The sequence below is a fragment of the Nicotiana sylvestris genome, chromosome 7 (genome assembly GCF_000393655.2).
Source record: "Nicotiana sylvestris chromosome 7, ASM39365v2, whole genome shotgun sequence".
NCBI classification, from domain to species: Eukaryota; Viridiplantae; Streptophyta; class Magnoliopsida; order Solanales; family Solanaceae; genus Nicotiana; species Nicotiana sylvestris.
Window position 1 is genome coordinate 154,448,323 of NC_091063.1, and position 72,089 is coordinate 154,520,411.

General features: G+C 35.9%; 1 protein-coding gene across 1 annotated transcript; it reads right to left on the reverse strand.

Annotated features, from left to right (window-relative positions):
* Positions 1–23,393: 23,393 nt before the first annotated feature.
* Positions 23,394–31,128, reverse strand: LOC104224559 (type I inositol polyphosphate 5-phosphatase 8-like). The gene is made up of 11 exons (XM_009776239.2): positions 30,932–31,128; positions 30,039–30,078; positions 29,807–29,891; positions 29,430–29,507; positions 28,580–28,670; positions 27,389–27,493; positions 26,279–26,777; positions 25,982–26,175; positions 25,753–25,861; positions 25,478–25,626; positions 23,394–24,005 (listed from the first exon to the last, which is right to left on the reverse strand). Exons 2-11 carry the CDS (start codon positions 30,063–30,065, stop codon positions 23,846–23,848), a joined length of 1,497 nt encoding a protein of 498 aa, XP_009774541.1. The 5' UTR covers positions 30,066–30,078; positions 30,932–31,128; the 3' UTR covers positions 23,394–23,845.
* Positions 31,129–72,089: the final 40,961 nt, after the last annotated feature.

Consider the following 72,089-nt stretch of genomic DNA (forward strand, 5'->3'; position numbering starts at 1 on the left):
GACTTGCCAGGATGTCAACAAACTAACCACCTTCCTGAAACTTAACAGAGATAACAGAGGACAACAAAACAAAACCACCATGTTAGCGTTAGAGCATTTATCAAATAATAATATCATATTACGTGCAATGCACCTAGCAATAATCAATGGTTCTAAAATGGCTTTGAGGGTTGCAGGGTCGTATGGCATCAACCCAATTTACTCATTTCAATCCTTTCTTCTCTTTCTTTTCCAACACCTCTTATCACTCTTTCATTTTTCTTTCTCTTTTATTTTGAACCAAAAATGATTTGATCGAACCCGATGTAGATTGCCTACGTATCATGTCCCTCATGAATCAGACCAAGCATAGTTTTGGAGAAGTGGTGGAAAATAAATTGAAAACAAAATCTTTTTGGGATTTTTCATTTAAAACTTTTCGATATTAAAATACAAAGGGAAATACGATAATGAAAGACATGACAGACTCAACTACACTACGACAGACTCTGACATTACCTAAAGGACTCGGTACTTCTAGACAAGACACGAAAGTAAAAGACAACATAAGACAATCTCAAAACACCTAAATAGAATGACTCCTCAAGCTTCTCCTGAATGCGACTGTCCTGACTGGGATGGTCCTGGGCTATCCGTCATGCTCAAACTCTGTAACATGCCTCGTAAAAAAATACCGATGCTGGGAATAAAGGCCCTGGCGTGTGCCCCCGTATCCTGAAGGCCAACCCTAAACAAATACTGGCTATGTTGTTCCACGTTTGCTGCCAATCACGCTAATTGAGACTTTATCAACTCAAGCTTATCCCAGGGATCTTGGTCCGATGCCTCCCCAAATCATCTGTCTGAACTGCCCGAACCCTGAGTTGGGCTGGCAATGGGATGCTGACCCCTGGCGGGACGGACTGTAACCAAATCAAGTACTCCTGAGTACACTCGGGCCTGCCAACGTCCTCTACTAATGTATTTTTTCTTCATCCTCTTTGCATTGTTCCAGTATTGCACATACTTGATTTCATCAGTCGCCTTTTTGCTAAAATTTATGATGTGCCTTCGAAGGTTCAAAGTTGGAGCTCCTCTTGTCTTCTACCCAATTGCCGCATTACCCTAACGGGAGTGTACGACCTGACACACTTGAGTCCTATCAGCATCAAGAAAGGCTGCATGAGGCACCCTACCAAGATATCATCCAAAGGTAGCCAAAGGTAAGCCCACAAAACATTCCCATTTGTCCTCAAACCAAGGAACTCAATCCAAGCCGTGACGCCTACTGGGTACGTAAACTTAGGAGATTTCATCCTGCGTTTGATGCATACCACCTGATCCCTCAAGGCACGGTCGATGGGACAAAGTAAGGAAGCAGTGTGCAAATGCTCCATCATCCACAGCTGTAGCAAAAGGTTACTTCCCTCAAAATATCTGACACCTCCCCTAACCTTACTCATGGATCGGTACAACTCTCCTAAGATCTTCGACACAACGGTAACGGTTTTGCGTTACTTCTCATGAAATAGTGTCATTACCACTGACTGTAGACGGGTACTAATATGCCTCTCATCTAATGGAAAAACCAATAATCCTAACAAAGCAAGGCTGAAAGCTTCAGGGCGACGTCTTTGCCACTTTGCCTTGGTTGTGCAGAACTCATCACAAAAGATATCAAAACTATCTTGTGGTCCAAATCTAGCAAACAAATAATCCAAGGATATCCATGACTGCTCGAGACATTTTAAATGCTTATTATCTTTCAGGCCCAGGTCACTGAGGAATCTTGTCCTAGAGTGGTCTCGGGGAAGTATCATGTCCTTGCCTATATAGCTTAAACGAGTGAGACCATACATTTCCGCCAAGGTAGGAGTCATCTCACACTCTCCAAATCTGAAAATCAAATTTTGCGGATCCCAATAAGTCAGCATCGCCTCCACTAAGTCTGGGCGGTGTGTGATATCAAGAAGGGAAGTTAGGGTGCCCAATTTCTGCATTAACTCATGTTTCTCTAACGATGAAAACATTTTCCACCACTTGATCAACTTTCTATGGAATCTTTACTACCAGCAGCACTTTGGATCGAATCAGCGGGTCCATACCTGAATGAAGCAAACATGGTTAGAGTCTCGGGACACTACGTGACCCCACCACATTTCCTAGTCGACAAATGGAGGACACAACTTGGCTATATTTGCAAAATGGCCTAAGTGGCTGAAAGTGGCTATTAGCGCAAACTTTACAAAGTTGACCCCTAATGCATGAAAAATACTCCATTTAAAGCTTACATGACTCTAATATCCCGACAATCATGGTCTTAAAAATTACTTTGCAAAAATGGCCGATGTGGCCAAATGTGGCTAGGGACGCAAACACGACATGGATGGACCTTAAAGTGATATGAACCGAGTTATAAACTCAAGATCCTAAGACATGGGTAATTGAGCCACTCTTGCAAAAATAACCCTATTTTGCAAGAATGGCCGATGTGGCCAAAAGTGGCTAGACATGCAAATTTGACAGGAATGAACCTTAGAATTAAGAGGAAACTTTATTGTAGACTCAAGATCCTAAGACAAGAGATAACAAACTACTTTGAGAAAACACTTCTATTTTTGCAAAAACGGCCAATGTGGCCAAATATGGCTATACATGCAAGATTTGGCTACGACCCCGGAAGCCAAGAACCTAGGACCTAATAGGAAGACCGGGCCCTATGTGGGTTGACTACGTATCCCGCCCCAGAAGACGAGAATCAGGTTCGCGTAGTTCGGGAAGATTGGTCATGGGAGAAAGCCTTTTTAAAAAAAATGCAACTAATTTGGAAAAACCATATTTTTTGTCTTTTTGAGAAATGATGGAAAATGTAAAATCTTTTGGATTTTCTTTTTTTTCTTTTTTTTTTTTGAATTTTTGGAAAATAATGGGAAAATGTAAAATCTTTTTTGGATTTTTCATTTTCATTTTCATTTTTTTTTAAAAAAAAATAAGTATTGAAAGAAAAATATGACTAGGCCCTACTTGCTTCGTCTTTCACCCTTCTTTCCCAAGCATCGATCCGCCAAATAACCTTTTTACCCTCAAAGATGCAACATGTATCACATAGGGATGATTGAATGTCTTTTTGGGTCACGGGTCCATTTTGACAAAATTTGGATAGGCTTCCTACAAAGGGACACGGTACCTGGGACCGAGCCCTATTAGGACTAAATGACATGATGCAAATAAAAATGACCTAAAGGCTGACCTAATTGGGGTTCACTAACAAGGCAATTCGGGGGAGCATATGGTCGATGGTGGCTGCTCAAGCTTTCCACCCACTTCATACGTCCGACGGCCCCCCTCCTAAATTAAGGGTGACTCAACAAAGAGTTCGTGCACGCAACGCGTACTCCGAGACTTGTTGCAGAAAGAAGACCCATGGTTATGCACATGATGATAGTTTATAAAACAGTAACACATTAAGAAAAGCGATAAACAAATAACCAACAAAACAAGGAAATAAGACAAACAAAGCAAATAATCAAAGCAAATAAAGAAAACAAACACCTCAATCGAATATCCTAAAAGCCAACAAGATCAAATACCAGCTCGAACCGGGAGGTCCCTAGCAGAGTCGCCAGAGATGTCACACCCCTTTTTAACCGAACTTCACTAAACCCTCTTAAATAAAATAAAAGATTTAGTAAAGCTCAAAAGGGTTTTTAATTAAAAAGTGACAAAATTGTGTTCAAAAGGAAATAACTCAGAGTCGCCACCTGACATTGGTTTCGGTGTGTCAGGCCACCATTTTTTTTTTAAAATGATTTTTCCTTTAAAACACATTGGACTCCAAACTAAGTCTGCACCAGATATTCGGGCAAGGGGTTTCATTTGACTCGGGGAGAAGGTGTTAGGCACTCCCCAAGTCCCGTAAATAGTACGGTTGCATACTTGATCAGGTTGGCACTTAAAATATTCAAATTGAGGTATAAACACAGAAAAGAAAATAAACACAATAGAGGCTCGAGGTCGTCCCCGCCTAACCAAAAGAAAATAAAAGAAGAAAATAAATGTAAAATCCTAAATACTAATATATACTATAATTTTCCCACGAAGTTCGTCATGGCCTCCAAATACATGATACTACGGGGCATTCCCCGGAATAAAATATATACAAATTCTTCGGGGCATTCCCCGGATAAATTTAACTAAGGGAGAGACCTCTCGCCTCAAGGCTAACAAAATCTTAAAGCTTGCCTACCCAAGTGTGGTCGGCTTAAACATGCTCCTATCGATTCAGTAGAATATAATAATAACAATTGAAATCCTTTTTTTTAATTTCTAGTACCCAAACCCCACTGCCACTTTATCCAATTCCAACATTTACACAAAGTATATGTTTTTAATATACTAATTCGCAATAGCAGTGATAAATATGCAGATTAAGGGAAAGATAATAGCATGGTTGAAACAGAACTTCATTCACGCTCAAAATTCGAGTAGGATGAGAAATGGACCTTATCGTCGAAATCTTTCAATTTCGGATTAACAAAAGAACACCCAACAATGAATCACCAACAAATCTTTGAACGAGCAATTGGACGTGCGACCAAAGAAAACTCGACCGGCAGCCTCGATTACAAATAGAGCCAGCGACCGAAACAGCCTTACAAACTCAGTCGACCGGACAGCCTTACAAACTCAGTCGAAGCTCTCAAAGAACGGAAACTGGTATCAACAGAAAGCTTCACTCGAATTGTTCTATTTGGGTTAGGATCTACTGGATTTTCGGCTGAAAATGGAGTTGTTGTTGCTGGATTCTTGTTACGTTTGAGCTCCAATCTGATGAGGTCTGTGCGACGGCGTGTTTGAGAGGGAGTTGGGGTGGTGCGGTCGTTGGTCGTTGTAGGGTTGGTTGACGCCGTTTCTGGTGGGCGGCGGGTCTGGTGAGGTCGTGAGGTGGGTGACAATAATGGTTCCGCTGCTGGAGTGTTCGGGGGATGGAGTGACTGGTCGTTCGGAGGAGGGCAGCGGCTGCGTGGCTGGTCGGCGGCGTGAGAGATCCGACGACGGGGGGTGGACTGCCGGCTGGTTCCTTTTTTAGTTCAAGACTAGGAAATTGAAAAAAACTTGGGCTAGGGTTTCTATAATTGGGTATTTTATATGAAGGTGGGAAGGGATGATGACCATTGGATTAGAAGAAAATAGATTGCTAGGATTAAATCTTGCACATAAATGGGCTAATGAGTTGGGAAGAATGGGCTAAGAATAATTGGGTTTAAGTTAAAAGAAATGAACTCACACCTTTGGGCCTACAAATTTTCTTGTTGGACAAAGACAAACTCAAAAATCCTACCAAAATATTAATTAAACTTAGTTAAGTAAATAAACAAAATTTTGAAATGAAACTACTTTTTTTTGTATTTTTAAATGTTATAAACAATAAAGTAAAAAGTAAAGAAAATAGGCTAAAGTCATAATAAAATTAAGATACCATGAATAAAAATATACTAATTGATCTTAAACTAAAGATAAAATATAGAAACGCGATAAACACGATAAATAAAACTATTTTATGTTTTTTTTTATATCTTAGGACTAAAAGTAAAAGGATTAAAATAATATTAAAATAAAGTCAAGTAAATATTTTGAAAATATTAAAATACTAAAACTAACTTTAAAATTTGCGTGGGTCAAAAATTGTGTGCTTACACAGCCCAACCCACATGGGCTTTAGCAATTGACGGGCTGGGCTGGGCTAGCCCACCATTTTTTGTGGGCCTTATAATGGTCAGCCCACCCCAGCCCTATGTGGGTCGCGGGCCCCCACAGGCCGGCCCATCATTTTTAAAAATATAATTTTATATTTTTTCTTTAAGTTCTGACCTAATAAAAGATAATTATTTAAAAGTTAAAAAATTTGCAAAACTTAATAACTTTTTATATTGTTCCAATATATCACAATAAATACTAAAAAAGTAAAAGACAAGACTATATTTCATTCACTAAAAGTCAAAACTTAAAACAAACTATTCAAGAGAACGTTCAGGATGCTTATGCGATATCCAACACATCATCTTCATCAAACACATTTGAATCCGCTTGTGACAAGGTTGTCTTAACATCTTCACTTTCATCCACAATTCATATGCAATATTAATTAGTTAAATATTAAAAATAATTAAATTTTAAAAATTAATAATATTTAATTTCACATAAAAAAAATATTACCAGTTTGAGTTCGAGAAAACCAGTACAGCCAATTTTGAGTAGTAACAAGTGTTTGGACATTTTCATAATAAATGCAACTTCTGTACTTTGTAAGAACACGCCATCAATACTAAATGTTGATTCCGATGGTACAATGGTAATAAGAATGCTAAGTACATCACGCACCATCATTGAAAGATTGGGATATTTTCTAGAATGGTCCTACCAATACATGACAACATCATCTCTTGAAACTTCTCAAGATCAAGTTTTGCTTCCTCTTAGTAAAGATCCAATTCTGACTTTTCATCTTTAAAGGCAGTATACTTTTTATTTTTTATATATTTTAAATAAATATTTTATTAGGTCCACGGGCCGGCCCGGCCCAGTCTCAATCAAGCCTCACAGGCCACGGGCTTACTCGGGCCAGGCTTAAAAGCCTCATTTTTAAACGGACTTCAAAAATTCTAGCCCAGCCCTGCTAAATCATGGGTTGGGCTAGGCTAGCCCAATGGGTCAAGCCCATATTGACGGCTCTACCTGACACAGAAAAAGTTCTCACTCGAAAAGTTAAAAACGGATAAAAAGGTTAACAAACTAACGCCGTTAACTATAGGGGGAGTAGGAGTAACGGCAAATTGGAGAAACTATTTTTGCAGGGGTACGTACCTTAGACTAGGTACTGTACCAACTATGAGATAAGTAGTATTTCTTCGCCACAATATTCATGTGTTATAGATTTTTTAGTCTATTCCTAAAAGAATATCATATTTTCTCTTTTCGAAATAATTTAACTTTAAAATTCTTATTTTACTCTTATAAAATAGTTTATAATTATACAAATATTTACAATTTATTTAAGATCATAATATTTAAAATATTCTCCCCCCTCCCCCCCCCCTTAAATTCAAACAGCACATAAATTGAAATGGAGGGAGCAATTCTTTTGGAACTAGGTTAAAATAATTTTTCGAACACAATTTTAAGCTGTAAAAGTCCTTTAAAGTTCCTAACTAAAATTTGACAAAAATTCATATATGGGACCACACAATGAAGATTTCCACTCCACTCACCTGACACACAAAACTTCTCACTCGGCACTTGGAATTATACCAACTAACAGACGGATTCGTTTTTGCTTTTCTTATATATATATATAATAATTCCCGTTTGTATATAGAATTCTTTGTTTGTTATCACGTGATTTGATTACCAAAGAGTTGAGGGAAGTAACAGACGTTTATATTATAACAGTAAACTTGGAGAAAACTTCACTAACGGAAAGTCTGGGGCCCGCGCTACGTACTATGGGATTCTAGAACCTTCAAGAATAAAGATTTGCAGGTGGCAAAAATTCAGTTCACTTTTCGTGTTTGCTTTGGCTCAAAGAAAAAGAAAACATCTCTGGTAAAATTCGTTGTCACAGAGCATTACATTTGAAGTCCTCTACTTCTTCTTTGGGATTTTATTCGTCGATCTCTTACGGTTCTATATTCATCTTTTCTAGTTACTATAACTTTGTCTATGCTGGCTTGTGCAGAAAGTAATTAAATATGGAGCTTATTCCGGATTATCTGATGCTGAAAGGCTTATTCAAGGAGCAACTTGATTCGTTTAATCACTTTGCAAGGACAGGGATTAAAAATATTGTCCTAGCAAATCAAGAGTATAGATCCAAACTACGTCCTGAATGTTATTTCAGGTGAATTTTGTAGTATTCAAATGTTATGTATGTAGTACTTTTCATTATTTAATCTTCATTTTTTTGATTTGGATCTAGGTATGTCGACGTCCGTATTGGTGAACCATCGAATCTTGAGAGCACATATGGGCACGGTAAAGAGAAGCCACTAACTCCAAGGTTATGCCGCATTGGTGACATGACGTGAGTGTCTGCTAACCTAAAAGTGCTAGTGGAATACTCTAATTTACTCTGAGAAAATGACTCTGTATTTGTTTTTCTTTTTTGAAATTGCACTATTAGTGGGGTTAAGGAGACACCAATTTGTTTAACCATGGTCAGATATTCCTTTCTCCCCAGAACAACGGTGCCGTTTCATCAAAGAATCCAAAAATTTTGGCAAAAAAAATCCCATAAACAGAAATCGCAGTAAGAACCCAAGGCTCTGCATTCAATTGCAATTATCAATTTCTCCCGTTTCTCACATTCCTGCACCATCTCCCATCAATTCTTACTCCGCCGCCTATTTTTGGCAACTCCCTACGGAAGAAAATGGATATGTTATTTAAAATCTGGTTATTAAAATTTCTTTAGAATTTAATTAAAAGCCTATATCCCTTGACCTCTTTGATTATAAGTAAATAGAATAGCTCTTTTTTAAATAAAAAGAATCTTTCTCTTGGTGGTTCGTATGGATTTGCTTCTCTTAGAGTTTCCAAAATCTTCTAGTCTTTTGTTGTATGCTTGATTTGTTATTTTGTTTCTTCCTATTTTCTTGAATGATATGCTAGAATTTAAAAAACAAATAGAGGGTTTACCATAGTTAAAATCGTGGGTGGCTCTAGGGTAAGGCCATTAAATCTTATGCTTTAGGCGCCCAAGAGTCAAAGGCCCTCAAAATTTTTTCTATTAGTTATAATTATTTATATTAGTAAGATTTTTTTAAGTTAACAAAATAATAATATTTTGTTTAATACACTACATTGGTTCTAGTTATCAAATACGTTATTAGTAGATATGAGTATTTGAATAATTTAACTCAAAATTTAAAATATTAGACAATGTTATATTGTGGAATACTTTAAAAAAAACTTAAGACCTTGAAAGAAAATTTGTTGAATACAATTTTTTCTTGGTTATCTAAATTAATCTTGTCTATATGTCAAATTATTGTCACATTACTAATGCTATTTCCTCACCTCTTCTTAAGTTTTGGCTTTAGGCCTCCAACTTTATTGAGTCCGTTGAAATATAAGGGAATAGGCGGAAAAAGAATAGGGACCAACTTGGGGATATGGATGGATCAACAACTGGAGGGGAGCCGGATCCGTTAGCATCAAATAATGTCCTCATGAGTAATAACATTATCCACCTTATTTAAAAAAAAATGAATTTTTACCTTCTATAGCAAAGGTTGATACCTTATTTGTTTTAAATAAATACCCTTTTAAAAAATTATATTACGTGGCTACCTTTGATTTTTATAGCCAAATATCTATTTATGATCACCTCCTACCCTTAAACCATAAAATACGCTTTGTATTATTTTTCTCTCTCATTCTTTCAGATTTTTCTCCGCCTTCTCTTTCAACGTCAGTCATTCTCTATGAACACAACCACGATTCTCCACTGATTCGTCTCCATTATCTCACAAAATTTTCAAATTTGTTTTGCTCAAAAGTTGTGGTAAGTGTTAAAGTTGATGGATTTTCGACTTTCACAATCCTCCTGTTGCTATTTTTGCCCTAGAAGCCGCCTTACATCTTACTTCCTCTTCCATCCACTTCTGCTATGGCGAACTACGCAGAAATCGACGAAATATTTGCTGGAAAAAAGAGGAAGAAATCGGAACAACTAGAAAATTCAAAATCAAGCGTAGACTCCATTATAGAGCCAAAAAAGCTGAAGAAAAGCAAAGATAAAACTAGTAGTAGAGTTCCTAACGTGTTATCTGAGCCGCCACGTTGACAGAGGAAAAAGACGGCGGATGGGTTAACGATATACACTCGATCGAAACGGGAACAATGGCGTTTCGAGTCAGAATCGCGACCCTCTCGACGAGACGACATTTGGGTTGTTCTTGAACAAAGACGACGGAGTTTGAGGCTGAGAAACTTGAAGATTCTGTTAATATATTTTGAATGTATTTCGTTGTATTTCCATATATTTCATTATATTCATTGTCTTTTTTTCATTATATTTCAATTTATCTCGTTGTATTCACTATCTCACTGTATTCCATAAATGTATTCATATATTTTTTGTAATTAATATAATTTATGTATTTTATGTATTCAAATTTATAATTGTATTGGTTGAGTTATATTAGGAGTCTATTGTGTTAATTAATTCACTTTCTATTTGAAAACAGCTTAATAGACCATGAATTGCGCTATTTACGTTATTGTATTCAAAAATACATATCGTGAATACAGTCGAATACAATAATTTGTCTAGCTGTAATCCCATGTTTCACGCCGTGAATACAATCGAATACAATAATCAGTCTAGTTGTAATCCCCTGTTTCACGCCGAGAAATGCTATTGTATTCATGAATACAGTAGCTTAAATACATCGAATACACTCTAAAAAACCTGAAAACATAACTATAGGAAGTAATATGGTAGCTACAACTAGCTAATAACCACTAAAACATAGTGGTTTCTGAAAGTTTCTAAAAAAGGAATTTTTACCTCCTATAGCAAAGGTTGATACCTTAAGACGATGGAGTTTGGGGCTGAGTAACTTTAAGATTCTGTTAATATATTTTCAATGTGTTTCACTGTATTTTCATGTATTTCATTGTATTCATTGTCGTTTTTTTATTATATTTCAATGTATCTCACTTATTCCATGTATTTCATTGTATTCGCTGTCTCGATGTATTCCATGAATGTATTCATATATTTTTTTTAATTAATATAATTTATGTATTTTATGTATTCAGATTTATAATTATGTTTGTTGAGTTATATTAGGAGTCTATTGTGTTAATTGATTCACTTTCCATTTAAAAACAGCTGAATAGACCATGAATTGCGCTATTTACGTTATTGTATTCACAAATACATATCGTGAATACATTTGAATACAGTCGAATACAATAATCTATCTAGCTGTAATCCCCTGCCGTGAATACAATCGAATACAATAATCAGTCTAGCTGTAATCCCCTGTTTCACGCTGAGAAATGCTACTATATTCATGAATACAGTAGCTTAAATACATCGAATACACTCTAAAAACCCTGAAAATATAGCTATATGAAGTAATATAGTAAATGGTAGCTACAACTAGCTAATAACCACTAAAACATAGTGGTTTCTGAAAGTTTCTCAAAAAGAATTTTTACCTACTATAGCAAAGGTTGATACCATAAGACGATGGAGTTTGGAGCTGAGCAACTTGAAGATTCTGTTAATATATTTTCAATGTATTTTGCTGTATTTCCATGTATTTCATTGTATTCATTGTCTTTTTTTCATTATATTTCAATGTATCTCGCTGTATTCCATGAATTTCATTGTATTCACTGTCTCATTGTATTCCATGAATGTATTCATATATATTTTTTAATTAATATAATTTATGTATTTTATGTCTTCAGATTTATAAATGTGTTTGTTGAGTTATATTAGGAGTCTGTTGTGTTAATTGATTTACTTTCCGTTTAAAAATAGCTGAATAGACCATGAATTGTGCTATTTACGTTATTGTATCCACAAATACATATCGTGAATACAGTCGAATACAATAATCTGTCTAGCTGTAATTCTCTATTTCACGCAGTGAATACAGTCGAATACAATAATCAGTCTAGCTGTAATCTCCTGTTTCACGACGAGAAATGCTACTGTATTCATGAATAAAGTAGCTTAAATATATCGAATACACTCTAAAAACCCTGAAAACATAGCTATATAAAGTAATATAGTAAATGGTAGCTATAACTAGCTAATAACCACTAAAGCATAATAGTTTCCGAAAGTTTCTCTAAAAAAAATGAGATCAGCAATTTGATTTGGCTGAGTTAAGAGGCTACTAAAGTGTTATAGCTTAATTAGTAAAAAGATTTGATTTTATTTCCTAGCTTAATTATAGGAAGATTTCATTCACTAGCTTGATTGTAGCAATTGATTATCGTCTTTCCTAGATTAGCCATAAGCTTTATTGTATAAATGCCATTGCACGTTGATGTAAATACATACTGAAATACAAGAAGACTTTCTTCTTCGCAAAATCTCGTCTTCATATTTGCTCTTTCCTTTTCTTGTGCCTATAATTTCAGCTATTCTGCTCCAATTTATGTGGGGCATTTGTATCTATATCCGTTTTTGAGTCACGTTTTAACTTATGTCTGTCTTGCAAAAAAAATTGCAAGTGTACCCACTTTTTCGCGTAACTTCAGCATACGGGGCTGAAGTAGCAAAGTTAATCACGCAAAACTTCAGCATTCTAGTAGACAGGCCTAAAGTAGCAAGTGTGCTGAACCAAGTGTGCTGAAGTTTTTTTTTGTAATTGCTAAACTTAAGCATAGTAGCTGAAGTTTTGTTCTCTATTTGCTGATATTTTATTTGTAATTGCACTAAATAAGCTGAAGTTTTTTTGTCCTGGATTCATTAGTTTGGTCATTAAGCTTTTTCAAAAACTTAAGCAGAAGATGCTAAAGTTATTTTGTTCATATATAAAAACTTCAACACTAAATAAGCTGAAGTTTTTTTTGTCCTGGATAAGCTTTTTCAAAAGCTTCAGCAGAAGATGCTTAAGTTATTTAGTTTATTTGTAAAAACTTCAGCACTAAATAAGTTGAAGTTTTTTTATCCTGGATTCATTAGTTTTGTCATAAAGCTTTTTCAAAAACTTCAGCAGAAGATGCTGAAGTTATTTAGTTAATTTGTAAAAACTCCAGCACTATATAAGATGAAGTTTTTGAAAAAAGCTTTCTAACATACTAGATAAATAATAAGATTGACAACAGTATCTAAATCATAAATTTTGGAAACAATAAACGTGAAAAGAACAGAATTATCATGAAAAGAATCACTAAGTGTGACCTTAAACTTTCCATACATGGAAATATTCACTAATTATTGTCTACTAACTTCCCAAATGGATCCTATTTTAAGGTGTTTAGATACCTCATGGTGTATGCCATGGTGTATGCTATTTGCTGATGACATAGTCCTAATCGACGAGACACGACGCGGCGTCGGCGAGAGGTTAGAGGTTTGGAGACATACCCTTGAGTCCAAAGGTTTCAGGTTGAGCGGGACGAAGACGGAATACCTTGAGTGCAAATTTGGGGCAGAGCCGATGGAAGCGGGAGTGGAAGTGAGGCTTGGTTCTCAAGTCATCCCTAAGAGGGGTAGTTTCAAGTACCTGGGGTCGTTTATTCAGGGGTCCGGGGAGATCGACGAGGATGTCACACACCGTATAGGGGTGGGGTGGATGAAATGGAGGTTAGCGACGGGAGTCCTGTGTGACAAGAAAGTGCCACTGTTACTGAAAGGTAAATTTTATAGGGCAGTGGTTAGGCCTGCTATGTTGTATGGGACCGAGTGTTGGCCGGTGAAGATCTCACACATCCAGAGGATGAAAGTTGCAGAGATGAGGATGTTGAGGTGGATGTGCGGGCATACAAGGAAGGATAAGATTAGAAATGAAGATATTCGAGAGAAGGTGGGTGTGGCCCCCATGGAGGACAAGATGCGGGAAGCAAGACTCAGATGGTTCGGGCACATTCAGAGGAGGAACACTGATGCACCGGTGAGAAGGTGTGAACGACTGGCGGTGGTGGGTATGAGGAGAGGTAGAGGGAGACCTAAGAAGTATTGGGGAGAGGTGATCAGGCAGGATATGGCGCGACTTAGGGTTACTGAGGACATGACCCTAGACAGGGAATTGTGGAGATCGAGCATTAAGGTTGTAGGTTAGGGGAAATTATGATGTCTTTTTTACAGCGCACTAGAGTGAGACTATCCAGTTAGGAATTAGTCTTAGGATGCTATTGATCAACTACTGATGCTGGGCTTTATCTGCTGTGTATTAATACCTTACATCTTTCTCGTATTTCCTATATCGCTTATATTGCTGTTACTTTGTTTTTTATGGTATTTATGTTATGTTATGGATTTTATGGTATTTTATGTTGTGTTATTATGATTCTATTGATAGTACTAATATAGTATCTCTTATTGCCTCTTTGAGCTGAGGGTCTCCTAGAAACAGCCTCTCTGCCCCCTCGGGGTAGAGGTAAGGTCTGCGTACATATTACCCTCCCCAGACCCCACTTATGGGATTACACTGGGTTGTTGTTGTTGTTGTTGTTGTTGTTGTAGATACCTCATCCTTGATGAATGTGTGCTAGATATCGGACTGCGGTCTCCTTTTCTGCTTAACCGGATGAAACTTTAGGTCCAAACTCAGCTTATGAGTGGTTACCTCTGGTAGGATCCATCTCATATCAAGATGGGACCAAGCAAAACAATCTATGTTAGCTATAAGAAATTTAATTAGTTTTTTTCCTGAGCTCGGGAGTTAACCCCGTGCCCATATATACCTTTCGATCGGGTAAGTGTTTGATCAATATGACTTGTTCCAGCTCCTCGATCATCGACTTAGTGGCATCGAATCATCAGGAGCAAGGAAAGACCTAGGAACTCCGTAATCATCCTCCTCGCTCTTCTGGTTCGGTCGGGGACGGTATCGGTGATTGCTACTTAATTTCTTCCTTTTTGGTCAGCTCCGTGTCCTTTGATGTCAAGACCGCAGGCACTGGGATCACCTCGTCAACTACGAACATTTCCTTTACAGTCGGCTTCTCTCCGTATAAAATCTTGATTCCTCCCAGTGTAGGGAACTTCAGTGCTTGGTGCAATGTTGAGGGTATTGCCCTCATGTTGTGAACCCATGGCCTTCTCAATAAGGCGTTATACCTCATGTCCCTTCTATCACATATAAATTTGTAACTTGTATCTTTCCGGCGATATTCACTAGTAGGGTTATTTCTCCTTTAGTAGTTTCGCACGCCATGTTAAATTCGTTCAACACCTGGACCGTCGGCACTATTTGATATTGCAACCTCAACTGCTCTACGACTCTTGATCTGATGATGTTGGCCGAGCTACCTGGATTAATCAACACACGTTAACTCGATATTTATTAATAAGTACAGATATCACTAGTGCATCATTATGAGGTTGTACGATGCCCTCGGCATCCTCCTCGCTGAACGAAATAGTTCCCTCGGGGATGTAATCTCGGGTGCGCTTTTCCCTCATGATGAATATTTTAGTGCGCTTTATCATTGGTCCCTGGGGGACATCGACCCCTCCAATGATCATGTTGATGACGTGCTTAGGTTCTTCTTGTTCGGTCTGTTTGTTGGAGTCCCTATTCCTAAAGTAGTTTTAGGCTCGATCACTCAGAAACTCTTGGAGGTACCCGATATTAAATAACCGGGCAACTTCTTCTCTCAATTGTCGGCACTCTTCAGTCCTATGTCCATGAGTGCCATGATACTTACACATCATGTTAGGATCTATCTAGGTAGGATCGGACTACAATAGTCGAGGCCACTTGGTTTCCTTGATGCGCCTAATGGCCGATACGATGCTGGCTGCATCAACATTGAAGTTATACTCTGATAATCTTGGTGCTTCCCTTCCCCGGAGCGGCCTATAAAAACCATTCTTGCTCATAAGACCTTGGCTATTGGTCCCATGGTCGCTTCTCGTCTTGTTCCTCGTGGGGTTACGCCCGAGCCCCTTTCCTTTCTAATTTGTATTATATGGCTGATACCGATCTCAGACCGGCCTTGATTCATGATCGACAACTCTTTTAGGCTTGTCGTTTGTTTTGATAGGATAAACGGACCCATAAAGGGATCCAAGTTGGTCGTCCTCGACTCTAATGTTTGACTAGTACCTGTTGTGCATGTTTGCCCAAGTTACCACCGGGTACTCTACAAAATTTTATTTTAGCTGTTGTGAAGCCAAGGAGCATCGGGGGTTAATTCCTTGAGTGAATGCCTGAACGGCCCAATCATCTGCAACCGGAGGCAAGCCCATCCGTTCCATTTGTAACCTTGACATGAACTCCCAAAGCATCTCGTTATCTCTTTGCTTAACCTTGAAAAGGTCCGATTTTCTTGTCTCGACCTTGATAACCTCGTCATGAGCCTTTACAAAAGCATCCGTGAGCATAGCAAACTAATCAATGGAATTTGGGGGCAAGTTGTGGTACCATATCATTGCTCCTTTTGATGAAGTTTTGCCGAACTTCTTTAATAACACTGACTCAATTTTGTCGTATTCCAAGTCGTTACCTTTGATGGCATATGTGTAGGAGGTCATATGCTCATTTGAGTGGTCTCGTTATATTTTGGAATATTGGGCATATGAAACATCTTCGGGATTGGCTTTGGTGCCGCCTCGGAGGAAAACACTTTTGGACTAGATTCTTGGAGTCTGGGCCTTCCAATATCGAGGGCGCTCCTAGGATTTGATTGACCCGAGAATTATATGTCTCCACCTTCTTTTCATTTGCCTCAATTGTCTTTTTACCTGATTCCACTCGTTCCATTAATGCTTCAAGCATTTACATTACTTCGGGGATGACACCGAACTCAGCTTCACTCGGTCTTTCGGTGATCTACTTATTTCTTCAGGTGTTTTTCCGGGCTCAACTCTGTTGAAGGCGCGGCTTTGATTTTGCAGTTGCGCTATCATAGCCTATTGAGCTGCAACATTTTGAAAATCAATCTTAGACCGACCCCATCGCCTTCTCCTTCGGGAGCTCCTTGAGTCGGTGGTCGGGATCCTCTGCGAACATTGTTCTCAGGGTCGGTAGGCAAGTTGGTGTCGATGGCTACCTACGAGTTAGCATTGACTAGGTCTGCAACTGGGACTCTATTGGGATCAGCAGAGGGTACTTCACTACTAGGCACCAGATTGTTGTTTTCGCCATGATGGACAAACTGAGAATTTGACATTTTTAAACTGACCTGAAATTGAGACCTTAAAGAACAAGTGTAAAATAGAGTGTGTTAAGGAGATTTGTATCAAACCACAAGTATTATCCTTAGCCCCACTGTGGGCGCCAAACTGTTTACACTTAAAATAGATAATAATTAAATTTGTACGTGGTTTTAAGGATATGTTGATTGATTCAACACAAGTAATTAAGAAAGCTAGATAGACAAATTAAAGAAAAAAATAAATAACCAACTAGTTATGACATTGAGTCCGGGCTCGGATTAAAGGTAAACAATAATGGTGCCCTCGACCAGACCCTCAGTTCGAAGCCAAACGTGTACCAAGAACTATGATTAAAATAAGAACCTTTCACTAGTTAGAAAGCTGAGAAATAAGTTTGTATTGCCTTGGTATGTGTGTTACAATGTGTCTATTGAATAAAAAAATTCCTCTTTATATAGCAGGGGAGTTTTACCCCTAGTACAATTCTAAAAAAGAAAAAAATCCTCCTTGCACATCAATCACTGATACACTACCGACATGTCAGGCCCGGGTTCGAGGTGTGTTGTCTTGTCAGGCCCGGTGGCGAGCACCATCTCGTTCCGGCCTCAATTCAAGGAATTCTCAAATTCGGTTTCTATCTCATATATTCATACTTCTTACTTCGTTTGACTCACCGGAAATTCGGGGTGTGTGCTAACCCGAGTTCACCCGTATACACTGATCAAGCATAATTTTCGCGAAGCAAATGATGTTGCTCCTCTACTTGCAAAGGAAGCTCTCAAGCAGTCGAAGTAAATAAGACCTTTGTTTTTATTGTGCCTCCGTTTTGGACTAGGCATCAATTAACTAGTGATGCAGAAAGAAAAGACGGTTTTGTTAAGGAACTACCAAATGATGTGTGTAATAGGCTATTCAGCATGGGTAACCAAAGTGTCTTTATGGATACAACTATGGCTTGTAATATTTGAACCAGTATTAGTATTAATGCAAGTATCAAGTTTCTCAAAACAAAACAAAAAAAAAATAGTTTTTCATTCATACTTGAGGGTAGTACACTGTCAAAAATAATTTAAACGTAGTATATTTTCTATGTAAAGGGACCAAAACACATATTTTAATTAATACATAAAAGGATAAACATGCTTTGTGAAATATCACAAAGATCAAAATTAAAATTTGCCAATAAAAGGATCCAAAAGTGCAATGATCAACATTGTTGAACACTGAAGATTGAAGATGAAGACACAACCAAAATTTGTTATTGAGAGAGAATTGAAAATGTGGAATTTTGCCAAGGTGGAGATTTGTTGAAGTTTGGCAAAATGCCAAAGTCCCACATTGGTTGGGAGTTAAGTTTGGAAGGGATTTTTCCCCTATAAAAGAAGGCCTAATGTTTAGGATTGAAACACACCTCTCATTTGCCTTCTCATCTGTTTAAGGCATTTGTATCTTCTCTCTTTAGTATTATTTCACTTGTATTTTTGGAGTGGAATAAAATATTGGTTGTGTCCGAGGAGTAGGCAAAATTAGCCGAACCTCGTAAATTCTGGTGTTTCCTTTATTGTTGTTTTATTGTCTTATTTATTATTTGGTGGCTGTCATAATTTTTGGTATAGTAGTTGTGACTTATTCACACTATATACATTTGGCTTCCGCAACAATTGGTATCAGAGCCAAGGTACTGTCTAAGTATGCTCTGTGGTTGCAGCATAGTCTGATCTTCCACATCAGAAAAGATTTATCTTGGTAACTGAGTCAAGGTTCTGTCTGAGTATGCTCTGTAGTTGCAGCTTAGTCTGATCTTCTACATCAGAAAGGAAATAATCTTGATTTGTGTCGTCAGCTATTAAATAATATTTGTGTCAAATATGGGGGACAATAAACAAGAAGAATCTACATCAAGTGTCAACAATACGTCATCATTGGCATCTTCGCTTATGACAAGAATTGTGTCAAATGCGAAATTTGCGGTAGAAATTTTTGACGGGTCCGGACATTTTGGGATGTGGCAAGGCGAGGTTCTAGATGTCCTTTTTCAACAAGGGCTAGATCTGGCCATTGAAGAAAAGAAACCAGATGTTATTGGAGAAGAAGATTGGAGAATTATCAACCGTGTTGCTTGCGGTACCATTCGATCCTACCTTGCTAGAGAGCAGAAATATCCATACACAAAGGAAACTTCTGCAAGTAAATTATGGAAAGCACTGGAGGATAAATTTTTGAAGAAAAACAGTCAAAATAAATTGTACATGAAGAAGAGACTGTTTCACTTCACCTATGTTCCTGGTACCACGATGAATGAACATATCACCAGTTTCAATAAGTTGGTCACAGATTTGCAAAATATGGATACAACTTATGATGATGGTGACTTGGCCTTAATGTTGTTGGCGTCACTTCCTGATGAGTACGAGCACCTTGAAACTACTCTACTCCATGGAAATGACGAAATTTCTCTCAGAGAAGTTTGTTCAGCTTTGTACAGCTATGAACAAAGAAAGCGAGAAAAACAGAAGGGCGGAGAAGGAGAAGCACTGTTTGTGAGGGGTCGTCCTCAAAATCAAACGAGGACAAAGAAGGGAAGATCCAAGTCAAGATCCAGACCCAGCAAAGATGAATGTGCCTTTTGTCGAGAAAAAGGGCACTGGAAGAAAGACTGTCCGAAGTTGAAGAATAAGGCCAAACATAACAATGGAAAGGCTATTATGGATTCAAATGTAGCTGATTGTGATGATTCAGACTTCTCATTAGTTACAACAGAGTCATCAACATCATCAGACATATGGTTGATGGACTCGGCTTGTAGCTATCATATGTGTCCCAACAGGGACTGGTTCGTGGAATTTCAAGAAGGAGAATATGGAGTCATCCACACAGCGGATAACAGCCCTCTTACCTCATATGGCATTGGTTCAATACGATTAAGGAACCATGATGGAATGATCAGAACATTGATAGATGTTCGATATGTACCGGATTTGAAGAAGAATCTCATCTCTGTGGGAGCCCTAGAATCAAAAGGGTTCAAAATCATTGCAGAAAATGGAGTGATGAGAGTATGCTCCGGTGCACTAGTGGTAATGAAGGCTAATCGGAAGAATAATAATATGTACCGCTATCGTGGCAGTACAGTTATTGGGATAGCGACAGTAACATCCAGTGACGACAAAGAGGCAGAAGCAACCAAGCTATGGCACATGCGCTTGGGACATGCTGGAGGAAAATCCTTGAAAACTCTATCAGATCAAGGATTGTTAAAAGGAGTAAAGGCTTGCAACTTGGAGTTTTGTGAGCATTGTGTTAAAGGGAAACAGACAAGGGTTAAATTTGGTACAGCGATCCATAATACTAAAGGCATTTTGGATTATGTACACTCTGATGTTTGGGGTCCTTCCAAAACACCTTCATTGGGTGGGAAGCACTATTTTGTAACCTTTGTTGATGATTTTTCCCGAAGAGTATGGGTGTATACAATGAAGAGCAAAGATGAAGTGTTGGGAATTTTTCTCAAATGGAAGACGATGGTGGAGAATCAGACAGGCAGGAGAATCAAGTGTATTCGCACAGACAATGGAGGTGAATACAAAAATGATCATTTCAATAAGGTCTGTGAAAATGATGGCATCATCCGACACTTCACTGTTAGACATACACCACAACAGAATGGAGTGGCAGAACGTATGAACCGGACCTTGCTGGAGAAGGTACGGTGTATGTTGTCCAATGCTGGCTTGGGCAAAGAATTTTGGGCTGAGGCAATTACATATGCATGCCACCTCATTAATCGTCTACCATCTGCTGCTATTGATGGCAAAACACCATTTGAAAAATGGTACGGAAAACCTGCTGTAGATTATAACTCTTTGCACGTGTTTGGCTCAACTGCATATTATCATGTGACAGAGTCAAAATTGGATCCAAGGGCAAAGAAGGCTATTTTTATGGGAATTACTTCTGGAGTCAAAGGATATCGCTTATGGTGTCCTATGACAAAGAAAGTAATATTCAGCAGAGATGTTACCTTTGATGAATTTGCTATGGTAAATAAGGTAACAGAAGATACCAAACAAAATGAAGGTGCTTCTAAGCAGGTGGAGTTTGAGGGAAAATTTATTTTTCCTACACAAGAAGCAGAGGAGGAAACAAATGAAGATTACCCTCTGGAAGGAGAGCCAGTAGAGGAGATTCCAACTCAGGAATCTCAACAACAACTTGAATCAATAGCAACCAGCAGGCCAAAAAGAACAATAACGAAACCTGTTCGTCTCATAGAGACGGTTGCTTGTGCAACCTCAATTGTAGCTGATGATGTTCCTACTACTTATAAAGACGCTGTCCAAAGTTCAGAAGAAGATAAGTGGAGGATTGCCATGAATGATGAAATACAGTCCCTTCATCAGAATCATACATGGAGATTGGCCAATCTCCCGAAGGGAAAGAAAGCAATTGGGTGCAAATGGGTATTTGCAAAGAAAGAAGGATTTCCTAACCAATTAGATGTTCGCTACAAAGCAAGATTGGTGGCCAAAGGATATGCTCAAAAGGAGGGAATTGATTACAATGAAGTGTTTTCTCCAGTTGTAAAACATTCCTCCATTAGAATTATGTTGGCTTTGGTAGCACAATTGGATTTGGAACTAGTTCAGATGGATGTAAAAACTGCGTTTTTACATGGAAACTTGGAGGAGGAAATCTACATGACTCAGCCAGAAGGATTCAAAGTTGCTGGAAAAGAAAATATGGTGTGCAAACTTGAAAAATCGTTGTACGGATTGAAACAATCTTCTAGACAATGGTACAAGCGATTTGATGAGTTTATGTTGCGGCAAGGGTACAAGAGAAGCAAATACGATCATTGTGTGTATTTGCACAAGCTTAAAGATGGTTCCTTTGTATATCTTCTCCTATATGTTGATGATATGTTGATAGCTTCCAAGAATTTGGAAGAAATTGATAAGTTGAAGATTCAACTGAAGAAGGAGTTCGAGATGAAGGATTTGGGTGAGGCAAAGAAAATTCTTGGCATGGAGATAATTAGAGATAGACGTTCAAAGAAACTCTGTTTATCTCAAAAGGAATATTTGAAGAGAGTACTTCAACGTTTTGGCATAGATGACAAGACTAAGCCAGTTAGTACTCCACTTGCTTCCCATTTTAAGCTAAGTACTACTATGTCGCCAATGGATGAAGCTGAACGAGAGTATATGTCAAAGGTACCATACGCAAATGTTGTTGGTAGCTTGATGTATGCAATGGTTTGCACAAAGCCTGACATTTCACAAGCTGTTGGAGTTATTAGCAGATATATGCACAATCCAGGGAAGGAGCATTGGCAAGCTGTGAAGTGGATTCTACGGTATATTCATAATACTGTAGATGTCGGGTTAGTTTTTGAGCAGGAAGACAATCAGTCTGTAGTTGGATATTGTGACTCAGATTTTGCGGGTGATATGGACAAACGAAGATCAACTACTGGTTATGTGTTTACTTTTGCAAAGGCACCAGTTAGTTGGAAGTCTACTTTGCAGTCAACAGTTGCTTTGTCTACAACAGAGGCAGAGTACATGGCTATTACAGATGCTGTGAAAGAGGCAATTTGGCTTCAAGGATTGCTAAAGGAGCTTGGTGTTGAACAAAAAGGTATCACAATTTTTTGTGATAGTCAAAGTGCTATTCAATTAGCGAAGAACCAAGTTTATCATGCAAGGACGAAGCACATTGATGTTCGGTATCATTTCGTACGAGAAATCATAGAAGAAGGTGGAGTCACGGTGAAGAAAATTCATACTACAGAGAATCCTGCTGATATGCTGACAAAGGTGGTGACTGCGGTCAAGTTTCAACATTGTTTGGATTTGATCAACATTGTTGAACACTGAAGATTGAAGATGAAGACACAACCAAAATTTGTTATTGAGAGAGAATTGAAAATGTGGAATTTTGCCAAGGTGGAGATTTGTTGAAGTTTGGCAAAATGCCAAAGTCCCACATTGGTTGGGAGTTAAGTTTGGAAGGGATTTTTCCCCTATAAAAGAAGGCCTAATGTTTAGGATTGAAACACACCTCTCATTTGCCTTCTCATCTGTTTAAGGCATTTGTATCTTCTCTCTTTAGTATTATTTCACTTGTATTTTTGGAGTGGAATAAAATATTGGTTGTGTCCGAGGAGTAGGCAAAATTAGCCGAACCTCGTAAATTCTGGTGTTTCCTTTATTGTTGTTTTATTGTCTTATTTATTATTTGGTGGCTGTCATAATTTTTGGTATAGTAGTTGTGACTTATTCACACTATATACATTTGGCTTCCGCAACATTTGTCTAACCAGATTAGCTCAGATTCATACTACTATTATAAAAGGGAAGAAATCGGCAAACACCATTATGCTATAGAAATGGGATTATCCCGATTATCATGTAAAGACAACTAAACAAACCTCAAAATATGGTTAACGAAAAGTACACGATAGATAATTAAGAGATAAATCTTTTTTAATGAACCATGAAATCAATAATTTGTTTATATAACTATTGGGAAAAAAAGAAAAGAAAAGAAAAAAAACTGAACACATAAAAGGTGAAGACATTTTCATTTAAAGAAGCAAAAAAATATTGAGCTTACAAAATTGACGAGAGGCTAGATAGATACACATCTTCCCTCAAGTTCTTCAACCAATATAAGAAACTCCTCTTTACATTTCTTTAGGCCTAAGCACCAAAAACAAACAAAAGAATTATAGAGGGAAAATTTCCGGCAAGAGCTGAGCTTCATTTCTCAACCAAGGAGATACCACGTGTCAACAACAGAGCATGCCTGTCACCGAGCATGCGTGACCCGCCCGTGACAATTCTAAAAATACCATACTCAATGTCCAAAACCGGCCACGTGTCAGATTGTCATTGGTCCGAAAGCCAGAGCTGGGCTTCCCCTATTGGTCTGTCCAATTTTCAGCTGTGACTGAGAAACCTTATAGTGCTGTACACATACTTTGTTGAAGAATTTCTGGGTTTTGGACTAAAGGGTAGTGAAATATTCTTTTTCGCTTTGGTACTTTTCTATTAAATTATTTACTGAGAAAAGTGAATAGACTGGTCTGTGATCTGAGAACTTTGATTCTCCTCTAACATAACATATTTGTTTTAGTCCTTCACCTTTCCATAATATCCTGTCACACCTGCAATTTAAAATTTTGGAGGAATTATGTTTTAGTACAGTTTGTTTTATGCAGAAAAACAGTAACTTATGGTACTTTGATGCAAGAATTCAACTACATAAAAGCATTTTAAGTCCAAGATTTCTGGAAAAAAGGCTATTCAGTGCAAAAGGCTAAAAATGCAAGATTTTTCATAGTACTACGAAAAAGTTAGGACACTGAAAGATGTTAAATCAGGAATGATACAAAATCTAACATGTCTTATTGAGTTTGTTGCCAATGTGTGGCTTTCTCATGACATATTAACAAGAAAACAGTAGTTTACTGTGCAAATTTACCAAAACATTGGGATTACCATAATTAAGGACAACTTGGTGCATAAAGTATCTCACATTCACGTAGGGTCCGAGAAGTGGCGGAGCCACTCTTTGGCAAGGGGAGTCATGACACCCCTTTGTCAGGAAATTATACCGCATAAATATGTTACATATTTTATTTTTATGTATATATACTATATGTTTATTCCCCTTAATTTCTTCATATGCTTACTTATTTATATTTGACCCCCTTTAGTAAAAATTCTAGATCTGTCACTGGGTCCGAAGGAGGGTCGCATCCTAAAGGGTGTGCTGTAGACAACCTACCCTAGTGCAAACATTAGTGACTACTTCTACAGCTCAAAACCGTGACCTATAGGTCACATGAAAACAATTTTATCGTTGCTCCAAAGTTTCGCTTCGAGATTACCATAACTGATTATTAAAATAATTGGTAGTTTGAACAAGTGGATAGTTTTCAAATCTTATGCTCAAATAATGTGAATATTTTTCTTACTACCTAACACCAAAAAATAAAAATAAAAATAAAAAAAGAAAGAAAGAAAGATTAATTTGTCCAGAAGGTATGTTTCTGCTGTAGTTCAAATTTATGGATTAGAATATGCTTTAAGATATTTGTTGCAGGATTAAATATCTTCGGAATTTGGTGTAACAGATCAAACAGATAATATAGATTAAAGTTTAGGTCTACAAGGTAGACTTTTAGTGTGGGAAAACCATCAAGATTAGCGAGATTTATTAATCTGTCAGATTAAATTATCAGATTTTCGGAATCTGTTAACAAATTTAAGCATAAAGTTCACTATAATGACTAATCTTTTAGCATAAGATTGTCGTTAATTGTGCAATATTATATATTAAAGGTAGAAAGCCAATCAATTTTTTTACTTAGATTAAGTAAAATCCTCATATGGTCGGTGCATCTCCACCCCCCACCCCCCAAAAAAAAAACCAAGAAATGAAATAAAATAACTTATTAAGTTTTTGGATTATGTTATTTATTTATGTCCCTAGATAGAAATCTAAAATGTCGGTTGATAAATGCACGTATTCATGATTATCTCAAATGCAAGCATCTGATAAATATTTTATTAAAATGGCAATATTCCATTAGTCTTAAAATACTAAAAAGAGTAATTAATTTTGGAAAATTACCAGGCAGGAGTCCGCCGCTTTTCCTTTGATGTGCAAGTTTGAACGACATAATGGTCAGAATTGTAGAGATATTTATACGTTGGAGCAAAGTAAATATTTCCTTCTTTCCAACCTTTGAATACTCGTCCTGCTTTTTGCTCTATCCTTAGCTGCCATAACAATTAAAAAATTTAAATATTTTAAATTTTTTTACGTGTTCAAATTTTTCTACTACTCCCGCTTCATTTTATGTAGAGGTGTTTGAGGGTGCACATAGTATAATAAAGATGTTTTACCTGATCTTTTTCTAGAAGTACTTCCCAGTTACTGTTGTTTACCAACTCGTAGGTATCCTCGCAACCGGATGCAAGTCGGTAATTCAAATCTCCAAGCCAAATTATCTTGCTACATAAACAAAACAAGAAAAGGAGTAAATTGTTAGTAGTTATCTAACAATGTATTTAGATCAGTATCGTTCCAGTTTTATTAGGAAAAAAATGAACAAAAAGGAAGGAAAATACGTACTCATGATCCAAAATATTATCAGGAGGAAGAGGTTTTCCAATAATCCTACTATGTGAAAACTTTGTTTTCTTTAAAATTTCCATGACATCTGAATTTCTTTTAACCTCATCACCTTCTTTCTCTCCGGATGCCAAATGAGTACAAACGAAACAAAATGTCTTGTGATGCAATGTCATACTGATCGATATTGAACCCTATATATTATCAAGAAAAGATGTGTTACACGATCAAAATCAAGAAATTAAATGTCCATAATTAAACATGCGATATATTCAATTCCTTGGAGTTAATTTGTACCTTATTTCCAAGATAGCCCATGATGCCCGTTCCAACACAAGAAACCTTCAAGTTGCTAATGTGTCGATACAAGTCGGTACGAGTCCATATGCATAGAAATAAACCAACCATTTGTTTGCTTGCAGCTAAGCAATATCTATTTTGCTCAGGGCTAGAAGAGTTATATCTATTTGACATGCAATTTGGACTGGGCGATCCATCGTCATTCATACTCAAGAGTCTCTCCCAATCTTCTCGCTCGAGTTCATTTTCCAATTTGATCAAATCTGAGAAGCTGATTCTTGGTTTAAGGTTAGATTGTTGTTGGTGCAAGTCATGGAAGGACGGGGATGAACTTTTTCGCTCGGAATTTGGGGTGTTATTGTAATTAGGACAAAGATCTGTGATGTTTGTGTTGTTGTTCAAAGATTGACGAATCAACGAAAGCCACTTGGCAGCTGGACCACTGTCCTCTGGACCTAGTACATTGCCTGCATTTAGAGGGACAATTTCCTGGAACCTGTTCATAGCAGAGGGGTTAAAAACTTAAAAATATTAGTGAAAATAAATTTACCTAATGCATTAGTAAAAGCACACAAGTTTACCAGACAATTAAATTCAAACAAGTATATACGGAATAAAGACCACATCTATAGTAATAAATGCACCACCACCACCACCAACAACAACAACAACATACACACTATAATCCTACAAGTAAGATGGGTCTAAGAAGGGTTGTGTGCACGTAACTTACCCTTACTTTTAATAAGACAGGGACGTTATTTCCGAAAGATCCTCGGCTCATCTATAATAATAACCGACAGTTCAAAATTATAGGACAAGGTCTTTTCTAGCGTGGCACTTGATGTAAGCCACTATCACATCACATAGACCAAAATATTGGACATAACACTCTTTTATCCAAAGTGACATTGACCATTCATATTACTTTCGCGCACCTTAACTATTTCGTATCTATCTCCTATCTCCTGAGTAATCATATTTTATTAAATTTAATATTAACTTTACTTTACCATTTCATATCATTATATGAAGACTAATACTCTTTTCGTCTTAATTTGTTTGTATAAAATTTAATAAAGAGTGAAAAATAGATAAGGAAATTACCCAAGCACATAGATGTCAGCTGGTGCAGTGGAATTCAACCAGTCCTCTAAGTTCAACCCATCGTGTGGTGACTTGCCTCCTACATTCCATGTCCCCACGAACATCCTATTTATGGTTTAAATCATACACAAACAAGTACATAAGAATCTTTTAGAGACCCAAAATAAAAGATAAATATCAAAAGTAAAAAAAAAAAATTAACGGGTTTTGCATATGAGTTCAATTTTCTTCGCCAACAACAACATATACCTAGTGTTATATCACAAGTGAGTCTGGGGAGGGTGAGGTATAGCAGACAACCTTACCTCTACCTTATGTGAATAAAGATGTTGTTTCTGATAGACCTTCGATTTCACTGTTATCATTCTTTTGAATATTTTGATGGTGTATGCAATTACACAAGTATGTTTATTATTGGACCACGCATGCACATCAGAATAATATTGGCCAAAGGTGGTAATTTTTAACAAAAAACCAGCACAAAATAAAATATCATAGGGGATAGTTAGAAGCTTCCAACTTTACAAAAGTAAACCATACGAAGACAAGTTGAATCCATTAGTTGACAAAGACAAAGTAGCTGCACTAGGCAAGGTATTAAGTACAATAATTTTCCTAAGTTAACTAAAAAGTGTAGTATCTATTCAGAAAGCCTATGAAACCAGCTAACTGTAGTTTCACATGGCCAAAAACTACTTAAACCAATGACTTATTAGGCACTATAGAGATCTCAATTTGCACATGGCCCACTAAAACAGAGTAACAAATATTCTTTCATCCTTAGCTAACAATATTGAGTCCGAAAACTTAGTATAAAATTGTCTTTATTAGCTAGTGAGCACTTTATCTTACAATATGAGATTTACCAGCGCAAATTCAAATTTAGTTGAACTTTAATGCGAATACCGAGCCCATATTGAGAAGCCAAAAGTGAATTTGCACATGGCCAAGAGGTACTTAAGCCTATGACTTGGCTCAATATGCGGCTTCTAGATCTATGCTTTTGGTTATTAAATTCTAAATTTAGTCTATCTTACATTAACTAATTCAAGTACTATGATCTAATTATGAACCTTAACATGGGTATGCATTAAATTTTAGAGTTCCTTTTGGCAAATACCTAAAAGGGTAGCGTAAATTTATATTTATTAATATCAAAGATTCAAAATTAGGAGATCATTCTTGCCTTACCTAAGGTTTTGAAGATCAGTGACAGTGGATGCCTCTTTCTCCAATATTGGCCGTTGAATTATTCCATCATTTGTTTCCATCAACCAACTTTCTGCTTGTCAAATAATGAAATTACTCATAGTTTAATTTCTAATTTATCAAAATAATAATATCCACATCATAATTAGATAAACATGATCTCCTATAACAAGTTACAATTAAAATAAAAAAATGACACTTCTAAAACTTCATGTTTTTTTATTTATCTACCACCAGTGATTTATTTATTTATCTCCAGTGTTATTCTTTACCGATCATTCAAAAATAGTCATATATAATTAAAAAAAGGCATAATGTTCTTATAATATCATGCTAAATAATCTCAACAGTGATATAAAAGTAAAATTGAACTTAATTTGAAAAGTTAAGAACTTAAATCAATAAATTAAAAATAAACATAAATTATTTAATATTGAAAAGAAAAATATATGAATAAAGTGGAATTGATGTGTAAATGATAAGATTTTCGATTGATTTTTAAGGAACAGAAAAGTAAGAAAATATTTAACTATAGTTCAAATTATGACTTTCTATGGAAATTAGTGAAAACTAAAAAAGGAATGATCACACTAGAACTAGGGACTAGGTAGGTCCTGGTACACGTGGCATAAGGAGAGACAATGATTAGATACTAACCAAAAAAAGCTCTCAACTAATTGTGATTATACTATGTCAAATCACATAATAAAAATCTATCAAATCAACGGCAGAGATTTGCAGTCCATATTTATGAAATATATCAAATCAACGGAAAATCCGAGTAAAGCTGTACTTCACCGGAAAAAAACCTCCGATCACCGGAAATCTTTACCTGACAATTCCTCCGGCACCACAACACAACTCCCATCGTCTGAGCAACTCTTCCTTCTTCTTTCTCCTCTACCCATCCCTATTAGTTTCATAAAAATAAAATTAATATTATTTTAAAAAATAACATTGTACAACTGCTCTTAAATTAATAGAAAAATATATATTTTTTGAATATACGTATATATACATTTTTGTATGTTATATATAAAAATATATAAATTTTATACATTGTCGCGATTATTGAACGTAAATAGTTTTAGCTGCGGGCTAAAAGTGATTTTTGCCTTATTTTCTTCATAAATCAGGAAAGAATTACATAAATAAAGAGTTTTATTTATAAATAAGAGTTGAAAAATTGAATAAATGTGAAAATCTTACCATCTACAATATGATCTGAATAAAATTCCTCCGATTTGCTTTTCATATTCAACCATTTCCTAACCACCACTTTAGTCCACGAAGACTGCAAAAATAAGTCAAAAATCAACTCATCTGTATTCATTCAAGAACACATAGTTACACCACTACTGTGTGTATAAAAATACACATACATATATTCAACTGAAACCAAACAAAGGAAAAAAAAATTAATAACTTAAAAAAATGTTACCTTTGGTATTTTTCGTTCTGTTTTCATGGCTGCAATGGAGCTGGAAAAAGAAATATAGAAGATGGTATTTATATTGAGATTGAGATTATAAGATAAGTATTTATGTCAACATAAGATGAGAAAAGAAGACGAAAGAAAGTTTGAAAAATGTAAATAATACATATAGTTTAGTGCGAGGGTTGCTATAAACAAGTCATTAATGGCGTTTTCAACGGTGGAATTTAAATTATAAAAAAGAACAATTTGTAGGAGATTTGGAGACAGTTTCTGAGAAGGGATCGTAAACGAAAAGAAACCAAACCCAAACCCAAAAATTTTAAAAAAAAAATTGTTAAATAATAAACATAGAATAAAAGAAAAGCCAGAGAGTTACTTTTGGTTGAAGATTATGTTTATTCTTTTTTAGGGGACTTTACAGAATGGAAAGACAAAGTGGAGATGTTGAGCAAATAAAGAAAAACACAAAAGGAAAATATATTACAAAAAGGTGAAGATCAAATCTTCAAACCCCATATTAATAGTAAAAACTTTTTTGAGTTCATTCCACTTAGTACAAACTACAAAATTTTGATTAAAATCATATTGATCTCTGAAAAACCCATGTGCAATAGTATAAAGATTCTGAACTAAAATATCAATTAAAGTGAGAAAATCAGTGATAGTTTTAATTACTATGTGATTGACCCATACTAAAGTAAAGTTCCAAGAAAATAAATGATGTAAAAATACTACAAAAAACAGAGTGTTTTTGTAGAAAACAGTCAATGGCATTGCTGATATCAGTTGAAAACAAGGCAAAAACTTTACCATATTGAAACTATGAATTCAATTTTTTCCCCAAGAAAATAAGTAAAAAGAACTCAGAAAAGTATGACAACACAAGGGGCACTTACTTATAAGTAAGGACTGATAGAATTTATTGGTTTTTGAACTTTTTGCAGTTTCTTGAGAAAATTAGTGAACTATATTTATCGATCTTTCCTTTTCATTTCTGCTATGTTTTTGCACGAAGAAAGAGAAGAAAGTTTTGGTTAGTTTAGGCTTATTGGTTGGTTTGTGAATAAAGAGGGAGGAGAAGAAGTAGTTCTGGTAGATTACCTCGGAAAAGCAAAAAGCTTTAACTGCTTCTCTATTTATACAATGATGGAGATAGAGAGAGAGAGACATTCAGATTTGCAAAAGAAATTGTATTTTGATTTTTGATCACTTTTAGGGATTGTTTGTTAGAGAATTTTTTTTGGTCCAAAATAAGAAAATTTCCATACAATCAACAGGAAATTAACTTTTTTTTTTCTAAAATATTCCAATGCGTCAAGTTAACAACATGCAAATTTTAATTATGGATAATTTAGTCAAAATACCTAAAAAAATTCTAAGAATTAGTATTTTATTAAGGGGTGTGTCAAAAGTCAAAATATCACTTATTATCCACCGAAGGGAGTAATGAATGAGATGTATTAGTAACACATGAATTCATTATGTTAGGATTATTTTATATCAACTGTTTGATATGCTTTTGAAAGGTCAATTTTGTCTTTATGCATGCTGATCCATATATTAAACACAATGTATTGCTAATGCTATGGTTTACTATATATAAGATTAGTACCGAATAGGGTATACCAAACAAGAAATTAGTAATAGCAAAGTTAATACATATATTATTTTTTTCTGCCAAACGACCCCCAAGTATATCTCTTTCTTCGATACATAAAAAGATTATAGGTAATTTTTTAATATGTATTAATTAGTAATTTATTAAAAATAATAACTTATCTATATTAAAATTCATTATGAAAATTTCTTACTTGGTTGACATATAGTATAACATAAATAAATTCCAAAAAGAGAGAGAGAGAAGAAAGGACATTGAAGTCCAGAAATTGATTGTAAAGGCTAGAAAGGTAATTTCAAATAGACAGAGACATATGATTTTCTTACGTGTTAATGGTTTCATTGGTTGTTTTCTAACCATAGAATAGAGTTGTATGTATAGGAACTCTGTCTTTTTCCTTAATTTTTAAAATATTTGCGTGATTATACTGCCATAAATTTGAAACTGGTTGGCTTAAATAAAGGAGAATCATTGGATTGTTAGTACTACTAATTACGGTTTAGAAAGATTTTGGAAGGATTCTTAAGAAATCTGTCTCAAATTATGTTAGTCTGTCAACTATAGTGAAACGTGCTTATATTTATTGTCAATTTTATTTATTAAAAATAAACGAGGTGAAGTTCTATGCACAAATGAAACAAAAAAATTATTATAAAACAAGTTAGAAAAGGTAATTACGAAAATAATTCTATGATACATGTTACTCTATCACAAAACTACAATTTTTTTGAGATATTTATTTGCCTTTTCTAATTTCTGTTTTCGCGTGGGATATAAATATATAAAAAATTAGTATGAGTTTAAGTAAAAATATTTATATGTTAAAATTGTAAATAACTTGTTATAATAAATTAAATTAATTTACTTATTTAAAAAAAATATTGTCGGTGCATATACTTTAAATTCAAAAAGTATAAAGTAGAAAGAATATGGTTCTTGCTAGCTAGGTAATGAAATTACCAAAGGAGGAACATATTAGATTTGTTTAGGTCATTTGGCAAACATATTGTTGGTCATAAAATACTTCTATTTCGTATTTCTTATATTGATGTTATTTTATGTTATGTTATTTTATTTTATTTTGATTCTATTAATGCTACTAATATATCGTCTTTTGTCGCCTTCTTGAGCCGAGGGCCTCCTGGAAATAGCTTCTCTGCCCCTCGCAGTAGGGTAAAATCTGTGTACATATTACCCTCCCCAAATCCCACTTGTGGGATTAGACTAGATCGTTGTTGTTGTTGTATATACTTACTACAAGCATTATAAACATTTAACATGTTTTATTATAATTATTGCACCATTGCCTCTAATCATCTTTTATACTTCATTTCATTCCATTATCACAGTGTTATGGCTTTATCCGCGTTAAATTAACAACATATAATTTGCAAATAAACTTTTCGAATAAGCATTCCTTTCGCTTCAAAATATTACTAACAATTAAAATTTTCGAATTAGACTCCCTTCGTCCTGCTTTAGATGGTCTTATTGAAAACTAGCAAATAAATTTGTCATCGAAATCATCGATACATACAAGCATAAAATAAATCAAAAAGTGAAATTAGAAAGTGATAAAATTATATGGATGTAGATTCATGATTAATAAATTGAGAAAATCAACTGTTTTCTTTCAGCCAACAAAATGTGACGAGGATTAGATTGTGTTATGTTTAATTATTTAACCAGATCAGACACTTGTCAGGGTTACTCATTTAAAACGTTAATTAAAGTTGAAAAAGTGCTAAATCCTATGAATTTATAGTGAAAGTGAATCAGTAGTAATCCAGGTAAACATTAATTAAATTTAAGACCATTTCAGTGGTTTACTTTTGAGTTTGTTTAATTGACTGTCTAATTAAACGTGTCAAACATAGAACTAATACACCCCTCAAATTTATTTGGATTTATTTTTAATAAATAACATGATTCAGTGACTAAGCTAATCAATACAGTGTAAATTCTTTAACATCATTATATATTGGATTTTTTAATGTATTTTCCTGATGAAGTAAATTTCGTTCTTTTCTGGCTTTCCTAAAAGCTAAACACCTGGGAAATTAACAATTTTGCTTATGATATCACTTTGTACAAGTGCTTTATTTTGAAATGGTTTGCTGGATTTTGAGTAGATTTCTTTTTCAATTTTTTATTTACCTCTTTGCTTCTTAAAGGGGGATACATTTACGACATGTCTCGTACTCCTAGCAGAAGGCATGCAATTTTTAGTTAAATAAAAAAAAAAAAGGAAAGAGATAAATAAAGATAAGTTTAAAGTTGACTTTGTTTTTTCTTCTAATTAGGAGCTAATGGGATAAGAACATCTAACTAGACTTGATCAATGAATTCAAACTCAATTCTCCTATTCGAATTGTGAATTATTGATTAATAGGTATAATTGAAATCAAATTATATTACGTGGAACTGTAGAAGGTTGCACGAAATAAGTGGAGTTTTACATGTTTATTCAATGAATTGCTAAACTTCCTTTTGATATATGATCGAGAAATCTGCGAAAATTAGTGACATTTGATTCGGGTGAAAATTATTTACACCACTCAAATTTGCTTTAAATTGATATATAAGCCATAGCATTATCCAAAGTTGAGGAAAAAGTTTAATTTTTAACGCAAATTTGAGGGTGTAAATGATTTTCACCCATACGATTCGAAACAAATAATGGACCAGTCTATTTGCTCTTTTTCCTATTAAATATAAGAGTTTTGTCTGCACAAAGTTCAAACTCGTGAATTGCTACATTATAAATCAAACATAATAAATTGAGATTTCAAATTCAAATGAAATAGGAATATTCATGTGATGACCCAAAAGGTCATCACTTATTTTAGAAATAAATTCTGTATTTTGATGCCTTTAAAATCTTTTTTTGTATCACCTCAATTTGCGTGCGTAGTCCGGGCACGTAGCCGAAAAGCCATTATGTGAAAATCTGTGAAAAATAATAAAATTTACCTTTAAAATGAATTTAAGTTGACTTTGGTCAATATTTTGGGTGAATAGACTCGGACCCGTAACTTGACGGTCCCGGAGGGTCCGTAGGAAAATATGGGACTTGGGCATATGCCCGGAATCAAATTCCAAGGTCCCAAACCCGAGAAATAATTTTTTAAAGAAAATTATTTTCTGGAATATATGAGAGTTTTTAGAAATGAAAAATGTTTGGAAGTTGATGGTATCGGGCCCGTATTTTGGTTCCGGAGCCCGGTACAGGTCTTATATGTGATTTAAGTAGAGCCTGTAAAATTTGGTAAGAAACGGAAGTCGTTTGACGTGATTCGTACCTGTAGTTGTGAAAATTGATACTTTGAAAGTTTTGAGGTTTTTCTTAGATTTTTGTGCTAAATTCGTTGTTTAAGATGTTATTTTGGCGATTTGATCACACGGATAAGTTCATATGATGTTTTTGAGTTAGTATGCATGTTTGGTTTGGAGCACCGAGGGCTCGGGTGAGTTTCGGATAGGTAGCGGAAGGTTTTTAAACTTAAAAATATTGCAGGTTTTAAATTTTTGGTGCACAGGGATTTTGTGCTTCATGTTCGCATGGCTTCACTCGCGAACGCGGAAGGCAATATCCCTCAAGTGAAAAATTGTTCTTCGCGAACGCGAGGCTGTGGGGGGAGTACCCTTCGCGAACGCGTCCAGGCCCTCGCGAACGCGTAGGGTTAGTGACCTGGGGGAGGGATTTCAAACTTACTTCACGCGAACGTGGTCACCTGACCACGAACGCGATGGCTCTGGGAGCTGAAGCTCCGCGAACGCGAGCTTCTGATCGCGAACGCGATGGTCAGCTGGGCCTGACCCATCTCGAACACGACAGGCCCATCGCGAACGCGATGAAGGCCTGCCCAGTGATTTCAAAACAAAAGCAAAATCGGGCAGAACCCATTTATTTTCATATTTTCAAAATTTGGGAGCATTGAGGCTATTTTCAAATAGCAAGTTCTTCCCCAAAGCATTGGTAAATGAATCTAAACCTTTTCTTTCGATTTCACATTGCATTTCATCAATTTTTATCCTAAAATCTAAGGTTTTTATGGTAGAAATTAGGAATTTGGGTAGAGTTAGGGCTTTTTGATTAATTGGAATTTAGACCTCATTTTGGGATCGAATTTCGAAATTAATTGCATATTCGGGCTCGTGGGTGAATGGGTGATCGGGTTTTGGTCCGAACCTCGAGTTTTGACCAAGCGGGCCCGGGGTCGATTTTTGACTTTTTGGGAAAAATGATAGAATACCTATAATTAAGCATTGGGTATGAATTCTTTAGCATTTATTGATGTTGTTTAACAATTTGGACTAGATACAAGTAATTTGGAGGCGAATTCTAAAGGAAAATCGTTTGAGGCTTGAGTTGGCCGTGGAAGTTTGAGGTAAATGTTTGGTCTAACCTTAGCTTGAGGGATTAGGAGTTGAGTCTTATTTTCTATGTGCTAATTGTGGAGTACGACTTATAGGCATAATGACGAGTATCTATACGTTGGTGTCAAGCATGCCCGTGAGTCTTGTATTGTAATTGTTGTGACTCCGTTGTGGTTTATTGTGCTTCATATGAGGATTATCATTATTATTCCCATGTCGGAATGTTATTGTCATATTATTGTTCCTTTGCCGGGATGTTGTTGTCATATTATTGTTCCCTTGCCGTAATGTTGTTGTCATATTATTTTTCCCTTGACGGGATGTTGTTGTTATAGTATTGTTCCCTTGCCGGGATGTTGTTGTTAAATTATTGTTCCCTTGCCGGGATTTTTTTATTATTGGTATTGATAACTGAAATGGGAGCGGGTTGCATGCCTGCAACGGTACTATATGAAATGGGAGCGGGTTGCACGCCTGCAACGGTAACATATGAAATGGGAGCGGGTTACATGCCTGCAACGGTACTATATGAAATGGGAGCGGGTTGCACGCCTGCAACGGTAACATATGAAATGGGAGCGAGTTGCACGCTTGCAACAGTATTATATGAAATGGGAGTGGGTTGCACGCCTGCAACGGTATTAAATGTGTACTTGTTTCTTATTTCCTTATCTTTTGCTGGTATTTGACTTATGGCGTTCCTTACATTTCTCTACTATTATTCTGTTGTTACCTGCTACTCCCCGCAACATGTTTCCCTTGCCTAACTTTAGTTATAATTATCTACTTTTATTTTCGCTGTATATGATTTAACTACACAGGTTTATTTGGTAGTCTGGTCCTAGTCTCGTCACTGCTTCGTCGAGGTTAGGCTTGGCACTTAGCAGCACATGGGGTCGGTTGTGCTGGTACTACACCCTGCACTATGTGCAGATACTGATATCGGAGCGTTTGGACAGCAGTGAGAGTGCTATCTTCAGTCCACTCAAGCGACCCGAGGTAGTCCTGCAGACGTCCGCGGGCCTTTTCATCTCCTCCTATCTTTTCTCTTTCTGTTTTGACTTATTCAGAGACAGACTTATGTATTTCATTCAGACCTTGTTTGTAGTATTCTTAGACAGTCTGTGACTTGTGACACCAAATTCTGGGTAGTATTGTACTTCAAATTATGTAGCAGTATTTGGTTGAAATATTAAGTTTCGACTTCCACATTTTCGATTATTTAATTTTATTCCACTGTTTAATCACTTCTTATTTTAAATTGTTTAATATTTTTAATAAAAAGAGTAATGAATTTATAATATTCAGCTTGCCTAGCTTCCACGAGTAGGCGCCATCACGACTCTCGAGGGCAAAAAATTCGGGTCGTGACAAGTTAGTATTAGATCTTTAGGTTACATAGGTCTCACAATTCACGGACAAGCTTAGTAGAGTCTGAGGGATCGGTATGGAGATGTCTGTATTTATCCCCCAGAGGCTACATAGTTAGGAAAAACTTCACATTTAATCTTTCCTGTCGTGCGGTTTGGTTTCTCAATGCTAATTGAATTTCTACTATGTTCTTTCGCAAATGGCGAGAACACGTGCTTTCTCATCCACCGATCAGCAGCCCGAGCTCCCAACAGCAGTTCCCACGAGGGGCAGAGGGCGAGGCCGAGGCAGGGTCAGAGCTCAGCAGCACCAGCGGCGGAGCCTCAGGTTGAGTATGAGGTTCCGGCCCAAGCAGTTCCGGTGGGACCATCTCAAGTCCCAGAAGGGTTCATTGCTACCCCAGTACTCCAAGATGCTCTGGTTCATCTAGTGGGCCTTATGGAGAGTGTCACTCGGGCAGGCTTGCTTTCTGTAGCACCAGCCGTCTCTTAGGCTGGAGGAGGATCCCAGACTCCTGCTACTCGCACTCCGAAGTAGATGGCTCCCCAGTTTCAGACTCCAGCAGCTCAGCCAGTTGGAGCAGTTCAGCCAGGTGTGGTAGCTCAGACCGGTGATGGAGCAGATATGTCTGTTGATGCCTTGTGGGGATTGGACAGGTTCACCAAGCTCTTCACTACCACTTTCAGTGGTGCATCTTCTGAGGATCCCCAGGATTATTTGGACAGTTGTCATGAGGTTCTCAAGAACATGGGGATAGTGGAGACCAATAGGGTCGACTTTGCTACTTTTCGCTTATCTGGATCCGCCAAGACTTGGTGGAGAGATTATTGTTTGGCTAGGCCGTTTAGGTCACCAGCTTTGACTTGGGAGCAGTTTTCTCAGCTATTTCTGGAGAAGTTTCTCCCTATCACTTAGAGGGAGATCTATCGGAGGCAGTTTAAGCGTCTCCAGCAGGGTTCTATGATTGTTACTCAGTACGAGACCGGATTTATTAATTTGGCTCATCACGCTCTTCTTATACTTCCCACTGAGTGAGAGAGAGAGAGAGAGAGAGAGAGAGAGAGAGAGAGAGAGATGAGGTTCATTGATGGACTCTTTCAGCCTATTCGACTTCAGATGGCTAAGGAGACGGGGAGTGAGATTTATTTTCAAGAGGCGACCAATGTGGACAGGAGAGTTGAGATGGTTCTATCGCAGGGAGGTGGTCAGGGGTTTAGCAAGAGGCCTCGTTATTCAGGAAGATTCAGTAGCTCCTCGCCTGGAGGCAGGGATTCGTATGGTAGAGGCCATCCTCCTAGGCATTTTCAGTCAGCACTTCAGGTTTCTCACGGTGCTTCAGGTGGTCGTGGTTCTCATATGCAGTACTTTGATCAGCAGTCCTACAATGCACTGCCAACTCCTACCAGTGCACCACTGCTTCATAGTTTTCAGGGTCGTCAGCCACAGCAGCCGAGGGGTTGTTTTACTTGTGGCGACATGAGGCATATTGCTAGACTTTTTCCTTGAGCAACGAGCAGTTCTCAGCACCCATGCCATGGTTTAGGCACCGATGTTCCACTGCTTGTACAGCCAGCTCGAGGTGGGGGTAGACGTGCTAGAGGTGGAGGTGGAGCTCAGGCCGCTAGAGGTGCAAGCCAGCCAGCAGCAGGGCATCCTAGAGATGTAGTTCAGAGTGGTGGGTCCCAACTCCGATGTTATGCTCTTCCAGCCAGACCTAAGGCTGAGGCTTCCTATGTAGTTATCACAGGTACTGTTCTGGTTTGTAGTAGGGATGTTTCAGTGCTATTTGATCCAGGGTCTACATACTCTTATGTGTCATCTTATTTTACACTGTATTTGATCATGCCTAGTGATTCTTTGAGTGTTCATGTATATGTGTCTACACCGGTAGGTGATTCTATTGCGGTAGATCGTATCCATCATTCTTGTATAGTTGTGATTGGGGATCTTGAGACCCGAGTAGACTTATTACTTCTAGACATAGTTGATTTTGATGTCATATTGAGGATGGACTGGTTATCACCTTACCACGCGATCTTGAACAGTCATGCCAAGACTGTGACCTTAGCCTTGCTAGGGTTGCCTTGTTTAGAGTAGATAGGGACTCCTGGTCATTCTACCCGTAGTGTCATCTCATATATGAAGGCTCGGCGTATGGTCGAGGAGAGGTGCTTGGCTTATTTTGTATATGTTCGTAATTATAGTGCTGAGGTTCCTTCTATTGACTCTATGCTTGTTGTTCATGAGTTCCTGAGGTATTTCCTTTAGACCTGCCGGGTATGCCACCCGATAGGGATATTGACTTCTACATTGATTTGGCTCCGGGCACTCAGCCTATTTCTATTCCGCAATATCGTATGGCCCCGTCTGAGTTGAAAGAATTGAAGGAGCAATTGCAAGACTTGCTTGAGAAAGGCTTCATTAGACCTAGTGTCTCACCATGGGGTGCGCTGGTGTTGTTTGTTAAGAAGAAGGATGGATCAATGCGAATGTGTATAGATTACCGATAGTTGAATAAGGTTACAATCAAGAATAAGTATCCATTACCGATGATTGATGATTTGTTTGATCAGCTTCAGGGTACCAAGGTATTTTCAAAGATTGACTTGAGATCTGTCTACCATCAGTTGAAGATTAGGGCATCCGATGTCCCTAAAACACCTTTCCGCACTCGGTACAGGCATTACGAATTCTTGGTGATGTCATTTAGGTTTACAAATGCCCCAACAACTTTTATGGATTTGATGAACCGAGTGTTCAGGCCTTACTTAGAGTCGTCCGTGATAGTCTTCATTGATGATATTTTGATCTATTCCCGTAGCCGGGAGGAGCATGGGCAGCATCTGAGAGTGGTCCTCCAAACTTTGAGAGACAGTTAATTGTATGCCAAGTTTTTGAAGTGTGAATTCTGGTTGAGTTCAGTTACATTCTTGGGTCACGTTGTATCAGCGGAGGGTATTCAGGTAGATCCAAAGAAGATAGAGGCAGTCAAGAACTGGCCTAGACCAGCATTAGCTACAGAGATACGGAGTTTCTTGGGTTTGTAAGGCTATTATCGTCAATTTGTGGAGGGATTTTCCTCTATTGCAGCCCCGATGACTAGGTTGACCCAGAAGGGTGCCCAGTTCAGGTGGTCGGATGAGTGTGAGCCGAGCTTTCAGAAGCTCAAGATAGCTTTGACTACGATGCCGGTGTTAGTTTTGCCAACAAGTTCAGGGCCATATATAGTTTATTGTGATGCATCTCGTATTGGACTTGATGCGGTGTTGATGCAGGATGGCAAGGTCATTGCTTATGTTTCGCGTCAATTGAAGATTCATGAGAAGAACTATTCGGTCCATGATTTGGAGTTAGCAGCCATTGTTCATGCGTTGAAGGTTTGGAGGCATTATCTGTATGACATGGCATGTGAGGTGTTCACGGATCACAAAAGTTTGCAATACTTGTTTAAGCAGAAGGAGTTGAATTTGAGGTAGATGAGGTGGTTGAAACTATTGAAAGACTATGATATCACCATCTTATATCATCCGGGGAAGGACAATGTGGTGGTCGATGCTTTGAGTAGGAAGTCATCCAAAATGGGCAGTCTTGCGTATATTCCGATCGATGAGAGGCCCTTGCTTTGGATGTTCAGTCTTTGGCCAATCAGTTCGTGAGATTGGATGTTTCTGAGCCCAGCCATGTTTTAGCTTGCACAGTCGCTCATTATTCTTTATTGGAGTGTATCCGAGATCAGCAGTATGATGATCCTCATTGTGTCCTTAGAGACACGGTGCAACACGGTGGTGCCAAACAGGTTACATTAGGAGATGATGGAGTATTGAGGCTTCAGGGTCGAGTTTGTGTACCAAATGTGGATGGACTCCGAGAGTTGATTTTATAGGAGGCCCATAGTTCCCGGTACTCTATTCATCAGGATGCCGCTAAGATGTATCAGGATTTGCGACAGCATTACTAGTGGAGGAGGATGAAGAAGGACATTGTTGCATATGTGGCTGGGTGTTTGAATTGTCAGTAGGTTAAGTACAAGCATCAGAGGGCTGGTGGTTTGTTCCAGAAGATTGAGATTCCTGAGTAGAAGCGGGAGCGTATCACTATGGACTTCGTTGTGGGACTCCCGCGGACTCAGATAAAGTTCGATGTAGTGTGGGTTATTGTTAATAGGCTGACCAAGTTAGCACATTTCATTCCTGTGGCAGTCTCATATTCTTCCGAGAGGTTAGCTGAGATTTATATCCGAGAGATTATTCGTCTTCATGGTGTGCTCGTGTCTATCATTTCGGATCGAGGTACACAGTTTACCTCACATTTTTTTAGAGCAGTTCAGCGAGAGTTGGGCACATGGGTTGAGTTAAGCACATCATTTCATCCTCAAAAGGACGAGCAATCCGAGCGCACTATTCAGATTTTGGAGGATATGCTCCGAGCTTGTGTCATTGACTTTGGAGGCTCGTGGGATCAGTTTTTGCGTTTAGCGGAGTTTCCCTACAACAATAACTACCACTCAAGCATCCAGATGACTTCTTATGAGGCTTTATATAGTAGGCGGTGACGGTCGCCAGTTGGATGGTTTGAGCCGGGAGAGGTTCGGTTGTTGGGTACGGATCTAGTACAGGACGCCTTGGACAAGGTCAGGATCATTCAGAATAGGCTACGTACAGCTCATTCCACGCAAAAGAGTTATGCCGACCGTAAGGTTCGTGATTTGGCATTCATGGTCAGTGAGCGGGTATTGCTTCTGGTGTCGCCTATGAAGGGCATGATGAGATTTGGGAAGAATGACAAGTTTAGCCCTAGGTTCATTGGCCTGTTTGAGATTCTTGATCGAGTGGGAGAGGTGGCTTATAGACTTGCGTTGCCGCCGAGCTTATCAGTCGTACATCTAGTGTTTCATGTGCCCATGCTTCGGAAGTATCATCACGTGTTAGATTTTAGCACTGTCCAGTTGGACAAGGACTTGTCCTATGAGGATGAGCCGGTAGCTATTTTAGACCTGTAGGTTCGTCAGTTGAGATCAAAGAGTTTTCATTCTGTTCGTGTTCAGTGGAGAGGTCAGCCTGATGAGGCATCGACCTGGGAGTTCGAGTCTGATATGCGGAGCCGTTATCCTCATCTTTTTCCCGACTCAGGTACTTCCTTCTTATATCCGTTCGAGGACGAAAAGTTGTTTTAGAGGTGGAGAATGTGATGAACTAAAAGGTCATCACTTGTTTTAGAAATAAATTTTGTGTTCCGAGGCCTTAAAACCCTCTTTTTGTATCACCTCGATTTGCATGCGCAGTTCGGGCGTATAGCCGGAAAGCCATTATATGAAAATCTGTGAAAAATGATAAAATTTGCCTTTAAAATGAATTTAAATTGACTTTGGTCAATATTTTGGGTTAACGGACCCGGTCCCGTGATTTAACGATCCTGAAAGGTCCGTAAAAAAATATGGGACTTAGGCGTATGCCCGAAATCGAATTCCGAGGTCCCAAGCCCGAGAAATAAATTTTTAAAGAAAACTATTTTCTGGAATATATATGAGTCTTTAGAAATGACAAATATTTGAAAGTTGATGGTATCGGACTCGTATTTTGGTTTCGAAACCCGGTACAGGTCTTATATGTGATTTAAGTCGAGCCTGTAAAAGTTGGTAAGAAACGGAAGTCGTTTGATGTGATTCGGACCCGTAGTTGTGAAAATTGATACTTTGAAAGTTTTGAGGTTTTTCTTAGATTGTTGTGCTAAATTCGTTGTTTAAGATGTTATTTTGGCGATTTGATCGCACAGATAAGTTTATATGATGTTTTTGAGTTAGTATGCATGTTTTGTTTGGAGCTCCAAGGGCTCGGGTGAGTTTCAGATAGGTATCAGAAGGTTTTTAAACTTAAAAATGTTGCAGGTTTTCAATTTCTGGTGCAAAGGGATTTTGTGCTCCGCGTTCGCGTGGCTTCACTCGCTAACGCGGAAGGCAATATCCTACGGGTGAAAATTTGTTTTTCGCGAATGCGAAGCTTGGGACGCAAACGCGAGGCTGTGGGGGGAGTATCCTTCGCGAACGCGTCCAGGCCCTCGCGAACGCGTAGAGTTAGTGGCCTGGGGGAGGGATTTCAAGCTTACTTTACGCGAACGCGGCCACCTGACCGCGAACGCGGCCACCTGACCGCGAACGCGATGGCTCTGGGAGCTGAAGCTCTGCGAACGCGACAGGCCCATCGCGAATGCGATGAAGGCCTGCCCAGTGATTTTAAAACATAAGCAAAATCGGGCAGGACCCATTTATTTTCATATTTTCAAAATTTGGGAGCATTGAGGCAATTTTCAAAGAGCAAGTTCTTCCCCAAAGCATTAGTAAATGAATCTAAACCTTTTTCTTTCGATTTCTCATTGCATTTCATCAATTTTCATCCTAAAATCTAAGATTTTTATGGTAGAAATTAGGAATTTCGGTAGAGTAAGGGCTTTTTGATTAATTGGGATTTATACCTCATTTTCGGGTCGGATTTCAAAACTAATTGCATATTCGGGCTTGTGGGTGAATGGGTGATCGGGTTTTGATCCGAACCTCGAGTTTTGACCAAGCGGGTCGGGGGTCTATTTTTTGACTTTTTGGGGAAAATGATAGAAAACCTATTATTAAGCATTGGATATGAATTCTTTAGCATTTATTGATGTTGTTTAATCAATTTGGACTAGATACAAGTAATTTGGAGGCGAATTCTAAAGGAAAAGCGGTGTTTGAGGCTTGAGTTGGCTGTGAAAGTTTGAGGTAAATGTTTGGTCTAACCTTAGCTTGAGGGATTAGGATTTGAGTCTTGTTTGCTGTGTACTAATTGTGGAGCACGACGTATAGGCATGGTGACGAGTATCTATACGTTGGTATCAAGCATGCCCGTGAGTCTTGTATTGTAATTATTGTGACTCCGTTGTGGTTTATTGTGCTTCATATGAGGATTATCATTATTGTTCCCTTGCCGGGATGTTGTTGTCATATTATTGTTTCCTTGCCGGGATGTTGTTGTTATAATATTGTTTTCTTGCCGGGATGTTGTTGTTACATTATTGTTCCCTTGCCGGGATGTTGTTGTTACATTATTGTTCCCTTGCCAGGATTTTTTTATGATTGGTATTGATAAATGAAATGGGAGCGGTTGCACTCCTGCAACGGTACTATATGAAATGGGAGCGGGTTGCACACCTACAACGGTAACATATGAAATGGGAGGGGGTTGCACGCCTGCAACGGTACTATATGAAATGGGAGCGGGATGTACGCCTGCAACGGTATTACATGTGTAGTTGTTTCTTATTTCCTTATCTTTTGCTGGTATTTGACTTAATGCGTTCCTTACATTTCTCTACTATTATTCTGTTGTTACCTGCTACTCCTCGCAGCATGTTTCCCCTGCCCAACTTTAGTTGTAATTATCTGCTTCTATTTCCACTGTATATGATTTAACAGCACATGTTTATTTGGTAGTCTGGTCCTAGCCACGTCACTACTTCGTCGAGGTTAGGCTAGGCACTTACCAGCACATAAGGTCGGTTGTGCTGATACTACACTCTACACTGTGTGCAGATACTGATACCGGAGCATTTGGACCGCAATGAGGGTGCTGTCTTCAGTCCACACAGGCGACCCGAGGTAGTCCTGCAGACGTCCGCAGGCCTTGGCGTATCCTCCTATCTTTTCTCTTTCTGTTTTTACTTATTCAGAGATAGACTTATGTATTTCATTCAGACCTTGTTTGTAGTATTCTTAGACAGTCCGTGACTTGTGACACCAAATTCCGGGTAGTATCGTACTTCAAATTATATAGCAGTGTTTGGTTGACATATTAATTTTCGGCTTCTGCATTTCCGATTATTGAATTTTATTTCGCTGTTTAATCACTTATTATTTTAAATTGTTTAATAAAAAGAGTAATGAACTTATAATATTCGGCTTGCCTAGCTTCCACGAGTAGGTGTCATCACGACTCCCGACGGTGAAAAATTCGGATCGTGACAATTTCCTAACAAATACTTGGAAACATGCATGAAGAATATAACTTGCCCGTTTAATTGAAAAATTATACTCCTATATATATATAAGTAAAATAAAAAATTTAATCATAATATAAAAATAGCATTGCTTGTTATTATAGTGATCTTTATTTATTTATTTATTTCTTTAAATATTAGTATCACGTATAAAAAATCCTACATACGTTGTTGCATGGAAAAGTAGAAAATTTTGGAAGAGAACCCCCCACTAGGATAAGTAAGACTTCAATCTCGTAAAAAGTTCTAGAAGTAGGACAAAATTGTAAACGTGAGCATAACTTGGACAAATGGATATTCAAAAATTAGTCTAGGAATAATCATAACAGAAGACCAAATATTGGAAAAAGTGAAAAAATAGTAGTTAATGACATTTCGAGGAAAAAAAGAAGAAATTACATATTAGACGCTAGAGAAATGACCTCTTATTAAGAAGAGACAAAAACATTTGGAAAAAGAGAACAAAACGATCAAAAGTCATTTTCATTTTAAAAAAAAGTGGAAAGTAAATGAAGTCAATTGGGCAGATAGCAATGCGTCGTCTTCACTGGTTTCGTCCTTTCCAAGTACTTAAGCCTAGCCGCACATGCGCTTCTCCTTTTCTATGTACGTTTTTCACGTCCAAGGAAATATATAAAAAATAAAGAAAGAAAAGAATGGAGTGTATCATTTGCTTTTCGTGTGTCTATGTAGACGTTTGGATATAAAAATTATAATTTTTTTAAGAAAGTAATTATTGGAGTAAATTAAAAAAAATAGTATTTTGAAATTTAAAATTATGTTTGAACATGCATTTTAATTTAAAAAATGTTGTACTTTTGTGAATAAGGAAAAAGTAACCTTTTCCCAAAAAACTTGAAAAAATGATTTTTAACCACTTTTTAAATTTTGAAAACACTCATTTTTAGAAAATCTCAAAAAATTTACAAATTTTTCATAGACAAGCACATTTATGAAAAAAAAATCTCGAGAAGCTAGTTATAATATCGCTTGCTCATAATAAATGAAAATAATTATTCGATTATAAAACATGTAACCTGTTAATATAGTTAGCTTATACTTATATTTTTACATGTATATAAGTTAAATCGAATAGCATATCAACGCTAATCAGTAATAGCATATCAAGCATTTATATATTCATATCAAAACTTTTATCAGAAATGATTTTAAGTCGGAAGCAACTAATTCCATTTTCTACCGCCAATTAATAGGTGGTTGAAGGGTCATGATCAACAAGTTGAGCTAAAGAAAGACAATTCCTCGAGTGAAAGTCCATTTAAAAATAGTTTAAGTACTTAAATGACACTACTAAAGAAATTGAAGGGTCAAAAGATATTTACTAGAAGTTAATATAAAACATAAAATCAGGGTAGTTATGTGAGTAGTAAGTATAAATAGGGTTTTAAATGCTCACACGAACTCACTCATAATAATGAGATATATACTCCAAGATTTAATAAACCGATGGATATGACAGTGAAATGTTATATACTGAGTCCTCAGTACTACTTAGGGTGGTAGATAGTAGCTGAGGAGACATTAAACTCTGATGTTACAAAGCGATGGAGGGTTCAGTTTTACAGCAAAACAAAGCCCAAGAATTAAAATACTTCCACCGTGATTCCATATTATTGGCGAAGTACAACTGTAACTGCACTGCAGCCCCCATTTATACACGTCTATGGACTATAGGTTTTAATATATCAGGGCGTACGCAGAATTTTTGGTAAGCGATGTCGACAATTTTAAAAAGTGAATAAATAAACAAATATAACAGTGATGCTATATTTTAAAAAAAAGATTCAATTTATATCAATAAAATGCAATATATTACAATATTATAACTTTTCTCGACTGAGTTTTTACTTTTTGAAAATTATTCATAAAGTGTCATAGTACTAATTTTTATTTTTGTGTACAGCCTGTCCCAATCAGGGGCGGATGCACCTTTGTGACGACACCGCTTCGCCGGAAAATCTAATTAAATATATATTTTATTAAATTTATAATATTATAAATATCCATTATAAAAACAAAACGAACGCTATTGCAAAGAAGTGCATCTTGGTCCAATGGCTAAGAAGCTAAGTTTGAACGATAGGTAAGGGGATCGAAGCTCAGCAGCTTGTATATGTTTTGCTACTTTTTTTCTTTCCTTTTCTTTTTCTCGAAGATAACATCTTTTAAGCTTTCAAAATTAAACAAGTTTATCATCTGAAATTCATTTTACTTGGAAGAAAGAATCAATGAGGCGAATCACATCTACGCAGTAAAAGAAATTTTAAGTTCCTTGATTTTTTTTTGTAAATTTTATTTTTCTTATTCAATGTTATTGATTCTTAAGTGTTTGCAAACTTTGAAGAATTAAATTGTAATTTATCAACTATTAGGGGCGGGAGGGCTATTTTCTTAATTGGGGAGGCCGAAATGGCCATTTGTGCAAAATATGGCCGTTGCCCAACGGTCATTTTTTAATTTGACCGTTGGCAACGGTTCACAAAATTTTAAAATAAAAATAAAAATTGTAAGGATATCGGGCTGAACCGGGCTGCAGCCCGTAAAAAATCTGTTAACGGGTTAGCGGGTTTCGGTGCACCGGTATCCAAAATTTGTTCGTCTAAAACTCGCTCCCCGTCCAACCCCTCCCAGCGCTCCCTAATATGCTACATTAACGGGCTGAACCAGGCCGAAACGGGTCAGCCCGGCCCGATTGACAGGTATACTATGGACTAGTATGTATGTATGTATATATATACATATTTGTGAACTTATACAAAGGCATGACGAATCGTGAACTGTTTTAAGTAAAATTACTTTTAAATATAAAAATATTTCATTCTAATTTTATTCTTTTTTAAATAGGCCAATGACAATGAGTACTACATAAAATAAAACAGAACGAATACACAATATATTAGTAAGGAAAGTTGCTTATTTTGAGAAATATTTTTACCAAATAAAGTTTTGAAGAAAAACTTAAGGGATGGCAGTAATTTATATATGACCAAAAAATTACCAAATAATGTTTTAAAGAAAAACTTAAGGGATAGCAGTACCTTATATTTGACCGAAAAATTACCGAATAAAGTTTTGAAGAAAAACTTAAGGGATAGCAGTAATTTATATTTGACCAAAACATTTTAAAGGTGCTTCTATCATTAATAAAAAAAAAAGGCGAATATGCTTTTAATTTAAACAAATAATTACAATACAGACGAGGAAGCAAGGGTGAATGTACAAGTTACTCCTAAGAGAGAAAATTTCAAGTACCTTGGGTTAGTGATCCAAGGTAATATGGATATTGATGAGGATGTCACATATCATATTGAAGTGAGGTGGATGAAATGGAGACTTGCATCGGGCGTCTCATGTGATAAGAATGTTCCTCCAAGTCTTAAAGGTAAGTTACCGAGTAGTAGTTAGACTGACTATGTTGTATGGAACGAGGTGTTGGCCAGTCAAGAACTCTCGTGTTCAGAAGATAAAGGTCAGGAATGAAGATATTCGAGATAAGGTGAGGCCAGCCCCGGGATAAGGTGTGGGTAGCCCTCATGGAGGATAAGATGTGGAAAGCGAGGTGATGGTTCATTCATGTGAAGAGAAGATGCACATATACGCCACTGAAAAGGTGTGCGAAGATGACGATGGTAGGTCTAATTAGAAGAAGCAGAAGAAGGCCAAATATGTATTGGAGAGAAGTGATTAGGTAGGACATGGCTCATCTTCAGCTTACCGAGGATATGGACCATGATAGGAGGTCGAGAATTACAGTTGTACGTTAATTACTAAGTAGTTGAGCGTACTTCCTTTCTTTTCCTTACCAGTAGCTTGGGTATTGGTCTTAGTTTTGTCTTGTTTTCAGACTGCTATTATTACATATTGTTGCTTCTATTTCTGTTGTTGTTACTATGACTTTTTCTCTACTGTATTTCTTTCCTTACTGTTGTATTTATGCTTGACTTGTACTGCTGGTATATTGGAGACAGTCCCTCTACATGCACAAGGTAGGGATAAATCTATGTACATATTATTTGTAACAGCTCAGCCTGCTAGTGATATTGTCTGCTCTGGGCCTAGGCCTCTCACAGGGTAAAATGCGTCGCTAGGTAAGGTCTAAGGGTTGTTAACTTATATATTCAGCTTCCCTCTTATATTTTATCAATATGAGAATCTGTCTAATCGACTAAAGTCTAAGGTATTACACTATCTTCTCATACCCGCTTATAAAAATACATTAAGTATGTTATTATTGCTCTCCCGTTTAGTCCAAATCCAATGTAGTCTAGTGCAAGATTTTATTGGATCGAATACGTTACGATAAGAATAAACAGATGTAAAAGATATACTATATATTTATACGATAAAGTTTTATAAAAGTCGACTACAAATAATTCCTACTTTAGAAATTTGTCAGTGTTTAAAGAAAAAAAAATGAGTAATATGTGGCAATCGGTAAGATCATACTGAGTGTAAAAATTAATATTGTGACTGTTGGCAGGTAAAAACCTTTTTTTTTTCTGTTCTTCAAATATTTATCTTTTCCTTTATTTGACACAAATTGAATGCTCTTACCGGCCGAGTTATAGTAAGTTTATAATCATTTCACTTTGAGATGACAGTAGTGTATATCATCCCATGAAAGTGGAATTTTGCTGGGATTTAGATAATTAATCACAAATTTAAGATTTCCTTTCACTAGTTGTGTAAAATATTTGTACGCGCTCAATGTAGATTCAAACGCAATCTTCTTTTCTAGTTACCGACATATGCTTAACGGAGACACTTACATGTTATAAGTTTTAAATTAAATATAGTTGTGTACAAACTGTAGTTAAGCCAGAATTTTGAATAAGAAAATTTAAAATATAACAAAATAAACTCAGGAAGAAGTTAAGATTCAATATTTACTATATATAGATATAAAATAATTTGACCTTGTATATATAATATAATTTTTCAGCGAATGAGGTTCGGGATGAATCTCTTTCGCCCTCTAGCTCCACCCCCGTGTACAAATGTGTATTTAAGATTTGAATTATTAGGTTCTAAATAAATAATTCACACATATTAAATATATTTCTTAAGATAAATTTAACGTTTAAACCTAAGCTATTAGATTCGGCCGAATACGTAATCAAGAACTAGCTCCGCCCTCGGTTATGTAGTACTATATATTTTAATGCATGGATTTGCTGAGGCTCTTTTCTCTTTTGGGTATTCAAGCCTCTGCTTTATTTATGCGCCATATAATTTAGTGTAATGCATGGATTTTGCCTACACTCCTCGCTCTTTTGGGTAGACAATCTCTGCGTTATTATTCTTTCTATTGCCAAATTAAGCTAAACATGAAAACAAACTATTGCTATAGTTGGGCAAAAGTTTGATCCCAACGTTGTCTTGATTACTTTAAAATACATTACAGTGTTTCCTAAGATTTCGCAGTCACAACGTTGTGAGAACTTCTATGTTTTTTTTTGTTTTGTTTTTTTTTTAAAGAGATTTAATGCAAACAAACATTTCCTGAAAAATATATAAAACAAAGTTTACAAATTTAGATACTCCAAAATTTCAAGAAGATTTCATCTAACACAATTCGGTAAGAAATGAACTCGACGTAACTTTTTTAACATTAATCACTTCGAAATTAAGGAAATAGCTAGACCTACTAATTAGTTATAAGACAAAATATCAAATATGGAATGTGATAAATATATAAGCCAAAGCGAAGGAAAAAACAATTGGTTAAGGTCTTAATCTCACGCTTTATTAGATAATTAACAGCAATAAAGTGAATCCCCACCCCCAAAACCAAATATATTGATCAAGAGGAGTTGTCAAACTTTGAAAAGATTAATGCGCCAATGCTTAATTAAGAAATAATGTAAGTCATTATCAACTACTATTAAACGGTGTGGCCAGTTTTGGTTGGTTGAAGGGATTCTACAAAATCATGCCAAAATTAACCTAACCCATTATTAGTGTTGACATTTGACCGGTTGACCAAAGAAATCTAAAAAGAAAAGATATTAGTTTAAAAGTTATACTTATTTCTTTGGATTACATTATATTAAAGCACTCACATATATTAAAATATTTTATATATTTAGTGAACAAAACACCTGAATTTTTTTGACTATTCCATTGCTTACCAACTTTATCATCCTTTTTAATTTCCCCAAAAGAAATTAAAAAACCCCATTGTTTTGAACTTATCAAAATTGACTCAAAAGTGTATTTCAACTGTACAAATGTATATTATCTAAAATTTGAGGTATGCTTTACAACTAAAGCATTGCTCCCGCCACAAGCAGAGACAAGATTTAAAGTTTATAAATTTTAAATTAATAAATTGAACATATTCAATAATTTTCTTACAACGAATACATAATTTGGATAAAAACTACTAGATTTGACCAAACTCGTAAGTCGTGTTCTAGCTCCGTCCCTGACTCCCACCCCTCCCTCCTTTAATTGTAAGCCCTTACTTGAAATTGCAATTAGAACATTCTTTCGATAGAAGTCAACTTAAGAAGACTAAACTAGCGTTTGACCATAAATTCCCATATTTGTTTTGAAAAATCTGATTTGGCAATTGAAGTTTGGCTTGAAGATGAAAATATGTTTGGACATAAGTTTTCAAAATATATTTCTCAAATTTATTTTGGAAAAATATATATATTAGTGTTTGTAAAGATTTTGGCCCAAAACCAGCTATTGAACTGGTTTAGGGATTTGGAATTTTGCCAAAATATAGGCAAAATGTATGGTCAAACATGTATTTGCCAAATAAAACTCAAGTTTATTTTGGCAAAATCTATGGCCAAGCGGGTCCTAAGTGGGCGTTTGGACATAAGAATTGTAAAATTTTAAAAAAAAGTTAAAAAAAAATTCAAGTGAAAATGGTATTTGAAAATAAGAGTTGTGTTTGGATATGAATGTAATTTTGGATTGTTTTGAGTTTTTGTGATTGATCTGAGTGAAAAATTTTAAAAAAAGCTTTTTGGAATTTTTAAAATTTTCGAAAAATTCCAAAATTTATCTTCAAGTGAAAATTGAAAATTTTATGGCCAAACACTGATTTCGAATAAAAAGTGAAATTTTGTTTATGTCCAAACATTTACGATTATATACTAAAAATATGAAAAGTACCAAACATTTTAGAATATTTAGTATGTCCATCTAGTATGAATCCAAATTAATTGATGTAAGTACGGTTAAACAAAAAAATTAACCAAAAAGAAAACATTTATGAGTTTTCATATGAAAAGCAGAGTTGGGACTTGGGAGGATGCTTTTGTGTGGCTACTCAATATTTTTATTAAAAAGGATTAAATTAACCATCTTTTATAACAAAAAAGAAAGCATTTATTATGATGCGTGCATAGACAACTTAATTCCCATATCCATATATTCCTATTAATCATTACTCATTAGTTGTACATATTAAGTTGATTGTTTCCCCGGTACATATGGAGGTTCCATTATCCCAATAGACCCTAATTTAGAAAGTATAAAATATAAAGGTTTAAGTACAATGATGTCCCTTAATTTTATTTGTAGCTTAATCCTAACTGGATTTGGAATCGTTAAGTTATACGGAATCTGCAAAACCATAACTGTCACATAACTATATTTTAATTTTTCTTTGTTTGATTTAATTTCTGTCTCCTCCTCCTTTCTTTTAATCTCTACTAGTATTAGTACCCGCACGATGCGCGAACACAAATTATGTCGGGTTGTGATTTTGATTATTTAAATTATGTATAAATAACTTTAAAATATAAAACTTCCAGATAAAATTTATTGATAATCATTGGATATTAATTAAGAAGCAAGACATGAAACCATTTCGCAAATCTCATAGTGGATAACCTGTTTTCTTTTTCTATATTTATATAATCCAATAGGTTAATTTTAGTACTTGAATTTCGTTTCGTTATCAATATTAAAAATTACTAACTATGTCATGTGGTGATTTGTCTCGTTTGAACATATTAAATTATATTATTTTAATAAAATTTTCAGTATTAGTTTATTTTTTATCTCAAGCTTTAATAAGTCCTATTCTTTTAAATTTTACACAATTATTTTTGTTCTTTGCTTATAATTATTATATTATTTATTATTTAATATTATTATACTTTCATGTGATTTTTTCGGCTTACTAATTGACTTTATATTTTGCTTATTATCCTTTTAATAATTATAATATATTTTTTATTCTTGAAATTTAATATATTTTACGCTTTTATCCTCTTGCTCACATCTATTTTACTATTTAAATCTATCAATAATATTTTTGAAAATAATTCAATTATTTACTTTATTTTATTTTAAATTAATTTAAAGTATAAATATTCTCACATTGTTTCTATTTTTTTCTTTATACAGTCTCTTCCTTATTAAGAAATTTTTAATTAGTATTTTACCCGTAATCAAAATAATATCATATTTGACTTTAAGTTGTAACTTTGATTAGTATAAAATATTAATATATAAGTTCTTTGATTATTATATTCCAAATCTATTAAGTTTTCTTATATTTATTTTTTGTATTACATACAATAGAAAAAATTTCTCTTTTAGTTTCAACATACAAAATTTGACTTTTAATTTTAATTAATAAAATTACTTATATTAGATATTTATTTTATATTTTTAAATTTTAATTCTATATCTAGCAAGACTTTAATTTTTGGTGCCACTTTATTTAGTATTATTATCCATTACTATCCTTTAATATAATATAGATAATCCAGAAATTTTTTAATCTTAAAATAAATATCTATTTTATTTTTAAAATATTTCTTGAATTCTTAAGTTATTTAAATTTATCAATAGTATTTTTAATAATTTTATTTCACTTTATTTTATTTTCTAAACCAATTCTTAGCATAAATATTCTCACGATATTTCTAATTTATTTTAAATATTTTAAGTTCTTATTTTATCTATTAGACATAAGTTGCGTGGTATTATCCACAATATGATATTTCTTATCATAATAGATAAATAACAACTTTCTAGGAAGAAACTACTCCCCAATTTAAATTGTTAATTTTTTTTCTTATTTTCATTTTTTATAGATATTTAAATTCAAAAACAATAACCAATAACTAATTATTAACTAAATAACTAATTATGCCAAGTGGCTTTTTTCTAGGCTTCCACTTGGCTTAAGGAGAGGGCTTTTTCCTCTCCTTTTTATAATATATAGATTGTTCTTTTTCTTTTCCCAAGCTAGGAAGTTTTTCTTTTAGTTACTAATTCATTAAAAAAAAAACTTTTCCAAAAACATAAAAGTGGTAATTGCAAGCTAAGAGTGTGCACTTGGAAGGAGAATTTATATCTTTTTCTACAAAAAAAGAGAAGAAAAATTACTGAAATATTTGAAAAAAAATGCTCTAGACGTGGAGTCGAGAGAGAAATTATTTTTCTAATATTGTCTTATTCTTATCTATAACATACATGCTTGTTATGTGTTTCGATATACACTAATATATTATCCTGATTAAAGTTGTTCATAATCTTTTTTGTTTTAATTAACATAGAAATCCAATGTTTTAATTAAAAAGGAAAAGTGAATGTGCCAAACGCCAATTATGTTTCAAGTTGGCTACTTTTTTGCATGAACTTCCCATCCATATATTCCCTTGTTGCTTTTAATTACAAGCTGTCTACTGTGCGTCTTTGCTGTAGAAATTCCAATGGCTACAATATTCCCTCCAACGCCAAAGTGCATTATTCTTGTTCTATAATTTTTGACTAACAAAGTGTTTAATCAAAAATTGGGGTTTCGGTCAAAGTTCAATTTTAGAAAAACTCGAGTTATTGATAATCAAATAGAAATAGAAATAATTGATGTAAATAATGACTGAATAAAAAGCAAAGTAAATCAGTATATTTTAATGGTATTTCGTGTTCTTACAAATGTACATTCCTCGCCTTTTATAGTTATTTCTAAGTAATACGTTTTTCTTCTTTCATAATGGAGTCATTATGGACAATTAATGGTATTTAATGTAACGTTATAATTGGTAATCATAATTGATTCAATACAGATTCCATAACGTTTTCCGTAATTAGTGCATATTAATTACCAATAATACGTATCTATTCCTCTTTTGCTACTTAGGTTCATTCTTCTAATGCGACTTTCGAGTATCAAGAGGTTCGAGCATTTATCCTTTTTGATTTTCTTGGATCTCTGCCCGTGCCTACTGAAACTCGTGCCTCTGCAGCTATTCTTTGCCAACCGTCATTCTTTTACCAGTCCATGTGTCATGACATGTCACCTCATAATTAATTCTATACATGAACTTAATTTCTCCCAATACAAATAGTCCCCCCACTTGCCATTTATTCATCAATAGAATATATGGAAAGTGGATCTTATTGAAGCGGGAATATTTGCCGCTATTATTCCTTCTATGGAACTGATGCTTCATATGTCACTTCTATTTAATGTTCGTGACGCGTGGCATCCCCCGATTGGTTCTGTAACTTTTCAGCGCATTTTAGGGAATTTTTTTAGTTTCATCAATTACAAAGCGACAACTTCCATCATGATGTTTCCATCATTATACCTTTTCCTTTGACGGTTACTTCTGAATATAAATATAACTTTTCGTCTTTGTCTTTCTCATAAAAGTTTAGAATATTCAGTTCTTGTTTTCTTCTTCCTCGTACTACTATGTTTTCTTCAAACCCTAACCCTCGAAGATTTCTCATTGTTGATGACCTTGCTCTTGCTCCTGTTAGAAGTAGCAGAGGAGGAAGACTTCGTAGTTTTGGTTCTTCATCGATACGAGGCTCTTCTATTCCTCCAGTGAGTTATACTCCTCCTTCTAGAACTAGGGGTTCTCTTTCCCAAAGATGTTTGTGTAGAAATAAAGACTCTAATGAACCCCTTCGTGAACCTTTGGTAGACGAAATTGTTCCTGCTGAACTATCCTTTTACACTGATAGGGAATCAATCAGAAACAAAGTTTCTTCTATGTCTTCTTTAGATTGTGCTAATATTTACCCATCTCAAATCACTGAAGGTCTGATCTCTATTGTTCTTAGGGATTGCCACTGGAGATATGATTTCCCCATTATAATTCCCAATGCGAACCAAAGGATTACATCTTACTTGATTGAATTTTCTTTTATGTATACACATACCCTTTTACATTGAATTTTAAACCCTTTCCCCCCCCCCCCATTGATCCTATTATCATCGAATTTTGTCATTTTTTCGACGTTTGTTTAGGACAAATTGGCCCCATTGTGTGGAGGGCAGTTGCATGCTTAAGGCATATAACCATTATGGCTAGTTTACCTTTTACTTTCTTCTATTTGATTCATCTTTACTCTTCTAAACTTTTTCGCCATGAGATTTTCACTTTAGTAGCGAGAAGTAAGAGAATGTTAGTTAGCCCAGAGGACGACAAGGACCGTGGCTGGTATGCCAGGTTTGTTGCTACCCCCACTGTTGGTTTAGTGGGTCAAGAAAATGTTCCATTTCCTGAGAAGTAGAATTTAGCACGTAAGTTTTCTTTTTACAACCTTTTCTATCTTTTCTCTTTATTTTGCTTGCTACCATTTAACTTTTTCCTCTTTTCCAGCAACCATGAGAACTGTTGATGAGATTCCCAATTTTCGTGATTGGGTAGGAAAGTTATTGAATGTTGCTCCTATGGAAGGTAGATCTTGGAAAAACTTGTTGCATAAGTTTGGTTGGAAGGTAAAAACTCATGGTAAAGGCTTTTCTCATATCTTCTTCATATTTTTATTCACCCTTTCTTCAGAATTTGTTTTGATTTTTCTTTTTATCAGGATTTTCCATTCGAGGTATTAGTGCCGATGCTGTCGTAGCTTCCAGAGTTTCTTTGGAAAGAGCTTAAGAGATAATCTTGGGTTCTTTATCGAAAAGGAAGGCTGATACGACTCAAGATTATGAAAAAGAATAAGAACATGATGGAAGTTCCTTGATTAAAAGGCCAGAAGGCGCGTCTTTTCAGATGATGAAGTAACTCCTCCCCGTTCTGTTCCCATTACCGAGCCTGTTGAAGCCACCATGAATCTCTGATGATGACACTCCTGTGACAGCTCGTGACTCTGATGATCAGCTTTTTGCTCGTGGGTTTAATAGTGAAAATTTGGGTTTAGTTTCTGATGAAGTACTCCTTGCCTCATTTACCATGCCTGTTCCTGTGACGTCTTCTTTACCAGTTGTAACTGCTGTCATTGTTGCTCCGCCCCAAGCAGTTTTGACTTCTTCTACAGTTCCCCCTGCTACTGTCCTTCATATTAAGTTTGGTTCCTCGAGTAGAAGTAGAGCAATGAAGAAAATTATCATCGAGGTTCCTGCCGATGGTAACCTTTTGAGAAAGTTAGGTCGGGCTGACGTGTGGTTGAAACCTCTGATCGGTGCAGTTGAGAAATTCAAGCTCGAAAGTCACAACTCTTTGACTTGGATGAATGACATAGTGTAGTCATCATTAAAGGTATTTATTTCTTTTCGCACTTTATTACATCCTTCTTCTATTAAGGTTCTTACCCCCCTTTTTTTAGATCAATCTTGTTGGCATAGAGATGATGAAGAGGGTTTCTCATACGGAGCAGTTAATGCATGATTATCAAATTGAAGCGAACAACTGGAAAGAACAATAAGAAAGCCTTCAAATTGATATGGAAGTGTTAGAAGAAAGCAAGTGCACCTTAGAGCAACAATTGAAGGTTTTAACTTCAGAGTTAACAGTTGAGAAGGCTTCCTCAAATCAAGCTGGCAAGGACAAAAATCTCCTCAAGACATCGTTTTCTGAGCAACTCTCCAAAGCCAGTGAAGAGATTAGAGAGTTGAAGTATTTGCTAAGTGAGAAAGAGGTTTACGCCGGTGAACTTGTGCAAAGTCTTACTCATACCCAAAAAGATCTCTGTAAGTCTTCTGATAAATTCAGTTTTTTAGAAAGTTCACTTGCTCCTTTGCAAGCTTCTTATGATTATACCATGGCTGAAAATGAAAAGCTCAAAAACGAGATTGATCAATTGGAGAGAGATTATGAGATTTTTGAGGACAAGACTGCTATTGAAGTGATTTGGGCGATTTTGAACACACACCACGATACCCTTGTGGAGGCTAGCCAATAGGTTTTCAACTTGGATGCTGAGTTAGCCAAGATAAAGGAGACTATTGAAAAAACTCAGCAAGTCCAAGACTTTTATTCTCCTATGGATGATACTCCCGAGCATATTGAAGATGATATGGGTACACTGAATGCCCCAACTCCTTCAAGCCAACTCGAACCTTCTGCTGCTAGTGATACTGTTTTAGATCCTTCTTCAGCCCTCAGTGAAAGTTTATGAAGTGTGACTTCTTCTTTTTTTAACTTTCTTGGTGGAATGTGGTTTTAACCCTCGGTCCCATTTGAGGGTTTAGTTTTTTGGAAATGACAAGTCCCCGGACCTTTTCGGGGCATTTTGTGTAAATGACAAATAATTTACGGCTAAGTTCATACTTAGTCTAAACTTTAATATTAAGAAGTTTTTGTTTAACTTAATTGTCTTGAGCTTCTGTTTTACTCGTTCTTGCCTTTATATTCAAGGACTTGTTAGTTAATTCGTGGGTTTATGTTTTACCCTTTTTGCATTTTTTTTGTTTTATAAAATGCTTTATTAACTTTATGGATGTCTGAATCAAACATGAACTTTATAAAAGAGTCCCCTTTTATATTCGACACTTAATGAAGAAGACGTCTCGACTTCATAATGGTGTAAATATACGAAAAAGAAATAGGAACATACATGTTTCTTGAAATAACTTTGATAAAGTTTTCATCTGAACTTTGTCAAGTCTAAGTAACATTTTACTGTATTCAAATATCTTCTATAACTTTTCGTAACTGTTTTCATTACAATAGATTTGCAAAAAAGAAAATAAAATCCAAGGTTTTTTTTATACCCATGTCTAAACATTGCCTTTAACCTAGACATCATAATCTATATGAAGGTTTTTTGACTTGCTTGTGTTATTAGCTCGTGACTTTGCTCTGCACTTGATATATTTGATAAGTAGACTTTTGGGCTTGACTTGAATTTAACTTGCATTCAATCTTCTTTGTCTTCTTTATACATATGTCCTATGTATATTATATAGTCTCCAAGTGTTTGAGCTTTGAAGTATGAAATCTCGAGCACTTGATTACTCCTTCCATGCCGTCCTTTTCCTGAAAAGGAAAAACATACGTGATTCGGATGTACGCTTTTAGATGAAGACTGCTTAACCTATTTAAATTTCTATCAGAATAGTTGTAACCCTAGACCAGAAATTTATATTTTTCCACATGCCTTGCAGATCATGATTTATCATTTAGTACGGGTTAGCTTTTTGCCTATCATCTAAAATTGTTGGTAAAATTTTAACAATTCAAAAATAAAATTTTAAAATGAGGGTACCTGCCCGTGGATATTTCCTTTCCTTAGAAATAGTATCTCTTCAGATGAACAACATTCCAATATGAAGGTAGAATCTTGCCATCCATTGTTTCCAGCTCGTATGCTCCCTTTCCTGCGATATCGTGAATCTTATAAGGTCCTTCCCAAGTTGGACTTAACTTTCCCGCATTAGCTGCTCTCGTGGATTGGAAAACCTTTTTGAGTACGAAGTCCCTAATCTTGAAGTATCTTAGATGAGTTTTCCGATTATAGTATCGTTCCATAACTTGTTTTTGCGCCGCCATCCTTATTAGTGCAGTTTCCCTTCTTTCTTCAAGTAAATCTAGGTTTATTCGCATTTCTTCTTCATTTGAATCCTCAGTTACTTGTGTATATCTCGTGCTTGGCTCCCCTATCTCGGCTGGGATCAAGGCTTCAGCTCCATATACTAGTGAGAACGGTGTTTCGCCCGTACTTGTTTTTACTGTGGTGCGGTAAGCCCATAAAACACCAGGTAACACCTCTAGCCAACTGCCTTTGGATTCCTCCAATCTTTTCTTCAAATTGTTGATAATGACTTTATTCGTTGATTCAACTTGTCCATTACCTACCGGATGGTAAGGCGTTGAAGTAATCCTTTTAATTTACCAACTTTGGAAAAATTCTGTGATTTGTGCGCCTATAAATTGTGAGCCGTTATCACGTACGATTTCCTTTGGTACGCCGAATCGGCATATGATATTTCACCAAATAAAATCTCTGATCTCTTTTTCTCGTACCTGTTTAAAAGCACCTGCTTCTACCCACTTAGTAAAGTAATCAGTGAGTACTAGCAAAAATCTTACCTTGCCTTTAGCTTGTTGTAGTAGACCCACAATATCCATCTCCTACTTCATAAAAGGACACGTTACAATGACCGGATGTAATAATTCTGCAGGTCTATGCATATTGTTACCGTAGCTTTGGCACTTGTCACATTTAGCCACAAAATATTCCGCTTCTTCTTCTATTTTGGGCCAATAATAACTGTCTCTAATCATGGTTTTCACTAAGGATCTTCATCCTGCATGATTTCCACAATGCCCCTTATGTATTTCTCTCATTACATACTCTGTTTGAGAAGGTCCGTGGCATCGTGATAAGGGACCACCAAACATTTACGATAAAGATTGTCTTGCTTTAAACAGTACCGAGCAGCTTTTTTGTGAACCGCTTGAGCCTTTTTCTTATCTTCAGGACAATTCCATACTGCAAAAAAGTGACAATCTCGTTCCTCCAATCCCAAGTTAAATTATTGAAATTTACCTCGTTTTTGTCTTGATCAAGTACTAAATGAAATAGATGAATTACAGAAGCATTTTCATCATTTGTCACTTCTGCTGCAGATGCAAGATTAGCTAGGGCGTCTGCCTCGACATTTTCTTCTCTTGGTATCTGCACAACTTTCCAGGTTTGAAATTGCCTAACTAGATCACGCGCATTTTCCAGGTATTGCTACATTCTTGCCTCTCTAGCTGTGTAAGTCCCTAGCATTTGGTTAACTACGAGCTGCAAATCGCTTTTGATTACAACCTATTCTACGCCAAGCTCTCGTGCCAGTTCTAAACCTGCAATCACAGCTTCATACTCTCCCTCATTGTTAGCAATAGGGTGACATTTTATGGTTTGTCGTATGGTTTCACCCGTAGGTGGTACCAAAACAATTCCTAGAACTGCCCCTTTTATATTCGATGATCCATCAGTGAATAAAGTCCAAATTCCTAGATTAGACCCGATGAATATTTGTAGTTCTTTTTCTGCTTCTAGTTGCATCCCTTGGCTAAAATCGGCCACAAAATCTGCTAACACCTGTGACTTTATTGCATTTCTTGGTTGATATGTAATGTCATATTCACTCAATTCTATGGCCCACTTGGCTAACCTACCCGATAACTCATGTTTGTGTAATATGTTTCGCAGGGGATAGGCAGTTACTACAGAGATGGGGTGGCGTTGAAGATAAGGTCTTAATTTCCTAGATGTCATAATTAATGCAAGTGCAAGGTTTTCTATATGAGGATACCGAGTCTCAGCATTTAATAATGACTTTCTAACATAGTAAATTGGAGACTGTTTACCTTGGTCTTCACGAACCAAAATAACACTCACTGCTACTTCTGAAACAGCAAGGTAGATAAGTAACTTTTCCCCATCTCTTGGTTTTGAGAGCAACGGTGGATTTGACAAGTATACTTTCAAATTTTTGAGTGCTTGCTGACATTCCTCAGACCATTCGAACTAATCCTATTTTTTAGAGCTGAAAATAACTTAAAGCATTTTTCTGATGATTTAGAAATAAATCTTCCCAAGGCTGTAATTCTTCCCGTCAGTCTCTGTACCTCTTTTTTACTTGTAAGTATATCAGGAATTTCCTCAATAGCTTTAATCTGTGCGAGATTTACTTCAATGCCACGGTTAGAAACAAGAAATCCCAAAAACTTACCTGATGAAACACCAAATGCACATTTCTCGGGATTTAGCTTCATGTTAAATTTACAGAGAATCTGAAATGTATCAGACAGGTGTTGAATATGATCCCCTGCTTGTTGAGATTTGACCAGCATATCATCTATATAGACTTCCATAGTTTTCCCTAAATGTTCTTGAAACATTTTTGTCACCAATCTTTGTTATGTGGCCCCAGCATTTTTGCGGCCAAATGGCATTACTTTCTAATAGTAAGCCCCCCTGTCTGTTATAAATGAAGCTTTTTCTTCATTTAGGGGATCCATTTTGATTTGGTTATACCCTTAATATGCATCTAAAAAACTTAACAATTTATGTCATGCAGTAGCATCAATTAGTTGATCTATATGAGGTAATGGAAAAGAATCTTTAGGACAAGCTTTGTTTAGGTCAATGTAATCTACACAAAATCGTCACTTACCATTCTTTTTTGATATTACTACAGTATTAGCTAACCAATTTGGATACTTTACCTCGCGAATAGACCCAATTTTCAAAAGTTTTTGCACCTCATCTTGAATCACCTGATTTTTGAAAGATCCCTGCTTTCTTTTCTTTTGTTTGACAGGTGGATATGATGGATCTTCATTTAACTTATGAGTCATTACTTTCGGAGGTATCCCTGTTATATCAGAATGGGACTAGGCAAAACAATCCAAGTTAGTTTTCAAAAATTCAATCAACTTACCTTTCATTTCGTGGCTTAAGTTGGCCCCAGTATAGATTTTCCTTTCAGGTCAAGGTATGAATAGTTCTACAACCTCCAACTCTTCAATCGTCGTTTTGATGTTTTCATTTTCTTCCGGTTCTTGGATGGAATCGGGCCTCGAGTCTACATCTGTCCGCCCGTGTTCAGTTAAGGCTTGTGTTGCAGCATCCTCAACTAGATTCTGTAATTGCTATTTTTCTTCATTTTTTGCGCTTGAATCTGCTACGGAGTTGATGCTCCTAGATGTTTGTTGATCACCACGGATTTGACGTATTCCCCATTTATGAAGGGAATTTAATAACTTGATGTAGAGTAGATGGCACAACATCCATTTCGTGAATCCACGGTCTACCGAGAATCATATTATAATCCATATCCATCTTTACCACCTGAAATTTCGTATCTTTGACAACTCATTCTGCGAATGTTGTGAGTATTACCTCCTCTTTTGTTACAATGCTTGAATTGTCAAAGCCAGATAAAGTATGCGCCTTCGGTACCAGCTTATCTTCAGCTTGCATTTCGTTTAATACTCTTAGCAAAATGATGTTCACAGAGCTACCTGGATTAATCAAAACTCGTTTCACATTAGTATCATGTACAAGTAGAGATATTACAAGTGCATCGTTCTATGGAGTTAGTACGCCATCTGCATCTGCATCATCAAATATAATACTTTCTTCTTCCAAAACATGGCGAACACGCTTCCCGTGTGTGACTGTAACTTTTGAAACTTTCTTGGCTGCCGTATATGTCACACCGTTAATTTCTTCTCCCCCGCTTATAACGTTAATGGTCCTTTTTGGAGAAGGAGGTTTAAGGGGCTCTTGCATGTTCTTCGTGTACGCTTGTTTACCTTTTTCACTAAACAATTCGGTAAGATATCCTTGCTTTAATAAATGGTCAACTTCACCTTGCAATAATCTACAATCTGCCATTTTGTGGCCATGATCGTTATGAAACTCGCAGCAGAAATCAGGATTTCGCCTATTCGGATTTGATCTCATTTCCTTTGGCCACCGTACCTTATCACCCATGCTTCTTAATACTGCTACTAATTATGATGAGCTAATATTGAAATTGTAACCGCCAAATTTTGCCTTCGTATCTCTATCGTGATCTCACATCTCTCGTGTGTTCCGCTCTTTTCCAAACCTTTATGATGAGCCTGACTCTCTATCTCTCGATCTGTGATCGTACCTTGAATTGCCCTTCTTTGAACGTGAGTCTTTTCCTGCTGGTCCCATGTAAGGCTTGTATCTGTTCTTATCAGATCTTTTTTTAGTTTTAGCATGTCTCGAACTTACCCTCTCCTCTTTTTGAGACCGAGATATGATATCTTCATCTATCCTTAACTTCGTGTTGTATCTATTTTAAACATTATTCCAAGTTGTTGCTGGAAATTCATGTAGACTTTCCTTGAGTCGTCTCGTGGCTTATGAACTTTTCTCATTTAAATTACTGGCAAAAGCCATAGCTTCCCAGTTATCAGTTACATGCGGCAACGTCATCCTCACGTTGGAATCTGACTACGAATTCTCTAAGCAGCTCCGAGTCTCCTTGCTTTATTTTGAAAATATTCTCTTTTCTTTTTTCGACTTCTTGAGCTCCCGAATGCACTTTGATAAATGAGTCTGCAAGCTCAATCAAAAGAATTTATAGAATTTTCGGGTAAAAGAGAATACCATGTTAATGCTCCCTTAGTGAGTGTTTCACCAAATATTTTGACCAATACTGATTCAATTTCTTGTTTGGTCAAGCCGTTGCCCTTTACCCCAGTTGTGAATGTAGTCACGTGGTCTTGTAGATTAGTTGTCCCATCGTATTTTGGAATATCGGGCATCTTGAATTTCTTCGAAATCGGTAGAGGAGCAGCACTGGGCTTCCAAGGTTGTTGTGAATATTTATCCATATCTATTCCCTTGATTACAGGCGGAACTCCAGGTATTTGCTCTATGCGATTGCTTTGGTCCTTAAGCCGTTTCTGCAAAATTAATACTAAATTTAGTAAATCAGAATTGACTATGTTACATAGTTCTCCATCAGAGACTCGCTGGGAGTTCCACCACTGCCTGAATTAACGAGTCTAGAACGTGGGTTTTCCAAAGTGTTATTATTAGGAGTTGGTATTGACGGTTTTACCAGCAACTGACTGGTAAAAGCCTGGAGAGCGTTATTGACCTGTTGAGCAATTAATTTTTTAAGAGCGTCATCGAGTGCTTGTTCATTCGCAACTCTGTCATTTGATTCGCTTCAGATCCGTCTGGAGTCCTCTCTCGTGACTGTCGCTGAGAATGTTGTAGCGAAGGAGGTGGGGTTCTATCATCTACACCGTTCACCTGATGTTGTGGATCTTGAGGTGGTAAATTATGTTGGTTATTGTCATTAACATTCGACATGATTGTTTTTTATAAAAGAAAAGAATCGATTTGGAAAACAGGTGATTATCAGATTTTCGGTAACGGAACCATTTTGTTTAACCAAAAATAGGGACTTCGGTCAAAGCTCAATTTTAGAAGAACTCGGGTTACTGATAATCAAATAGAAATAGAAATAATTGATGTAAATAATGACTGAATAAAAAGCAAAGTAAATCAGTATATTTCAATAGTATTTCGTGTCCTTACAAATGTACATCCCTCACCTTTTATAGCTATTTCTAAGTAATATGTTTTTCTCCTTCCATAATAGAGCCATTATGGACAATTAATGGGATTAATGTAACGTTATAATTGGTAATCATAATTGATTCAATACAGATTCCATAACGTTTTCCGTAATTAGTGCCTATTAATTACCAATAATACGTATCTATTCCTCTTTTGCTACTTAGGTTCATTCTTCTTATGCGACTTTCGAATATCAAGAGGTTCGAGCACCTATTCTTTCTAATTTTCTTGGATCTCTGCTCGTGCCTACTGAAGCTCGTGCCTCTGCAGCTATTCTTTGCCAACCGTCATTCTTTTACCAGTTCATGTGTCATGACATGTCACCTCATAATTAATTCTATACATGAACTTAATTTTTTCCAATACACAAAGAACAAAAAAGTGAAAGAAAGAAAAACCACAGATCACCCCCGCCCCCCACAATCCCAAAAGAAAGAAAGAACTAAAAAGAAAAACCAAAGATCACCCATTCACCAAAAAATTATATTATGTATATAAATTAAAAAATTATACTATGTATATTTTTACATATATATATATATATATATATATATTCTACCCCGTATAAAGTAACACATAAACTTCTACCTAACTTATGCTAATATTATTTATAAGAGGAAGCAAACAAGATATTGGTTATGCTGAATTTAATGAGGAGATTATTCTCCGGTTCAAGCAACCAAAGGCTATAAAATTAATATATTAGGTTATCATATGTTATTCTAGATTAATTGCGGTTCATTTTCTGAATTATGCACTACTACTTCTGTCGCAATCTATATGATTGCTAATTCCACTTTGGAATGTTCACAATTCTATAAATAATATTAAACATCATGTAAATTCCTTACAATTTTTGGGAATTCAAACTAATTTAACTATTCATGTTTAAGTTTTGATATGATATTTCTTTTCTATTAAACTTACTTTTCTACTATCGCAAATAACACTAAGTATGAAATATCTTAATTCCGATAACACTATCACGTTGATTGAGGTGAAGGAAGTAGGAAATTGCGTGTCACTAGGACATTAACTACAGTCAAACCTCTCTATATATAACAATCTCGTTTGTTCCGAATATTTTTGGATATTATAGAAAAGTGTTGTTATATATAGGGAACATATATTATAACATAATATGAAAATTAGTTTCGGAAAAAGCTTGACTTTTATAGTGAAATATTGTTATATAGGTATGTTGTTATAGAGAGGTGCGACTGTACTATATAATCTGCGACGGAAGCTTCGAAGTAATAATAAAAGAATAATCGAGAGACAGACACCGACAATTTAAATGGAAATATTGGTAATATTCGTCTGTATTTCTCCTGTAATTTAATCAAATTAAGTTTTCAAAAACATTAATCTTGGCAATAATTAATGGTTTAGCCAAGGCTAATGACGGCAAGAATATTATGAATCGATGTTATTCCCCTAAAGTTGGACTATTGCATCTGCATGACCAGTTATATATAGGTCCCATCTTTCGGCATGCAGCTTTAACTAATACGTTTAACTAATCTTTTTTTCCAATATATGAGGTAACATAAGGCAACATATTTAGCAAATGTTTGTAGATTAAGATAAAAAAAAGTTCTTGTTAAATGACCAATAATATTTTTATTTTTCTTACTGAAACTTTTCATTAGCCCTATATTGTGGGAAAAAAGGAAAAAAAAAAAAACTAAATTTACGTCACTAGGTTTCGGTTTTGCTGAAGATCATCAAATAATTATATTAGAAGCTTCCTTTAATAATTAAAAGTACTAAAATAATAATAATAATAATAATAATAATAATAATAATAATAATAATAATAATAATAATAATAATAATAATAATAATAATAATAATAATAATGCAGCATTCCACTTAGCTTCCAAATACAAAATGTAGCATCGGAATTTTTTTATGAACTTCATATGAGCATTTATTAATTTGGTCGGAACTTATCTTCATAAATACATATTACAGTCAGATATCTATGTGATAATATCGCTATATAATAGTCATTTATTATAAAATCAAGTTTTTTATTATAAAAGTTAAGTTTTTATGTAACTAACTTTCATATTATGTTATTATATATGTTCTCTATAACAATATTTCGTTATAACAATGTAAGTAAAAAATTAAGAATAAATAAGACTATTATAGAGAGGTTTGACTGCACTAGTATGGGGATTAATCAATGTGTTAACTAACGAAATCTGCTCTTATCCCTCTAATTTCTGTTGATAAAGAATGTTGTGCATGGAGCACCAACTAAGACATTAGAATTCCTCGTCACATGGAAGCAATTCAAGTTAATTAGCTAACATTCTTTTCATTTTTAATTATTTTTTTATTGAGTTGGTAAGTAGTTTAACATATGATTGCTTGTAAATTAATAATAATTCCATATAATGTAGACAAGAAAAGTATGATTATGGGTTAGTTTAGTGTAAGCATGACTACTAACATTAACTCAAACCAATCAAAGCGGGCCATGAATTGATCTCCACAAAGCAATGGTTCATTCCTTCTGACTAATAAGTTTAAACTCATGGACTTAACTATATATTAGACTGCAACTTTAGATTATATATTGGAGAACACCCCTTTGTTTTTAGCTAATTTCTAGTTTATATTATAATTATCCATTAACCGTTCATTTTTCGACGGTTGGCGTCCTCTCTAAGTATCACACAGAAATTATTTTATGGATGAGAATTTTATTCTCATTGTATTTCATTTTTTTTGTAGTAGGGTGTGCGAACAAAGTCTTATATTGGTAATTGAAAAGATTAGAAACTTATATATAAGGTGTAGGGACTTTTGAATGGTGTGAGACCTTTTTTGAGAAAATTGTACGGACTTGATCCAGAGCGGACAATAGTCGATTGATGGTGCGAGGCTCGATTTGCTTACCCTTACGAACTGTTCGAGGGAAAAAACATTAGGAGTCTGTTTGGAAAGCCACTTTGGAATTGGATTTGGATGTAACTAGGTGTAATTACACAATTTGGCATGTTTGTTTGGCCAAGTAATTACTTGGTCAGCATGAAATTGGGTGTAATTGGATGGGTGTAACTACACTCTCTAATTCACGGGGGGAGGGGGAAGGGGAAGGGGGAAATTAGTGGTAATTACACTGTGTAATTATAAGGGTGTGTAACGACACGAGCGGTCGTTTTGAAAGTAATAGCCCTGATCCCCTATTTACTACTTTCCTCGTATCTTTTTCTGCTTATGTGACTTGCCGGGAGTTTTTGTTTTTGATTTCAGAGTGATTTGGGACACTTAGTCCCTAAAACGGAAGCTTAAGTATTAGAATTTTGATCGCAGTTGGAACTGTATAAAGACAACTCTGGAATAGAGTTTCGTTAGCTCCGTTAGATGATTTTGGATTTAGGAGCGTGTCCCGATTGTGTTTTAGAGGTCTGTAGCTGAATTAAGCTTGAAATGGCGAAAGTTAAATTTTTGAGAAAGTTTTACCGGAAGTAAACTTTTTGATATCGGGGTCGGGTTCCGATTCCGAAAGTTGGAGTAGGTCCATAATGTCGAATAGGACTTATGTGCAAAATTTGGGGTCAATCGAACGTGATTTGATAGGCATCAGTTATAGAAGTTTGAAGTTTCAAAGTTCATTAAGTTTGAATTGGAGGGTGTTCGTAAATTTAGCATTGTTTGATGTGATTTGAATTCTCAACTAAGTTCGTATGGTATTTTAGGACTTGTTAACCAGTGCTTGCAGGTGCCACAAAAGGAGCGCAAAAGCGTAGTCGCTCCTGCTTGGGAGTGATCGCAGAAGCGGGAGCTGAGTGGGTGAGGACTTTGTAGAAGCAGACCATTGTCTGCAGGTGTGCACACGCAGGTGCATTCACCTTGTCGCCGAAGCGGACCCAGGCCTCTTAAGTGTGCGTTGGAATTTTTGCAGGTGCGACTGAGGGCCCGCATATGCAAAATCACTGGCAAAAAAAAAAGTTAAGTTCGAGGGTTTTATCTCATTCTTCATTTTGGGACTTTGAGAGCTCGAATTTGGGCGATAATTTGAAGGATTTTCAGAGGGAGTTATTGGATAACGATTCTTAACTCATTTATGATTGTATTCCATTAATCTATAGTTGATTTCATCATGTAATTGAGGATTTGGTTGAGAAATTTGGGGAAAATTTTGGAAAGTTCTTCAACTAAATTTTTGAGTTTTGATTCGGATTTTGACATCGCATTTGGATAATTTTGGTACGATGAAACTCGTGAGTAGATGGGTGTTCGTATTTTGTGACTTTTACCCGATTTCGAGACGTGAGCCCAGGTCGACTGTTTAGGACAATTTTTTAATTTCTTGCTTAAGGCTTCATTTCATTAATTAGATTAGTTTCTTATCGTTATATTTATGATATGTAATTGCTTTTGGCTAGATTTTGGTCATTCGGAGTCGAAAAATCATGAAAGAGGCATTCTTACTGATTGATTGAGCTTGGTTCGAGGTAAGTGGCTTGCCTAATCTTGTGTGGGGAAATCTTTGATACTGTTGTGTTACAGGCTAGTTATTGTAAAATCCAATTTTTACTGAATAGTAACCTGTTTCTCATCTTAATTGAGTTATACCATCATGTAAAGTTATCGTATTTAGTCGAATATCGCATGTCTACGTGCTTTAACTGCTTATTTGAACTCTGTGCATCATGCCTAGTTGATTTCCTGTTTTTCCTTGATCTCTATCAGTCTTAACTTAGAATTCTTGATGTTAATTGTTGTATTTATCGGTTTGGGATGTGTGTTTACTTTTGGGACTACAAGGTGGTACCTCGGGAGATCCCCCTGCATATTTACTTTGAGACTACAAGGCGGTACCTCGGAAGATCTCCCTGTACATTTACTTTTGAGACTACGAGGCGATACTTCGGGAGATCTCCTTACATGTTTATTTTTTGGACTACGAGACGGTATCTCGGGAGATCCCCTGCTGTTGTTTAGCCCTGTTTGTTGTGCTGCTATTTTTCGGTATTTTCCTCTTTGTTAAATTTTCAGTCTCTTATTATATTGCTATATTCTTCTACCTTCTTTATTATATACCAGTGGTGCCCTGACCTAACCTCGTCACTACTCAATCGAGGTTAGGCTTGGCACTTACTGGTTACCATTGTGGTGTACTCATGCTCCTCTTCTGCACATATTTTGTATGCAGATCCATGTACTTCTCATCAGCCTCGTTATCAGTGAGCAGCGAGATTTCGGAGACTTCAAGGTATATCTGTCGCGTCCGCAGACCTCGGAGTCCCCCTCTATTCCCTCCTATATCATTTACCTTCCGTACTTCTTATTCTTAGACTCTAGTGTATAGAGATACTAGTTTTCTTCTGTAGCTTGTGACTTATGATATTTCGGGTTTTGGGAATACAGTGTACTACTAGAGTTTTTACTCTAGTAATATTCCGAGCGCCATTATTATCGGTTATTTAATTATATGTTGCAGTTAGCTGTTAGGTTTTTACTTCTATTTTTGTTATTTCCGTAATTTGTTAGGCTTATCTAGTCGTAGAGACTAGGTGTTGTCATGACGTCTTACTGAGGGAGATTTGGGTCGTGACAAGTTGCTTTTTAGTTTCTTTCCTTTTTGTTTTTATTTTAATTTATTTTCTTTATAACTTTTTATTTCTATTATTTTACTTTTATTCTTTGTACATTATTTATCTTTTATTTCTCTACATTTATTTCTTGTGATTCCATGTAATTGCTTATATTTTATTTATTATTCTATTTTTTAAAACTACACCTCCTAATATTAGAAATAATAAGTCATTAATAAACTTGGCATATAATGAGTGATGCAATTAAAGTAGAATTTCGTTGTTGAATGTGGCTATAAACTTATTATGTTTCCTAATCTTAAGTTGTTGTGGAACTTACTATTATTATGTTGGAATTTGATATATGTCAAACTATTTTTTCTTTGGATTTTGAAATTGTGTTATGTTCATGGTTCTAATTTACTTGTTTTAGTAGTATTGGCTCACATTGCATGTTGTTCAATTTTTAGTTAGAATTGAAATATTAGTTTTGTCAAACATTTGAATAATGTTATGACATTATATTTATAAATATTAATTTATTTTATCAAACATGAATTCCATGATGTTCTTACAAAACGAGTGTTTTAAATTTTTTAAATATCTAAACTAAATATTATTAATTTGGAATATATATATAAATTATTTTGACAATATTAGTTATAAATATATGATTACTAATTAATGTATATTACGAAAATATATATCTTATATACCAAATATAATATCATTTATACTTATAAAAATCTATAGGCATATATTTATTATATTAACTTTTAAGTTTTGATAATTACTTCA

Bases quoted from the DNA above. Each gene is read 5' to 3' on its own strand.
- LOC104224559 (XM_009776239.2), bottom strand. From the start codon at position 30,065: ATGAAAACAGAACGAAAAATACCAAAG. The intron at 29,508-29,806 runs GTAAGATTTTCA...TGAAACTAATAG, and splicing joins TTCAGATCATATTGTAGATG to GGATGGGTAGAGGAGAAAGA. The intron at 25,627-25,752 runs GTAAAACATCTT...TTGTTATGGCAG, and splicing joins TACTTCTAGAAAAAGATCAG to CTAAGGATAGAGCAAAAAGC.